Source organism: Heteronotia binoei, chromosome 10, assembly GCF_032191835.1.
Source record: "Heteronotia binoei isolate CCM8104 ecotype False Entrance Well chromosome 10, APGP_CSIRO_Hbin_v1, whole genome shotgun sequence".
In the NCBI taxonomy this organism is placed as follows: domain Eukaryota; kingdom Metazoa; phylum Chordata; class Lepidosauria; order Squamata; family Gekkonidae; genus Heteronotia; species Heteronotia binoei.
In genome coordinates this window covers 828,015-897,428 of record NC_083232.1, presented here as the reverse complement: position 1 = coordinate 897,428, position 69,414 = coordinate 828,015, and the positions used below count along the sequence as shown (strand labels likewise).

Sequence of the window (69,414 nt, the reverse complement as noted above, 5' to 3'; positions counted from 1 at the left end):
GCAGCCTGAGGTCGCGCTGCAGGAGAGGCTGGAGCCGTGGCCCCGGGCGCCCCCTCCCCCCCACCGCCGAGGACTACAAGCCCCGGCAGGCCCCGCTTCGCCCGCCCGTGGGGCCCGCCGGGCTCTTGTCCCGCTGCATGCTGGGGCGCGTAGTCTTCTCCCCGGCCGAGGCGGCGTTGGTGTCATCGCCTTCCCGGGGCTGCTGCAGACAAACCGGCTCCGGGACCTCGGCCGGGCAGGAAGCGGCGTGTCCCGGCAGGCTACTCCCGCAGGGTCCCCCGCAGAGAAGGCGAGGGAGGGTCTCCTCCTTCCGACGGGGCATGCCTGCGGGTGCCGCTCGCCAATGCACTGCAAAGCCCCGCTGGGCCTGGGTGAGAATCTCGCGCGCCTCCTCCAGCCCAGCAGCCCCCCCGCCCCTCCCTCCGGACCCGGTCCTGCCCCTGGCCGAGCCCGTGGCCTGCAAAATAGTGGGGCCGGAGCCCCTCTTCCTTGGCCCGCCAGAAGCCTGGCCTGGGAACATATTCCGCCCCCCCCCCCCCCCTTGTGTCGTGGCTCAGGCCGGGCGGCTGGCAGGAAGGCATGCAGGGGCTGCAGGGGCAGCAAAGACAGCAGCAGCGCCCGAAAGACCCACGGAGGGGGGAGGGAGGAGGTTTCTTCTTCAGGAGTCAGGCCAGCCCCTCCCCTCCCCTGCCTGGGCTCTGGCTCTTGTCTGATAATTCAGTGAAACAGCCTCTGCTAAACCCAAAAATAAAACGGCAGCCCTCTGATCTCTTCCTCTTCCCCCTGCTAAAAGTGCCCCCTCCCAAGCCCTGCCAAACGCTGGGTCTTGCAGCACCTCCTAGAAGCACAGAGTGGGAAGGGACCTCCAGGGTCATCTAATCCAACCCTCTGCCACAGAAATACCTCCCCCACCCACACCCCCAGTGACCCCTGCCCAGAAGGCGGCCAAAAGCCCCTCTCCAGGATCTGTGGCCAAACTGGCCCAGGGGGGATTGCAGGGAAGAGCCACTTGGGTGTGGTGGTAAAGTGCGCAGAGTCTTATCTGGGAGAACCAGGTTTAATTCCCCACTAGCACCTCCTGGAATGGCCTTAGGTCAGCCATAGCTCTAATAGAGAGCCAGTTTGGTGTAGTGGTTAAGTGTGTCGACTCTTATCTGGGAGAACCGGGTTTGATTCCCCACTCCTCCACTTGCACCTCCCGGAATGGCCTTGCGTCAGCCATAGCTCTAATAGAGAGCCAGTTTGGTGTAGTGGTTAAGTGTGTGGACTCTTATCTGGGAGAACCAGGTTTGATTCCTCACTCCTCCACTTGCAGCTGCTGGAATGGCCTTGGGTCAGCCAGAGCTCTACAGAGAGCCAGTTTGGTGTAGTGGTTAAGTGTGCGGACTCTTATCTGGGAGAACCGGGTCTGATTCCCCACTCCTCCACTTGCAGCTGCTGGAATGGCCTTGGGTCAGCCATAGCTCTAATAGAGAGCCAGTTTGGTGTAGAGGTTAAGTGCATGGACTCTTATCTGGGAGAACCAGGTTTGATTCCCCACTCCTCCACTTGCACCTCCCGGAATGGCCTTGCGTCAGCCATAGCTCTAATAGAGAGCCAGTTTGGTGTAGTGGTTAAGTGTGTGGACTCTTATCTGGGAGAACCAGGTTTGATTCCTCACTCCTCCACTTGCAGCAGCTGGAATGGCCTTGGGTCAGCCAGAGCTCTATAGAGAGCCAGTTGGGCGTAGTGGTTAAGTGCGCAGACTCTTATCTGGGAGAACCGGGTTTGATTCCCCATTCCTCCACTTGCACCTGCTAGCATTGCCTTGGGTCAGCCAGAGCTCTAATAGAGAGCCAGTTGGGTGTAGTGGCTAAGTGCATGGACTCTTATCTGGGAGAACTGGGTTTGAGTCCCCACTCCTCCACTTGCAGCTGCTGGAATGCCCTTGCGTCAGCCATAGCTCTAATAGAGAGCCAGTTGGGTGTAGTGGTTAACTGCGCGGACTCTTATCTGGGAGAACCGGGTTTGAATCCCCACTCCTCTACTTGCAGCTGCTGGAATGGCCTTGGGGCAGCCAGAGCTCTCGCAGGAGTTGTCCTTGAAAGGGCAGCTGCTGTAAAAAGCTCTCTCAGCCCCACCCACCTCAGGATGTCTGTTGTGGGCGGGGTGGGGGGAGATAAAGGAGATCACTCTGAGATTCAGAGTATAGGGCGGGATCGAAATCCAATATCTTCTTCCTGACTCCCAAGTGGGGTCTTTCCCATGGAGCGCAGGGAGGTCTGAGCGATGCCCGAGGGCCACTCAGGTGGCTTCCTGAGGACCATCGTGGGCACCCCGCAGGCCGGGCAGGCCTGGCCTCTTTGTTTTGCTTAGGGGTTGTGGGTGGGGCGAGGGGGGAGGTTGTTGTCTGGGTTCTAAGCGGCCAGGCCAGGTTGCTCACAGATGCCCCTGCTGTGTTCCTCTCCAGGAGGTGGCGACAGCCCTGCGGAGGGGGACAAGGAGTCAAGCCCCCCAGCCCCCCAGGGCTCCCCGCCGGCGGAAGGGCCCTTCCTGTTCCCCGCTTGGGAGGAGGGCTCGGGGGACGAGAACGCCTTGGTCATCCACAGCCAGGTGGAGGAGGAGGAGCACAAGTGCCTGGTGTGTGGGGAGAGCTTCCGCCAGCCCCTGAGCCTCCTGCGGCACCAGAAGCAGCAGCACGCCGGGGAGCGGGCCTTCCTCTGCCCCGAGTGCGGCCGGGGCTTCAGCCTCAAGCACAACCTCATCATCCACCAGCGGATCCACACCGGTGAGAAGCCCTTCGGCTGCGGCGTCTGCGGGAAACACTTCAGCCTCAAGCAGAACTTGCTCACCCATCAGCGGGTGCATGCCGGCGGGGAGAAGGCCTGGCCCTGCGCGGTGTGCGGGAAGAGCTTCCGGGAGCAGCGGCTTCTCCTGGCCCACCAGAAGGGGGACTGCGGGGTGGCCCCCGAGGGGAAGCGGGAGGCCTCCGCCCGCCCACGGACACACGGCCGGGAGAGGCCCCACTCGGAAAGCGACGGCTGCGCAGAGAGCTTCGGGCAGAGGCCGCTCCGGGCCAAGCGCCAGGGGGAGAAGCCCCACCGGAACGGGGCCGCCTTTGCGTGCCAGGAGGGCGCGGAAGATTTCAGCGGCAAGAGCAGCCACCAGAGAACCCACCAGGGAGGGCGGCTGCTGCTGCCATGCGAGGAGGGCAGGAGGCCCCTGGGCCAGAAGGAGGCGGGGGATGCCCCTTTCCGGTGCCTGACGTGTGGGAAGGCTTTTGCCCAGAAGGGGAACCTGGCTGCCCACCGGCGGAGCCACCGGGGCGAGGAGACGCTCAGCTGAGATGGCCTGGCGGGATGGGGCGTGAGCGCTGGGGACGCAGGGCTGCGGGGGAAGGAGCTTTCTGCAAGCAACATCCCAGTGGGAGTGGGGTGGGTGGGTGGGTGCTGGCAGTTTTCATGGGACTGGGGAATCCTGGGTGTATACTTGAAAAAGGGGGAGGTCCTGGGTGGCTGGGGCTGCCCCAGGGGGAGGGGAACCCTGAACGCATTGCTTGGGATGCCCTGCAAAGGTCAGGAGCCTGTCTGACATCAAGCCAGAGTGTTGCTTCCGGGGCAGGGGGTGGGGGGGACATGCTAAAAGAGACCCTTTCTGTCTGTTCCAAAGTCAAGCCTGATTCCCACTGATGGGGTCTCCTTCCCTGGCTCATCTCAGGGGGGTGGGGGTGGGGTGGCAGAACCGGCTGTCTTTGCCTGGAGCAGTTTTTCACTGTTATCCTGTCAACCAGCCAAAGTTGCGTCCATCCATGTTTTTGTTCTTGTACAGACCTTGTTCTCGGGCCAAAGTTGCATGCCGCTCCCCACAGTTGTTTCCTATCCTCAGGTGCATGAGTGTTGCCAAGCAACTAAATCCTACCCACCCACCCACCCACTCCAAGACAAGTGCGTGGAGTGTTTCAGCAACAGGCTGCTGTGTTCTTTTGGTCCTGTGGATCCCCCCAGGTAGGTGCCAAAGGCAGGCAGTATCTCCCTTGACACAGATGCTTGATGGCATGCACTGGGGAGGGGCGTCAGGCCCTTGCAGCAGGTGTAGCCCGAGAGAGAGAGAGAGAGAGGCCTTGTGGAAGCTCTTCCCTCCCCACTTCCTTGCCATTTCCACCTGCCAGTGGTTCCGACCCTCTGCATACCAGAGGACACCATCCGTAGCGCACCCCAGGGAAGGCAAAACAGCCCAGCCTCTGGCTGCAGCAGAAGTCGCATTGGACATCCAAAAACCCGCAGAGGAGTGCCAATGTCTGGGCCCCGGGTTGTGGAGAGGGTCTGCAGAAGAGAGAGAAGTGCCCAGAGGGCTGGGGTGTGGCCTTGTCCCAGGAGAGAGGGAAAGCTCCGTGATGGGTGGGGGTGGGCCTTTTTGGACAGGCAAAATACAGAAATTTGTGTCTAGATGCTGCTGTTATGCCAAAGCCGTTTCTGTGCTCTGAATCTTGGGGAATGTTCTGGGCAGAGAGGGATCGCGCATGATGTTGCCAGAGAATCCTTACAGGGAAAACTCTTGTTACTTGCTTTGCATTTGGGTGGAGCTGCATCAAGGAGTTCTCTATGCGTGCCAGGGAGGGGCTGGTCTGAGGCTCTGGGGGGGCTTCCCTCCGACGGCCATTGCTGTTCCACTGAAGCCTGCTTGTTTCCTTCAGGCCTCAGCAACCTCTGGTTGTGTGTTCCAAATCTTCCGTTGATTAAGCTTGCCAGTTAACCCGTTACCTGCGTTTAAAGCATTTAAAACACTCCAGTTCAAACTGTACACAGCCAACTGAGATTTTTCTGAAACCCAAATTCGTGTTGCCAGATTGCTGTGTGGAAAAAAAAAAGGAACTTGTTCTCTTTCCTGTGTCCTTGTTCTGGAACAGTTCATAAATCCAGCTTGTCAGAGTTTGGGTGAGTTCATTGTTGAGCCGGGGTGGGGGTGGGAAACCGCTTTGTCCTGGTGCAAAGAGGCCTGTGTGGCTGGAGCAGAATCCAGCGTGTGTTGCTTTGCAGCCCTTGCTGGAGTCTGCAGGGATTTCCTGGGGGATGGAGGAGAGGCGGTTGGGGGGAGAGGAACCGAAGCAAGGCAGCTGAGAGGGAGTCGAGCACCCAGCAAGCCGCCAGCCTTTGTGAAGAGGCTGCGTTCAGCTTGGGGTATCTTTGCTCTCAAAAGAACAGAAGTCGCCCTTCCTGGCGGGGGACATTCGCCACTCGGAGGAAGGGCAGGTGGAGTTTGGCTCTTCTGCATGGAGGTCTCTGCTTGCAGAGTAGGCTGTTGAAAGGGAGCCCCAGTGTTGACCCTTATGTAGAGGCCAGCAGCCCCAGCCTGTGAGAAGGCGACACGGCCTTGGGGAAGGTGGGCTCCTGAAGGAAGGAAGAAGCAAAAGCCCCCCCCCCCCCCAGGGTGCTTCTTAGGGCCATGCCCGGGACCAGAGGCCAGAGAGAAATCCTTTTGTGGTGATTCTGCCACCTGGTTCTGGTGCAGCAGCCCCTGAAGGCATGCTCTAGGGCGGGGGGGGGGTGACTTTTGTCTGACCCACCTGATGGCCCTGCCCCTCCCCACTTGAACCTCTTTCTCCCTTGAATAAAATTCCATTTGCTTAGACCCCTCTTCTTGGTCATGATGCTTTTCTTGCGTTTGGTCCTGAGGGCCAGTGAGGGCTGCCAACTCCAGGCTGGGGAATTCCTGGAGCTTTGGAAGTAGAGCTGGGGAGGGGGGGGGTTGGGGAGGGGAGGGAATTCTGCAGGATAGACTGCCACAGAGACCACCCTCCAGAGCAGCCCTTCCCTCCAAGGGAGCTGACCGTTCCAGTAGATCTCCAGGCCCTATCTGGAGCGTGGCAACACAGGGGCCAGAGAGGCAATCCCTGGTAGAATTCCTGGTGCTTTTTGAGGCCTGGGGACAAGACCCAAAGGGTTTTTGAGTGGAACTGGGCGCTTTGGGCTGCTTCCTGCACTTATCTCAGGGAGGCAGGGCTGTGGACTCACAGACTAGCTGCACCTGCAGCCCTGGGCCTCTGTCCCAGTAGCCACTCCAGGGGTTCCTTTCTTCGGAAATGGAGACCAAACCATTGAGCCGAGCCTGGCTTTTCTCCGCAGCGCCTTGGAGTGCTCCTTGCATTCCCTGGCAAGGAGGGAGGGAGGGCCCATCCAAAGCAGGTGCCTCCCCATTGCAGGCAGATGCTTGACTCAGAGCAGGGGGGGCCAAACTTGCTTAACGTAAGAGTCACATAGAAAAAGTCAGATGTTTGAGAGCCACAAGACATGAATGTCAGATGCTTGAGAGCCGCAAGATGGGAAGGAAGGCAAATGGAAGAAGGGAGAGGTGGAAAGAAAGCAACTTTAAATGCACTCTCCAAGCCAGCTGATGGGGCAGTGGGGGCTTTGAGAGCCACACAGTATGTGTGAAAGAGCCACATGTGGCTTCCGAGCTGTCGTTTGGCCGCCCCTGTGATGGGTTCTGCCTTCAAGGCAGCCATTTTGTGATTCCCTCAGATGCTAAAGCGAGTCCTATCTGGGATGTGATTGGTTCTTTCCTCCCTTGCGAAGCTGTCCCCCACCTGGAATCCTGGCCCTTCCTGGTCTTATGGCTGGAGTTTTCTCTGAAGGGTTCAGAACAGCTTCACCCCAGTGACCCCTGACCTCAATAATGTCCCCCCAGACAGCTGCTCAAAAGTGCTGGCCTGAGACCAGTGGTGAGGCCTGCTCTTCGAGGGGGACCTGATCCAGCTGTTGCGCAGTTGATGGCTTGGCTTGAGAGGTCCAGCTGTGCGGCCACTGGACTTTGGGTGCCCAGAGATCTCAAGGAGTTGGCGGGGGTGACCCATCTCTTAAGTAGAGCACCAGCTCCTCCCCAAAGAGAAAAGGGACTCTGTCCACAGAAGGGTGTGATGGGGGCAAGCCCCACATTTTCTGTCTGAGAGATGGGAGGGACTTATGTGGTCCCTGTTTTGTGCTCCTTTGTGTCTGCTGCTTGGTTAATGTCCCCCCTTCAGCCTCATCCAGGACTTGTATGGAGAGAGGGGAGCTCTAGAACTGCAGGGGTGCATTTTCCATAGCTGCTTCTGGCTCCCCCCTCCCATGCCCTTGTTACAACCAGCATGGCTTCTTGGTGTCTGTGGAAGAGCTGAATGCAGGTCAAGGCCTGATGGGGGAGGCGGGGTGGGGGGAGAAGCTGGTTCAAGGGTAGCCTGTGCAGCCTCTTATAAGAACAACTTTGTAGGAAAGCCGTTTTCTCTCAGTAGGTTTTACTTCCAGTGTCAGATTCTCAGCAAGGAGATGGTGGTTTCCAGCACTTTTTTTTGTGTGTGTGTCTCTCTGTGTGTACAAAGAGCTGATACTTGGATACAAGGCTGCATTTATTTTCAGGAATTTGGGGAGTCCCACCAAAGGTGCTGGTCCTCATGATCAGTGATGACCATGACAAAAAGGCCCAGGTAGTTGCAGTCTCACCCTCGGTGGTGGTAGGGCTGTCAAGTCACAGGGTGATCTCACCTATACTGCAGGTTGAATGTGAAGCACTGGGTTCAGCAGAAGATCTGGCTCTAGGTGTGTCTGAGCAGACAGGTTAAAATGGATAAAAGGAAGTCCTTCTTCACCCAAAAGGTGATTAACATGTGGAATTCACTGCCACAGGAGGTGGTGGCGGCCACAAGCATGGCCACCTTCAAGAGGGGGTTAGATAAAAATATGGAGCAGAGGTCCATCAGTGGCTATTAGCCACAGTGTGTATATATATAAAAATTTTTTGCCACTGTGTGACACAGAGTGTTGGACTGGATGGGCCATTGGCCTGATCTAACATGGCTTCTCTTATGTTCTTATGTCTGCTACTGTCATGCCCCAGAATCTCCTGGCTCAGAGGAGTTTTAAAGTCCTAATTTCAAAATGAGCCAAGGGCTAGTTTAGGTCTTTGGTTCACATATGTGGCGCAGAGTGTTAAAGCTGCAGTACTGCAGTCCTAAGCTCTGCTCACGACCTGAGTTCGATCCCAGGCGGAAGCTGGGTTTTCGGGTAGCCGTCTCTGGGTTGACTCAGCCTTCCATCCTTCCGAGGTTGGTAGAATGAGTCCCCAGCTTGCTGGGGGGAAAGTGTAGATGACTGGGGAAGGCAATGGCAAACCACCCCGTAAAAAGTCTGCCGTGAAAACGTTGTGAAAGCAATGTCACCACAGTCAAAAACGACTGGTACTCGCACAGGGGACCTTTCCTTCACATATGCAAGGATTGTCAAAGTTCAAGAGTTGAACTTAAACATATTTATTTATTATTCAAAACGTTTCTCTGCTGCCTTTCCTCTCAAATAGAATCATAGAGTTGGAAGGGATCTCTAGGGTCATCTAGTCCAAACCCCTGCACAATGCAGGAAACTCATAAACACCTCCCCCCTAAATTCACAGGATCTTCATTGCTGTCAGATAGCCATCTAGCCTCTGTTGAAAAACCTCCAAGGAAGGAGAGCCCGCCACCTCCCGAGGAGGAATCCTGTTCCATTGAGGAATTGCTCTAATGGTCAGGAAGTTCTTCCTAATGTTGAGCCGGAAACTCTTGATTTAATTTCAACCCATTGGTTCTGGTCCTACTTTCTGGGGCCACAGAAAACAATTCTACACCATCCTCTAGATGACAGCCCTTCAAGTACTTGATGGTGATCATATCACCTCTCAGCCGCCTCTTCTCCAGGCTAAACATCCCCAGCTCCTTGGTCTCCAGACCCCTCACCATCTTCGTCGCCCTCCTCTGGACCCCTTCCAGCTTGTCTATATCCTTCTTAAAATGCGGTGCCCAAAACTGAACACAATACTCCAGGTGAGGTCTTACCAGAGCAGAGTAAAGCGATACCATCACATCATGTGATCTGGACACTTTACTTCTGTTGATACAGCCCAAAATTGCATTTGCCTTTTTAGCCACTGCATCACACTGTTGACTCAAGTTCAGCGTATGATCCACTAAGACCCCTAGATCCTTTTCGCATATAATACTGCTAAGACAAGTCTCCCCCATCCTATAACCATGCATTGGATTTTTCCTATCTAAATGCAGAACTTTACATTTATCCCTATTAAAATTCATTTTACTGATTTTAGCCCAGTTTTCCAGCCTGTCAAGGTCATCCTGTATCCTGTTTCTTTCTTCTTCTGTGTTTGCAACCCCTCCCAATTTAGTATAATCTGCAAATTTAATAAGCATTCCCTCTATTCCTTCATCCAAATCATTGATAAAGATGTTGAACAAAACAGGTCCCAGGACAGATCCGTGAGGCACTCCACTTGTCACTCCTCTCCAAGAGGATGAGGAACAATTCAGAAGCACTCTTTGTGTGCGATCTGTCAACCAGTTACAGATCCACCTAACGGTAACAGGATTCAGACCACATTTTACCAACTTGTCAACAAGGTTAGTATGTGGAACTTTATCAAAAGCCTTACTTAAATCAAGATAAACGACGTCTACAGCATTCCCCTGATCCAGCAAGATAGTCACTTTCTTTAAAAAAGAGATCAGGTTAGTCTGACATGACTTGTTCTTGAGAAAACCATGCTGGCTCTTAGTAATCACATCCATTCTTTCTAAATGTTCCAGAACCAACTGTTTGATGATTTGTTCTAAAACTTTTCCAGGTATAGACGTCAAGCTGACAGGTCCCGATCCTCTTTTTTCCCCTTCTTGAAGATGGGGACAACATTCGCCCGCCTCCAATCTTCCGGCACCTCTCCTGTTCTCCAAGAATTCTCAAAAATAATAGCCAGAGGCTCAGAAATTACATCCGCAAGCTCCTTTAGAAACCTTGGATGCAATTCATCTGGCCCTGAGGACTTAGTTTCATTTAAAGAAACTAGGTTTTATGTACTACCCCTACATTGATCCTAGGTTGGAACTTCATACTCTCCTTATATGTTCTGTTTTTGCCATGTTGAGCACCGTTTCCCTCAGAAGAGAAGACTGAGGAAAAGTAGGAATTGAGCAGTTCCTCCCTCTTCATTACCCGCTACAATTTCACTTTCTTGCCCTCGCAATGGACCTACCATGTCCTTGCTCTTTTTCTTACTCTGAACATAAGAACCCTTTTTTGTTGTTTTTTGTTGAGCTTTAGCTTTCCTAACTTTTTCTCTACAAGCACTGGTAATTTGTTTATATTCATCCTTGGTTATAAGGCTCTCCTTCCAATTCCTAAAGGAGTCTTTTTTATTTCTCCAAGTCTTTAGAGAGCTGTTTATGGAGCCACTTTGGCTTCTTTAGGCTTTTTCCATTTTTTTTTCTCATAGGAATCATCTGTGATTGCGCTTTCAGTATTTCGCTTTTAAGAAACTCCCACCCCTCGTGAATCCCCTTCCTCCTAAGTATTTCTGACCATGGGATTTTACCCAGCATAGTTCTAAGTTTATCAAAGTTTGCCTTTCTGAAGTCCAACCTACAAGTCTGACTACGTATAGCTTTTCCCTTCCCTACGACTGTAAATTCCAAAATCACATGGTCACTACTGCCCAGGGTGCCCACTATTTCCACTTCTTCAATTAATTCTTCCTTGTTGGTGAGAATCAAATCCAAGTTAGCAGATCCCCTTGTTTCCTTCTTCACTTTCTGGAAAAGGAAGTTGTCAGCAAGAAGTCAGGAATCTATTTGACTTTTCATTTTTAGCAGAGTTGGACTTTCAACAGATGTCCAGGTAATTGAAATCTCCCATGATCACTGTACCCCTTCTCTTGGAGAACTTTGCAATCTGCTGTAGAAGTACCTCATCCAAGTCCTCTGCCTGACTTGGTGGTCTATAGCAGACCCCCACAATAATATCACTGTTATTTCTTACTCCTTTTATTTTTACCCAGAGACTCTCAACTGAGCTGCCATGCTCAGATTCACATATTTCCTCACAAGTATGTACCTCCTTCACGTATACTGCTACACCTCCGCCCTTTCTCATTTGCCTGTCCCTTTTAAATAAGTTGTACCTCTGAATCCTAATATTCCAGTTGTGGGTGTCATCCCACCAAGTTTCAGTAAGGCCTATTATGTCATAGTCTCCTTCCTTTATTAGGACTTCCAGTTCCTCCTGTTTGTTTCCCATTCTCTATGCATTCGTGTAGAGACATCGGAATCTATGTTTTATGCATCCCGAGGGTTTAGTTTCTGTACAAGCCTGCAAGTTAACATCACCTAGCATATGTGCCACTCTTTGCAAATCTTTAATGTTCTTATCCCCAGTTTCTGGCATCATACGAGGCTTTGAATTATTGTCTCGCTCCCCCATACAATTAAGTTTAAAGCCCTCCTTATTAGGTTAACAAGGCTGTTACCAAACACCCCTTTTCCTACCACCGTATGGTGCAAACCATCTCCTGATAGAAGACCACCATCTCGAAAGTGTAAGCCATGGTCCAAAAATCTGAATCTTTCCTGACAAAACCATCGATGTAGCCAGTCATTTATTTGAAGTATTCTTCTTTCTCAAACTGGAGAGCCAGCTTGGTGTAGTGGTTAAGTGTGCGGACTCTTATCTGGGAGAAACGGGTTTGATTCCCCACTCCTCCACTTGCACCTGCTAGCATGGCCTTGGGTCAGCCAGAGCTCTAATAGAGAGCCAGTTTGGTGTAGTGGTTAAGTGTGTGGACTCTTGTCTGGGAGAACCGGGTTTGATTCCCCACTCCTCCACTTGCACCTGCTAGCATGGCCTTGGGTCAGCCATAGCTCTAATAGAGAGCCAGTTTGGTGTAGTGGTTAAGTGTGTGGACTCTTATCTGGGAGAACCAGGTTTGATTCCCCACTCCTCCACTTGCACCTGCTGGAATGGCCTTGGGTCAGCCATAGCTCTAATAGAGAGCCAGTTGGGTGTAGTGGTGAAGTGCGTGGACTCTTATCTGGGAGAACCGGGTTTGATTCCCCACTCCTCCACTTGCAGCTGCTGGAATGGCCTTGGGTCAGCCATAGCTCTAATAGAGAGCCAGTTTGGTGTAGTGCTGAAGTGTGTGGACTCTTATCTGGGAGAACCAGGTTTGATTCCCCACTCCTCCACTTGTACCTGCTGCAATGGCACTGGGTCAGCCATAGCTCTGGCAGAGGTTGTCCTTGAAAGGGCAGCTGCTGTGAGAGCCCTCTCCAGCCCCACCCACCTCACAGGGTGTCTGTTGTGGGGGAGGAAGGTAAAGGAGATTGTGAGCTGCTCTGAGACTCTTCAGAATGGAGGGTGGGATATAAATCTAATATCATCTTCTCGTTCTTGAGGTGGGAAGCATCCAAACATTAAGACATTTTGACATTAAAACATGGGCATTAGAGCAGAACATGGGTAAGTGAAACATATACACAGACATTTCAACTGCTGAGAACTCTTGAAAACTGAATCACAACATGGAGAGGCAAGAGGGCAGTGGGGGTCCCACAAGAATCAGGATTGGGGCCAGTGCTATTCATTCATACTGTCAAGACCCCAGCAGATCAATGATCACAAACAGTCCATTTCATTGATGGATATTTATTGACTCATGACAGCTATAGTCAAGATGGACTTTGTGAAAAATGACTTGGTGGGCTTTTGCCCCTCTCATCACTTTGCTCAGAACCAAACAGGAGTCAATAGGACTTTTAAGACCAACTTACTTTTATTCAGAACGTAAGCTTTCGTTTGCTCTAAGCACACTTCATCAGATGAGGAATCTGGCAGTGAGCAGAGCCACACATAGCTGGTAGGCAATGGCTCAGAATGTAAAATTGTACAGATTTAAGATCCAATGACAGAATAGTAAAATTATCTGGTAGGCAGTGGTTTAGAATGTAAATGGTACAAATATAACTTAGATCTATTTGCTTAGAACCGTTATATTTTCAAAGGAAAGCGGGAAGCGGCAATCCCTCCCCCCCAATATTTCCCATCGCAATTGCAGGTGCACATACTCTTCAAGAGTGGCCTTGGTAACCCTTGAGACTAGGCTGAAAGCATTTGATAACTGTTGCACAGAGATAGGTGCAAGCAAAGCAGAGAGACAGGAAAGTGAAATACTTCAGACTACAGAAAAAAATGGCAAGGCATCTTGACACATACATGTCCCGAAATTTGGGCTAAGTGTAAAAAGGCCAGGTTTGCAGGTCGCACCAAAATATTTAGGATGGTGAAAATGAAGGCCTGCTGTGAAGAGCTCCAGGTGAATCTCCCAAAGTTGAGTGAGCTGGCGACAATGCGGCAAAGGAAGTTCAGTGTCGGTAAGTGGAAGGTGATGTAAAAGAACCCAGTTTCAAGTATGGCTCCTGAGGTCTGAACTTGCTGAAACTGAGAGGGGAAAAGGGCTTGAGGCTGCAGTGGAGAGCTCCATGAAAGTGTCATGCTGGTGTGCTGTGGCGGTGAAAAAGGCAAAATCTGTGTTAGGAATTAATAGGACAGGGATTGAGAATAATGTGACTGATACTGTAATGCAGGGGTGTCAAATATGATTCCTTGGGAGGTGGTGGGCTCTCCTTCCTTGGAGGTTTTTAAACAGAGGCTAGATGACCATCTGACAGCAATGAGGATCCAGTGAGTTTAGGGGGAGGTATCTGTGAGTTTCCTGCATGGTGCAGGGGGTTGAACTAGATGACCTTGGAGGTCCCTTCCAACTCTAGGATTCTATGAATTTCCTGACCATTAGAGCGGTACCTCAGAACAGGCTTCCTCGGGAGGTGGTGGGCTCTCCTTCCTTTAAGGTTTTCAAACAGAGGCTAGATGGCCATCTGACAGCAATGAAGATCCTGTGACTTTAGGGGGAGGTGTTTGTGAGTTTCCTGCATTGTGCAAAGGGTTGGACTAGACGACCCTGGAGGTCCCTTCCAACTCTGATTCTATGCAGTTTGGGGGCTGAATCAGGCCCCCAGGGGGCTCCTATCAGGCCCCTGAGCAACCGACTGTCATCGGCTTCCTTCTTCCTATATCTTACTTCCTTGCACAGGAGCTACAGAGGAAAACCTCTATTTTCCTCCCTTGGGGGGGAAAGGGGGGAGGAATAACTTGCTTTGCCAGGCTCTCTCAATTGCACAGTGGAGCTACTGAGCAAAGCCTCTCTTCCTTCTATTGGCTGAGACTCCCCCCTTCCAGTCCCCTGGGGAAGGAAGGAAAGAGCCAGAGCTTCCTTTGCCCAGTTCCCCAGATCCCATGGGAGAAATACAAAGAAAGCATCTTTAAGACCAGTAAGTGCTAATGTTTTAACTAAGCATGTTTTAAGTTTAATATATATATATTTGTGTTTGTGTTCTTTATAAAATCTGTATCTCTGCTACCTAATCTTAAATAGGGACACGCATGGCCTGGCCTGAAATGGTTCAGCCTAACCCGACATGGCCCAGTCCATCAAGGTCTCACTTATGTCAGATCCGGCCCTCATGAGTTTGACACCCCTGCATGTAATGCTTCTCTATAGATCTATGCTGCAGCCTAATTTTGGAATCCTGTGTACAGTTCTGGTCGCTGTCTCTGCAAAAGGACATTTCAGAGCTGGAAAAAGTACAGAGGAGGGCAACCAAGTTGATTAGGGGGTTAGAGCACCTTCCCTATAAGGAGAGATGGAAGAGTCGGGGACTTTGCAGTCTAGAAAACACAACAAAAAGGGGAACACAACAGAGGTTTATAAAATTATGCCCTGGGTGGAAACAGCGGTCTCCTCAGGCATTCTTTAGAGAATCTGACCAATTCCTGGAGACAGGGTCCCTGAACAGGTGTTAGCCGTGGTAGCTCAATGGAACCTCCATTCCCGGGGGCAGCATTGCTCTCAACGCAGGCCCCAGCAAGGAGCAACAGGTGAGAGGCTTCTGACCCTGGCTGCTGGCTCCTGGGAATCTGCTGGGAGACGCTTGGGCTCTCTAGCAAAGCATGTTTCTATGTTTAGTAAATTGAGATCCTTTCCTGTTAAAGAATTCAGACTGTCCTCAAAGTTCTCACCTGGCCGGGCTTCCATACAGAAGCTAGAAACTCTGGATTGGACAACAGGCAAGAGAAAGAAGAGGGGCGGGAGCAAGAAGCAGCACTCCACCCTCTGCCCTCCACAAATGGAGCTTTACCTCTTTCTCAAGGTGGAGGTAGAAAGGTAACAGCAGAGCTTGAGTGATGGGAGGAATATTTATTTCTTTAAGTGGGACAAGGCCTGTCTCTCCCTCTCCCACACTTGTCCTCCCCTCCCACCCATGACTGATGAATTCAGCAGATCTTTTCAGTGGCTGAAATTTTGGGCTTTTTTGCTAACTTTGACCACATTGCTTGCAATTCCTTCCATGGTTGCTAGATGTCACTGTGATACTAATTTATTTTTATTGATGTACCCTATTTACAGACTGCCTTTAGGACCAGTGTGGCCTCATGGTGCAGAATGGTAAAGCAGCAGTACTGCAGTACTGTAGTCTGAGCTCTCTGCTCACAACCTGAGTCTGGTAGAAGCTGGATTCAGGTAGCTGGCCCAAGGTTGACTCAGCCTTCCATCCTTCCGAGGTCAGTAAAATGAGTACCCAGCTTGCTGGGGGGAAGGAAAGGTCCCCTGTGCAAGCACCAGTCGTTTCCGACTCTGGGGTGACGTTGCTTTCACAAGGTTTTCACGGCAGACTTTTTACGGGGTGGTTTGCCATTGCCCTCTCCAGTCCTCTACGCTTCCCCCCCAGCAATCTGGGGACTCATTTGACCGACCTCAGAAGGATGGAAGGCTGAGTCAACCTCGGGCCAGCTGCCTGAATCCAGCTTCTGCCGGAATCGAACTCAGGTTGCGAGCAGAGAGTTCAGACCACAGTGCTGCTGCTTTATCACTCTGCGCCACGGGGCCGCTTTACTGGGGGGAAACCACCTCGTAAAAAGTCTGCCGTGAAAGCAACATCACCCCAAAGTTGGAAACGACGGATGCTTGCACAGGGGACCTTTCCTTTCCTTTCCTTTCCTTTCCTTTCCTTTCCTTTCCTTTCCTTTCCTTTCCTTTCCTTTCCTTTCCTTTCCTTTCCTTTCCTTTCCTTTCCTTTCCTTTCCTTTCCTTTCCTTTCCTTTCCTTTCCTTTCCTTCCCCTCCCCCTCCCCCTCCCCCTCCCCCTTCCCCTTCCCCTTCCCTTCAGGACTAATCAGAGTCCAGTGGCATCTTTAAGACCAACAACGGTTTATGAAGGCTCACACCCTAAATAAAAGTGTGTTGGACTCTTAACTTTGTTCTGTAGCTTCAGACCCACCCGGATCTGACTTTAGGACGGAAAGTCCAGACCAGAGCAAGACTGCAGGTTGCTCTTGCATAGATTAAGGCAGGGGTGTCAATCATGTGGCCTGCAGGCTGCATCCAGCTCGCAGAGGGTTCAAATCTGTCTCCTAAGCAACTTCCTTCTCCAGGTTCCTTTCCAGGGCTGCTGCTACAGCTGCACCGTCACTTTCTTTTCCCTCAGCTCCTTCAGTAGCTTTTGCTTCCTGTTTCCTGCCTCCCTCCCCCTCCCCTCTGTCTCAGTCTTACTCACAGACACTCACACAGACACACACACACAGAGCATCTGCTTCCTTCTTCAGGGCTGCACCTCTTTTGGAGAGAAAGACGGGAGGAAAGAGAGAGAGACCAAAAAAAGTTGGAGCCCCATGGTAGGTTTAGGACCAACAACATTTTATTCCCGGTATAAGTTTTTGTGTGCAAGCACACTTATTTTACAGGGGAAGGGAGGGTGGGTGGGTGAATGAACGGATTCTTCTGACAAGCACAATATACATTGAGGAAATTATTTTGGCTTTTTTCTGATTTTTTTTTAAATGATAGGATTTCTCTGTTCCTATCTAGATTTATTTTCTTTCAAAAAGACCTTGATCGGGAATTAGAACAGTTGGATTGGTCCTTATATCTCTCAGATGCCAAATGAAAATAGCATGCATTGATAAGAAAACAGGAAACCTAGGTCTTGATTCAGTCCAGGAGGATGCATTGTCTTGAGCTCCATTATCAGTTGCAACTCAGCAGTCTCTCTCTCTAATCGCCCCTTGAAATGCCTTTGTAAGAGCACAGCTGTTCTTAGGCCACAGATGAATGTTGTGGTGGCTAATGTCAGATTTACATCCATTTATTCTTTGCATCCTCCTGGTCTAAATCCTCCTGGATGGAATTGAGACCTTGGTTTCCTGTCTCATTATCAATGCTAGTATCTTCATGCCCTGCTCCCCCTCTGCATTTCATCTCAAATCCAATCAAGTCTGCTGTTGTCATTCACATGCTATTGCCATTTAGCACCTGAAATCGCCTTTATAAAGTTTATATCTCTGATACTTCATGTTCCTTTTATGGCATGCATGGCCTGGCCTCACAAAGTGACATTTATGCCAGATTCAGCCCTTATAACAAAAAAGGGCCACACCACTCTCAGAATGGGGCCGCTAGCTGGAACAGCCATTTTGTGAATTCATTGCTTCTTCAGGCTCCAGAAAAGGGACTCCCTCATATCAACACTGCACTAAACAATTATCACTTTGATTGGGGGGTTTGATTCCCCCCTCCTCCACTTGCACTTGCTGGAATGGCCTTGGGTCAGCCATGGATCTCACGGAGTTGTCCTTGAAAGGGAAGCTTCTGGGAGAGCTCTCTCAGCCCCACCTACCCACACAGTGTGTCTGTTGTGGTGGTGGGGGGGAAGGTAAAGGAGATTGTGACGGCTCTGAGATTTGGAGTGTAGGGTAGGGTATAAATCCAATATCCTCCTCTTCCTCCTCCTCTTTCTCTTCCTCCTCCTCCTCCACTTTATTTAAAGGGCTATATATCAACAGTTCTTGCAAAAAGCTTGCAAAAGCTCAAAGGCAATGCTGCATTTAGCCAAAATTCTTACAACCAGGTTCTATCCAATAAATTCTTGCAAACAAGCTATAAAAACAGCTCTGCAATCGACAAAAATCTTACGAAGTTATAGCAGACTACACCATTTAAGGAGCCGTACATTCTCACAGGGAAACTGAGTAATCTAAATTTAACCAAAAATCTTACAAGGAGGTTATAACAGACAAGACTTCATTTAAAGAGATATACATTCTTACAGAAAAACAGAATAATCTAAATTTCTATTAAGACCCTTTAGGGCTACAAAATCCAATTTAATTCTTGCAACAAGAATGATAAACAATGAATTCTTGCCAAAAAAAGCTATAAAAACAACACTGCATTTAACAAAAAATCTTACAAGGAGGCTATACCACACAGCACTTCATTTAAAGGGATATACATTCTTACAGAAAACCTGAGTAATCTATGTTTACATTGAGACCCTTTGGAGCTAGAGAGTCCAATTTAAAGGTCCAGTATGCTTCTTCCCTTAGCAAAGTCAGACAAATATTTCCCTCCTGGCCACGTTCTCCCTCATATTGGGATAACACGAGAAACTTGAAATCCTCAGCCCCACAGCCCATTTCCACAAAATGGTTAGCTAAAGGGGCATCTGGGACTGAGGGGTGGACCCTGGAATTATGTTCACAAATCCTGGTTTTAAGGAATGGGTAGCACTTCCCACATACACTCATGGGCACCCACATATCAAGCAGTGAAGAGCAATTACTGAATGTCCTTAAAGGGACCATGCGGACTCCTGAATGACTTAGTTTGCAAAGCCTGTAGGCAGGTGGAGCAATCCCCACATTTGAAGTGCCCGACCACCTTGGGAACTGGACATGCAGCCTGATTTAATTTGGCTCTAATCAACATATCCTTAACAGAGCTGGCATTCTACCCTGGAACCTGTCCTTCCTGCTCCTCCATGCCATCCTGTCATTCCAGTTGTGAGGCTGTCATTCCAGTCCCAGAACACTGATTCTGTTTCTGGGGGCCATATTTCCATTCTGGGGCCTGTTATTCCAGTCCTGGAGCCGTTTATCTGGGTCCAGCAACATGAATTGAAAATTCACTCTGCATTTGCATTGCAAGTATTTTGCACTTTAATGTATTTCAGTGGAGCCCATGGAAGTCCATCTGGCATTCCTGGCTCCTCTTACGTCTAATGGGCCTTCAAGACTCTCCCACAGTCTCCAATGGGCAATCCTGTTCCTCTTAGCACATTCCCTTTGCTGGGCACTAGTGGATCGCACTGGTTCTGCTGGGCTTTCAAAAATGCCCCCCTTCAGTCTCTGCTTTTGCACTGCCACAGTGGCACTGGTTCTGCTGGGCACATTGCACAGGATCTGCCCCCTACCTTCAGGTTCTAATGAGAGATTCTCAGGTTTGACCTTAGCCCTTTGGAAATAATGGAGGTTGGGGCTCCTTCTTGGGGGTGCACTAATTTGGACCCCGTAAATCCAATCTTCAACAAACCTGGGAACAGGTAGAGAGTCAGCCAGAGATCTGCTGCGAGTTTGGTGTTTCTAGCATGCTCAGGAGGTGGGGAGGGTGTTCTTCGGCAATTCAGCTGGCCCCTAAAACTTCCTGATGGCTCACGGTTCATGAACCGGCCATGCCATGAACTACAAACTGAACCGAACCATGTTTTTTGTTTGTTCCCATCCCTGGTTCAGAGTTACCATGAAAGCAATTTCCTGCTGCCTTTCTGGGAATTGCTGACTCAGCCACATTGTTCAGAGGCGCGAGCATTTGGTGCGAGCCGAAGGGCGAGAGTCAAAGGGCTCCTCGCCTGTGGCTCTTAGCCTGGGGGCTCTGTAAGGACCAGGAACCCAGATTCCTTGTGCTCCCAATGGTGTAGGGAAGAAGGGTTTAAGTTTGTTAGGCACTAGGATGCTTTCTGGAACAAGTGGGAGCTGTACAAAAGAGACGGTCTCCACTTGTCCCCAGATGGAACTAAGCTGCTGGTACTTAAAATCAAAAAGGTGGCAGAGCAATTTTTAAACTAAATCTTGAGGGAAAGCCGACAGGAAATGAAATGTCTCTGGTTTGGGAGGTCTCATCTCAAAGAGATGAAGGGTTAGCTGTTACTTTTCTACCAGGTAATGGATCAGAGTTGTCCACTAAGATGGTGACAAACAGGAAGCAGAGAGTGAGTATAAATGGGCAGTCTTTGCAGTGGAGGACGGTAAGCAGTGGGGTGCCGCAGGGCTCGGTACTGGGTCCGGATGGCATACATCCAAGAGTTCTGAAAGAACTCAGAGTTGAACTTGTGGATCTCCTGACAAAAATACATATTCTTTCATTGAAATCTGCCTCCGTTCCTGAGGACTGAAAGGTAGCAAATGGAGTGCCCAGGAGACATTTCCCTCCTCCATCCCGGTTTCTGATGACCCCGAAGCAGGGGGAGGGCCTCCAAACCGGGGGATCCCCTGCCCCCACCTGAGGACTGGCACTGTACTTCTTGGCCTGCTTAGGCTTTCTGTCTGCCAGATTTTCCCATCTGGGAGGTGTCATATCAACTGGAAGAGATCTTGGAGGTCATCTAGGCCAACCCCGTGCCCAGGGCAGAAGCAGGCAACTCTAAGCCATCCAGCCTCCCTTTATGAGATTTGATACTATTTAGGGGAAAAGAAATGTCCACACATTCTCCAGACCTCTTAGGTAACGAAGTGCAGGGAAGCCAGTCACATTATAAGAAGCAGGAGATTTCTTTGTGGTGATGCAAAATGTCCGATTTCAAAACTCTCTTCCTCTTTGTCAGCAGTGCTGCTGGGGTGTGTGCCTCGTCCCCCATAGACGGTGCGCATTCCCAGAACAGCCGAGCAGCTGCTCCCTTTCACTTTTGCTGTTTCCACAGTGCTTGGCTGGCTGCTACTCCTGGCCAGTGTGGCTTCCTGCCGGGTTGACTTCCTTCTTTTCTCCCCCTGCAGGGCCCAAAGTGGCTTCCAAGGCTGAGCTCCAGTCCTCCCTTTTAGCCTCACAACAACCACAGTCCCACGAGGCAGGTCAGCCCAAGAAAGGGCCTGGCCCCGTCAAGTCCCTGGGCAGAGAGGGGATTCGAACCTGGATCACCCGCATCCTAGCCTGACATTCTAACCACTTCACCACACATGACTCGCTCCCTTACTCTTGTTTTATCTGGTGCGTGCGTGTGTGTGAGGTGGGCAAGCTGCCTGATTCCCCCTCCTCCATCTATACACAGGAGCAAGACTTTCTGCACCTTTCCCAACGCTATCTTTTTTGAGGTGCGGTGACCAGAATTGTACACAGTATTCCAAATGCGGCCGCACCATCGGTTTATACAGGGGCATCATGACACTGGCTGATTTGTTTTCAATTCCCTTCCTAATAATTCCCAGCATGGCGTTGGCCTTTTTTATTGCAATCGCACACTGTCTTGACATTTTCAGTGAGTTCTCTACCACGACCCCAAGATCTTTGTCTTGGTCAGTCTCAGCCAGTTCACACCCCATCAACTTGTATTTATAGCTAGGATTTTTGGCCCCAATCCTAGCTATACTTTGCACTTGGCCATGTTGAACCGCATCTGCCACGTTGACGCCCACTCACCCAGCCTCAACAGATCCCTTTGGAGTGCCTCACAATCCTCTCTGGTTCTCACCACCCTGAACAATTTAGTGTCATCTGCAAACTTGGCCACTTTGATGCTTACTCCCAACTCCAAATCATGAATGAACAAGTCAAAATGCACTGGGCTTAGTACACTGAGCCCTGCAACACCCCGCTGTGTCAAGCATTCTCATTTCTGTACCATCATGTAATATGTAAAGAGCAAGTCATCGGCCCTGTCCAACTCCTCCACTGGAGGGCACAGAGAGAAAACATCTGGCCCTGGGATGTTTATAGCAGAGAGGCCGTTAGTACTTTCAAGTTGCCTCTCCCCCATTTCACCCAGGCAAGCTTTATCTCTTCACAGAGAAGTGTGAGAAGAATTGATCTTTCCAAAAGCTTAGTAATAAAACTTAGTAATAAAACAGATAGTTGCTTAGTAACCTTTGAACCCCTGCATCTGTAATGTAACCTTGCTGACATCCTATATAGTAACTGTATCTGTTTGCAGGCCATTACTCCCACGGCTTGTGTCCTTCGCAAAGCTCCTGAGTTTCTAACAATAAACCTTCTTTTGATTTAAAACAAAGGACTTGGTTATTGAGAAATATCGGTGCTTGGCACACTGGTTACCACCTTTCATGCAGTGCTAGTACACCTGGTGCTGAGCCCATGTAGACTGGCTCTCTGTTTCCTGTTAATTAAGCCGTTTTTAACCCCCCCCCCCCCCAGGACTGGTCCTCTTATAGAACCCCAGGATCACACGGAGTCAGCAGCAGGGTCCCCAGAGGCCATCTAGTCCAGCCCCGTGCTCCAAGCAGGCTCAGGGGAGAGCATCCTTGACAAGGGGGGTCTTTCTAGGACTGCTGAGTTGACTTGGAGGAGGAGCTTTCTCAGAAGCTTTCTGGAAGTGGAAGTCAGCAGCCTCCCCCACCCCCCACCCCCGCCCTGAGTCCCTGCAAGAAGGCGAAAGACCCTCCCTCCCTCCTTCCTTCGGACTGTCCGCGGCCTGCAGGCCGTTGTCGCTGGACGTGACGGTATTGGGGGGGGGGGGGGCAACGACCTCCTCCCCTCTAAAAGAAGAGGGCTTGGGGGGGGGCGCAAGTTCCTCTGAACAGCAGGGGGGGAGCTGGGTGCTCCTCTTCCGCGGGCGGGTCCCTGGGGGCAAGGCCACTGCAGCCTTCCTTGCGGGGGGGGGGGCGGTTAGGAGCCGCTGTCCTCCTCGGAGGAGAGGAGGGGAGAGGAGGGGAGGCGCCGCTGCCAGCTCAGCGCCCAGTCCCGCCCCGTCTGGGAAGGGCGGCCTTTCCCGAAACCGGGGCTCGCTTCCGACGGGCGCGGTAGGAGCAAGGAAGGAAGAAAGGAAGGAAGGGGCGGCTGCCCGCCCACCCCCTCCCCCGGGCCGCCTCCCTGCTTGCCTCCCGGCGGGCCGCGCCAGACGAGAGCAGAGCCGAGCCGACGGGACTTGCTGGCCTTTCGGTCGCCCGGGGAGAGCCCCCCGCTCAGCGCAGACGGCAGACGGCTGGTGGCCTCGATCCCCTCGCCGGACCCCCCTCCCCGCCGCCGGCTCTGCTCCCGGGTTCGTTGGACGGCGCGGCCGCCATGCCCTTCCAGGCCACGCAGGACAACGAGCTGCCGGCCCTGGGCCGCCCGCTGCACCTGGGGATGCTCTACGACCGACGGCGCGACACCTTTGTGCCAGGCAGGTAGCTCGCCCTTCGGGAAGACCCCAGAGATTCGCCTCCTGCGCTCCTGACCGCAGGAAGGGACCAAAACGCCCCTTCCAAGCCTAGGTGTGATGGAGAGAGCCTTAGTCGCTGCGTTCGGCGGGCTGCAGCAGTGGGGAAGAGTCGGGATCCAAGGGCGCCTCCAAGACTAACGCAAGTGGGAGCAGCAAGCGCAGGGCATCTGCAGAAGGAGCAGGGGTTCTTGGCAGCTCCTGGCCTACCATAAATTGCGGTAGTCTTTCAGGCGCTCCTGCACTCTCTGGCTCTTTTCTAACCCGATGGGAGCATTGGGGCGCTGCAGATTGTGTGTAGAGACCCGCTTGGATTTACTCTTGTCCAATAAGAGTAAGGCCACTTTGGTGTAGTGGTTAAGTGTATGGACTCATCTGGGAGAACTAGGTTTGATTCTCCACTCCTCCACTTGCACCTGCTGGAATGGTCTTGGGTCAGCCATAGCTCTGGCAGAGGTTGTCCTTGAAAGGGCAGCTGTCCTGAGAGCTCTCTCAGCCCCACCCACCTCACAGGGTGTCTGTTGTGTGGGGGGGGAGGTAAAGGAGATTGTGAGCCACTCTGCGACTCTGAAATTCGGGGTGGAGGGTGGGGTATAAATCCAATATCTTCATCTTTACATAAGAAAATGTTCTCCAAGAAGGAAGCTCTAACAATCTTATTGGCAGGGTTGACCAAAGAACTACTGTTTATATGTTCTGCTGTTAAGTTGAGATAATGTCCAGGGCATAATTTACTCAGATTCTAATCTTTTAACTCTAATCTTGTCAGGATTTTAACACAAGTGATACAGAGGGAGGTTTTATGTAGTAGTTAATTTTATATTTGTTTTGTTCCTTTTGATTGGCTTGTGGGCCATAATAAAAATGGAAGTCCTTCCAAAGGCCCACAGCCTGCCGGCCACCAAGCAAGGGAACGCAGCAGCACAGCGAACAAAGGAAGCAAAATACCGGAGTTCCTTCCACCTGTAGGGAGTCATATGTGTGTGGGGTGGGGGGGTGGGGTGGGGGTGGTGGTGGTCAGAATGCTTCAGATCTGGTGCATGCACTTGACCCCCAGCCAGAAAAGACCATTTCTAGGAGCTGATCATGGATTTTATGCATGGAAAATATATGTATTTATTCTCACTTTATAAATATCTCTGGGAAACCCCCTCAAATGTTTCCCCCCAATAGAACACAAAGGATCAGGAAAAAGCTCTTAATAAACATATGAAGTCTGTGCTGACAGGCAGCAGCAGATAGGAAATATATATTGTATATATAATACACACACTCATACATTAAAAACACAGAAGGAATTAACCTGGATGAGTTTCTTTTCTGTCTGTTTTTCTGTCTCACAAGAACACCACTGAACTCTTCTGCAACAGCAAAAGAGAAACCCCTACGAAACTAACCCTTTGGGTGCCAAACACATGAATAACAATAGACAATTATGTTGCCAAAGTGATGCTTAGACAAAGCATTGAAACCAAATTAAATCAACCTTGCCAAAGCAGATTCCTTGCAAAGCTGGGCTGGGATAGAAACCAGCAAAGAAGTAATTGGAAGAATTTTCTCTCTGTTAGTTTAACAACATGCAAAAGTAGAATAAGCACAGGGAATGTTTAAGAAATGAACCTCTATACTTTCCACCACACACAGGGTTAGTTTTGAAGCAGTTTCTTTTACTTCTTGTTACCAGTTGATGCTGGCTAGAAGTTCAACTCTAGCAGAACCCCTGGTGCTGGCATCTCTGTTTCATCAGCTCCTGAGTTGTCCTCAATAATCAGGCCTCTTGCTGAGATTCAGAAAAAGGTTTTTATTGATAGACCCATTCTAGCAGGTATGACTCTTTGTGCCAGATCTGGCTATACCTGGGAAAGCCAAATCTATATGCCCTCATTTCGGGCTATTAGGAGGCCGCCCAAATCCAGAGCAAAAAGCCCATGCAAAGCATGACATGAATGGTTAAATGTAACCCAGAAACCCCAAACTAGGCAGAGAAAGAGTTCTTAAGAACCATCCCTAGTTTTTGTTTTAAACTACTTATCAGATTTCTGAATTGGGCCACACATAACTAAATTTTTGATTGATATTTCTTGAGATAATATCAAGAAATCCAGGCTTTGGGACTCTGTGTGGCGGCTGTGTGGCTGGGGGCCTGCTGGCAAGGTTTGCCTCGAAGCTCTCCTGTTGTCCAAGATGGCCATTTGTCCATCTTGCAGCCGTTCTCTCCTTCCTTTTGCATGCCCAGAATGAGTTCAGACCCCTCAGCTGCAGCCCCTCCTTCCAATCAGGTGACCAAGCTTGGCTTCCAAACCCCAGATTGGCCCACCAGCACATCGGCTCTGAGCCCCTGCGCTCGGACTCTTGGTCCTGGAGAAACCCGGAGGTCAACGTGGAGCTTTCTGCATCACAAGCCTTCTGTCCCTGAGCCTCGGCCCCTCCCCAACAGGATCAGAAAGTTCGCCCTATGGGGAAAGGCCAGGCTGTTCTTATGGAAACAGGCTGAACGTCTGCTCACAAATCGTGCAAGGATCCCAAGGCTCTCCTCACCCCCTTGAGAGCCCGTGTGGGGTCATGGTTCAGAGTGGGAGACTCTAATCTGGAGAAGTGGGTTTGAGCCCCCACTCCTCCTCCACCGTGGGGCAGTCACAGTTCTCTCTGAACTCTTTCAACCCCACCAACCTCACAAGGGGCCTGTTGTGGGGAAGGGCAAGCTATGTTGAGGCTCCTTAAGGTAGAGGAAAGAAAGGTCCCCTGTGCAAGCACCAGTCGTTTCCGACTCTGGGGTGACGTTGCATCACAATGTTTTCATGGCAGACTTTTTACGGGGTGGTTTGCCATTGCCTTCCCCAGTCATCTACACTTTCCCCCCAGCAAGCTGGGGACTCATTTTACTGACTTCTGAAGGATGGAAAGCTGAGTCAACCTGAGCCAGCTACCTGAAAACCCAGCTTCTGCTGGGGATTGAACTCAGGTCGTGAGCAGAGTTTAGGACTGCAGTACTGCAGGGTACAAAGCCTACTCTTCTTCCCCATCACATACCCCCACGATTGAAACGTGGTATGATAAGCTATGGGACCAGTATGGAATGGGAAAGACAATGGATAACCCTTTCTTCAAAAATGATACTGATTTGGTCACACTAATCTGATTGCGTGGCCCTGAGCCTGCCTTTGGCGAGGATGGTGGGATATAAATTAAATAAATAATAATAAAATAATTTGACTGTATATTATGATTTGCTTTGGGCTCCAATTTTGGAATTCTTTGGGAATATTTCCTTTTTGCCTAATAGAATGAATTGTAGGGTATTTCTTAATTCTTAATACCTAGCATATTATGTATTGTTTTTGTAAATTGTTTGTTATATGAATCCAGTAATCTAAATTGGATTCTTGTATGTTAGATTTATATTTTTATTATTTACTTTCCCTAGGCTCTCTTTGTATTGGATTAGATTCAATAAAATAAGATCTGTTTTAAAAAGAGAGAGTAGGAATTCAAGGATAAAAAAATAAAAATAAAACCTCCTCTTCTTCCCCATCACATGGTTTGTGTGCACATTTATACAAACTACCTTCTCACTGCACATCCAGCAGCAATTAATTTAACGGCAGCTTGCAGAGAATTTCCAGATCTGCGGGCTGGATCTGTCACCTCGCCTGGCAGGTAACCAGACCCTGATTGTTCTCCAACTACCCAGGCCTCTAACGCTGGAACTCCAGAGAGTGCAGCCTCCCTGACCTTTTCTCTTCTAGATAGATCCAAGCAGGCAGCCATGTTGGTCTGAAGCTGTTGAACAAAGCAGGAGTCCAGTGGCACCTTTAAGACCAACCCATTTTTATTGAGAACGTCAGCTTTCATGTGCTGTTAAGCACACTTCCTCAGACGAGGAATCCGGCACAGGGAGCAAAGCCCTACAGAGCTGAGCAGAGCTGTACAGAGCTGGTAGGCAGTGGCCCAGAATGCAACATGGTACAGATTTCAGAACCAACGACAGTGAAGTGAAATGATCTGGTAGGCAGGGGTTGAGAAGGTAAGATGGTACAATGGCAGAATAGTAAGATTAACAAATTGAGCAAACCTTTGATCTGAGTAGCAGGAGCATGAGAAGCAACAAAACAGTAGTATGTCAAAATGTGAGATTGTCTGTGTTGTGTCCTAGGTTCAAATGGAGAACTGTTACTGGTTCTTACTGGCATCCCTTCCTCGTCGCCAGTGTAAAGTACTGGGGTCGACGCAGTAAGAGACCAGAGGCGGAGAGTGATTTCAGCAAGCTTTACTTCAGGAACACCAACACAGACTGAGCTCTATTCAAACCTCCCGCTCCTTTATACAATTCTTGCCCCCTTCTGATTGGACCTTAACTATGTACATGGATTGGCTATTTACAGAGGCCTAAGGGCCTATCAGGGTACAGTATGAGCCTAGATGTTGATTGGCTACTTATGTTTCAATCCTTCCCCTGACTGGGCACGCTTAGGCCTTCTCTGGAACCCTGGTGTGGAGTACAAGCTTGGCTTGTTCAGCTTCCCTCCAAAAGTAACAGTTCCCTCCAAAAGTAACAGTTCTCCATTTGAACCTAGGACACAACAGTCTGTCAATGACAATGGGAGATGGGTTCAATATATGTAATGGGATAAGCAACCAAAGTCCCTTTTTGAGTGCGTCAATGCAGCTAAAAGAGAAATACATTGGATAGTGATGTTCTTGTCCAATCTACTTTTTAACATGTAAGCATCATTCTAGTTTGCCATAAGAAAAAGGAATACAATAAAATATAGTGAAAATGGGTAAAGTATATGTAATGAGATATAGTATTCTGCCATTGTACCATCTTACCTTCTCAACCCCTGCCTACCAGATAATTTTACTTCACTGTCATTGGTTCTTAAATCTGTACCATATTGCATTCTGGGCCACTGCCTACCAGCTCTGTACGGCTCTGCTCAGCTATGTAGGGCTTTGCTCCCTGTGCCGGTTTCCTCGTCTGATGAAGTGGGCTTAAGAGCACAAGAAAACTTACGTTCTAAATAAAAATGGGTTGGTCTTAAAGGTGAAACTTGACTCCTGCTTTGTTCTTCTCTCCTCTAGATGCACTTCCTTGTTTCATAAGCATAATTGGACGCCCAAAGATGTTCCACTTCCCCATAGCTCCCTTCCTGGGCACATCCTCCAATGTGGGACAGAAGAGGAAGCATTCCGCTGTTTGCTCTGACTGGCTGCAGAGGAAAGGTTGCAAAGGGAAAGGACGTTTGTTGCCCGTTCATGAACCTGAATGTTTTTTTGCATGAGGACTTTCATTCTTCTGTGCAGAATCAGCCCCCAAATCAGGAAGTGCAAGAAGATGCTTCCTGAGACCCCAAAGGCTAAGCTGGCTCAACGCAACCTCCTGACCAACGCATGGGCGGAACATCAGGCCTTCTTCCCTTCAGGGCACCCATTCCTAGCTGTCCTTCCCTGGCCCTCCCCCTCCCACCCTGCAAGATTCAACATTCTAAGGGCACAAGTGGCAGTTTTGCATTCTCATGATTTTTGCCACTAGTGCTCTGTCATTGGGGGTGGGGGTGGGGTTGACCCTTCATAAGCACATTCAGAGGCAATGACTCTGTGGATCTCATCAGGGGAAGGCCTCGGCCTCTCTGCCCTGTTGTTGGTACTCCAGAGGAAGTGGCTGGCCACTATGTGAGACAGGAGGCTGGACTAGATGGACCCTCACTGGTCTCATCCAGCAGGGCTCTTCTGATGTTCTTCTCAGGGGAAGGCCTCGGCCTCTCTGCCCTGTTGTTGGCCCTCCAGAGGAACTAGCTGGCCCTTGTGTGAGACAGGAGGCTGGACTAGATGGACCATCCCTGGTCTGACCCAACAGGGCTCTTCTGAGGTTCTTCTCAGGGGAAGGTCTCGGCCTCTCTGTCCTGTTGTTGGCCCTCCAGAGGAACTGGCTGGCCACTGTGTGAGACAGAAGGCTGGACCTTCCCTGGTCTGCCCAACAGGGAGAGCCAGTTTGGTGTAGTGGTTAAGTGTGCGGACTCTAATCTGGGAGAACCGGGTTTGATTCCCCACTCCTCCATTTGCACCTGCTAGCATGGCCTTGGGTCAGCCATAGCTCTGGCAGTGGTTGTCCTTGAAAGGGCAGCTGCTGTGAGAGCCCTCTCCAGCCCCACCCACCTCACAGGGTGTCTGTTGTGGGGGAAGGAAGGAAAAGGAGATTGTGAGCCGCTCTGAGACTCTTCGGAGTGGAGGGCGGGATATAAATCCAATATCTTCTTCTTCTTCTTCTTCTTCTTCTTCTGAGGTTCTTCTCAGGGGAAGGCCTTGGCCTCTCTGTCCTGTTATTGGCCCTCCAGAGGAACTGGTTGGCCACTGTGTGAGACAGGAGGCTGGACTAGATGGACCCTCACTGGTCTGACCCAGCAGGGCTGTTCTGATATTCTACTCAGGAGAAGGCCTCTGCCTCTCTGCGCTGTTGTTGGCCCTCCAGGGGAACTGGTTGGCCACTGGGTGAGGCAGGATGCTGGACTAGAAGGACCCTCCCTGGCCTGATCCACAGGGCTCTTCTGATGCTCTTCTCAGGCGAAGGCCTCGGCCTCTCTGCTCTGTTGTTGGCCCCCCAGAGGAACTGGCTGGCCACTGCGTGAGACAGGAGGCTGGACTAGATGGACTCTCCCTGGTCTGATCAACAGGGCTCTTCTGATGTTCTTCTCAGAGGAAGGCCTCAGCCTCTCTGCCCTGTTGTTGGCCCTCCAGAGGAACTGGCTGGCCACTGTGTGAGACAGGAGGCTGGACTAGATGGACTCTCCCTGGTCTGATCCAACAGGGCTCTTCTGATGTTCTTCTCAGAGGAAGGCCTCAGCCTCTCTGCCCTGTTGTTGGCCCTCCAGAGGAACTGGCTGGCCCCTGTGTGAGACAGGAGGCTGGACTAGATGGACCCTCACTTGTCTGATCCAGCAGGGCTCTTCCAATGTTTTTCTTCTCAGGGGAAGGCCTTGGCCTCTCTGCCCTGTTGTTGGCCCTCCAGAGGAACTGACTGGCCACTGCGTGAGGCAGGATGCTGGACTAGAAGGACCCTCCCTGGTCTGACCCAGCATGGCTCTTAGGATGTTCTTAATAGTGCCAGCTTTAACCTGGGTAGGACTTTTTGTGTGTGTCTGGTGCAGTGTGGTTGGTGCAGTACTTAGGAAGGAAGAAGGGATTCAGTTTTAATAGCTATGTATAATATAAGTTTGTGGGAGGGGGGAGCCAGATGGCATTGATTGGCTGGACCAACACACTGCACATATGTCTTGATACACAGCAGCCCGCCCCCCAGCCCCGCTTGGAGCCTGCGAAATCCCAAAAGTAGATTTCAACAACAGTCTTGTTATTACCCACCCCAGATATGTGTCTGTAAAACTCCTCAAGGTGGTGCAGAAATAAGAGGGAACTGCTAAGGACAAACAAAAAAGAATCAAGGTGCAGAAGCAGCAGGAACTGGAAGCAGCTGCCAGAGAATGAGCCCCTGGCTCAGCTGGAGAGAGCTGCCATTTTCCCAAGCCAGAAGGGTTGCAGGGACTCAGACCGGAATGGCCCCTGTTGATTCTTAGGCAGCAATTGGGACAGGTAATAAGGAAATCATCCCCTTATAAAGAGCAGCTTGCAGTGATGCCAGAATAGTTATGCAAAGGACAGTTATTTATTGAGAGGTTACACAAGGCGGAAGAAATAATAAGGACGCTTTTCCTGGATGGAGGGCTCAAAGGGGAGAGATTACTCTGAGTTAGTATCCCTCATTGTACACTTTTATTGTTTTATTGCACTGTTTTCTTAATTTTTCACTGCAGCCTTTTCACGGTGAGTCATATAGTGTTTGGGGAGGGAAGGTGGCACAAGGCAGCATCTTGATCTAGTCCGATCTTGGAAGCTAAGCCGGGTCAGCCCTGGCTAGTGCTTGGATGGGAGACCCCCAAGGAAGACTCTGCAGAGGAAGGCAGAGGCGAAAAAGGAGGCTTCTCCCTTGCCTTGAAAGCCCCCAGCTGGCTTCACGGCCTCTTGACGGCATTTGACAAACACCCGATATATTGTTAGGGCCTTTTTGGAGTATAGAGGCGTTTTTTGGACTCCCATTCCCACTGGGTTCAGTAAGGGTGTGGGGAGTGACTGGCAAGAAGCCCATAAAGAGAGAGAGACAGAGAGAGAACCTGTTCCAAAGTTAAAACCATTTATTAAGATTAAAACCATATTTCAGTTACTGTTAATCATCTCTCTCGGCTTGACTTCGCGAACGAAGATTTAAGAAAGGTGCAGTAGTCCACGTCTGCTGCAGGCTCGCTGGTGGCTGACAAGACCAATGCGGGACAGGCAGGTCCGGCCACAGTGGCTGCAGGGAAAAGTCTGATTTGGGGTTGGTGCTGCAGCAGTGCGATTCTTCCTCAATCTCCTACTGTTAATCATATAACATTCTAATAAGCAGCATACAGGATTTATTACAGATTCCCAATTAAAGCACACTAGTATTTCTTAAGGAAGGCGTCCTGATTACTCAGCCCAAAGACCTGTAGGTGTTTGTCCAGACAGAGCAACAAGGAGCAAGAAGAAAATCACAGATTAAATACCCTTTTTCCCATCCATAGGAGCTCATGTAAATGTCAGCCGGGGCTGTGATGAACATCGGACGTATCTGATAAAACCAAACCCCTGTCCTACAGCTAGACATGAACTTCAACTGAGTCAAAACAATACTGTGAGGGCCAGACTATGCCGGCATTTCTTCAAATATATTATCTATACTGGAGGGTCAATAAACTCTTAAGCAGATACTACGTCACAGATGTTTAGGCTTCGAAGCTAGTTTCACTGATACTGACAGGAAAACTATCTTCTAGGACACGGGCCACTCGCATAGAGACCGTGCAGCTGTGCTGTAGAGGATCATGGGAGAGAACCAAAGTTTCTTTTCTTTTGAGAAAAAAATAATTTATTGATTATAAATTCTTCAAATACATTTCTAACAGTGACCAAATGTGAACAAAATGGATGTATACATGAATTTTTACGTCTCAGTAAAATTCCACCCCCCCCACACACACACACCAACCCCCACACACCCACACACACATACATATATATAATTGCTCTCCCTGGCCAGTAACCCTACTTTGCTGTCTGCTGCGCTTTTAGTGCCCTGAACTCTGATTTTACTGGTTGTATCTATTCTATTGGTCTGACTGCATTGTTTGTCATTGTAGTTGTCCTGGACATTTAAACAAGAAAAGTGGGCTATATAAGTGAAGTAAATTTTTAAAAAATAGCTCGGGAAGGAAGAGTGTGAGCAAACAGAAAAGATAGCTTTGGAGAGAGAGAGTCAGAGGAGCAGGACCAGAGGAAGGCAAGGCCAGTTGAAGCAAGCAGAGCAGAGCTCCTCTGTGGAACCTGGGCAGGGGCTGTGTGTCTCAGGGGTGTCTCACGGAGCAATCCCCAGGCTCCTGCAGGTCTCACCCTCCCTTCAGGCACCCATTTCCTCTCCTTCAGCTGGCAGCATGAACACAAATGCTGAACCCGTCTGCGCCTGCAAACGGGCCTTCCTAAATGCAGTGGCTTTTATTTTCTGCTACAGTAAATATGCATAGGCTTCCCCCCCAGCTCTGTTCACTACTGATGGTGAATTTCTGGTGATCTTTGCAGGAGTGACTCTTTGGGACCATGAGACTTTGCAGAAGCAGGTCAACACGAAGCCGCAGCCCAAGACCGAATTTCAAGTGCTTGCTTCGAACAACTACGACCACTTGGCCTCTGCCCTCCAGCTCACGTTGCCGCTTAAGGCTAGTTTATTGGGGGGCCTCGTGGACTTGAATGGATCTGCCAGATGCCTGAGGGACACCAAGAAATCCAGAAACCAAGTCCGGGTCGTCCTCCACTCCTTCATCACCACCCGCTTTGAGGAGCTGACCATGACCCATTTAGGGCCCCAGAACGTCGCCTACCCGGGGGTCTTTGAGCAGGGAGAGGCAACCCATGTGGTCACTGCGGTGCTGTATGGTGCGCAGGCGTTCTTTGTGTTTGACCGGAAAGTGGCTTCAGATGAGAATAAGGATGACGTTGAGAGGGAGTTGAGAGCCAACCTTCAAAGCTTTTGCAATGAAGTACATGCTGGAGAGGGAACCGCCAATGGACCAGAGAAAGAAAAAACTAGCATGGAAAATTTCAAATGTACATTTTATGGAGATGTGACTCTAGAGAGGAACCCAATTACTGACCCTGATGCGATGAAGATTTATGCGGATCTTCCCAGGCTTCTGGGGGAGAGGGGAGAGAAGGCCATTCCTGTCAAGGTCTGGCTACATCCTCTGGCCAAACTGGACCCCAGGGCAGCTCAGCTGATCCAAGAGATCAGTGCCGACCTTGTCTCAAGAGCTCAAAGTACCATCGAGCAGCTGAGCGACTGTGAAGCGCAGTGCCAAGAGCTGCTGAGCACCTGTGACCCAGGTTTCCCTCTGCTGCGCGAGAAGGTCCGGCATTTCCAAGACCTGGGAAAGCGGTACAAAGAGACCTTCCAAGAGCGGGTGGCAAGCCTCCTCCCATCCATCCGGGGAGGGGGGCAGAAGGAAGCAGCTCTGAGAGAACTTTTGACCTGGAAAGAGCAATCGCCATTCCATCCAAAATGCCTCTCTGAATTTCTGAACCAAAAGAGTGCAGAGATGGATTGTGTGAAGCTGTTTTGTACGGGGCTGAAGGGTGTGGACATCATCCCATGGGAAAGTAAACTCAAAGAAGTGTTGTTGGACTCCCAGTTTAAGTATGTCATGTCCTTCACCTTCACATCCCTGCAAAAGGAAGAGCCGTATTTCCGAGATCTGGAAGACTGGATCCAAAAAACCTCTGATCCATCAACCGCCCTTCCAGGCTATGAGAAACAGTTACCCAAGCAGTGGTTTGAGGAAGAAGCGATAATTAGAAAAGCCCGAAAACGGGTGAAGTCATTTACAAACTTTGCCGCTCTTAATAAGGAAAAGGGCAAGATCCGGTTCATCATCTCCTCCGTTCCAGATGTGGACAACCCTGGGATTTCCATTTACTTGTACAAAGAAGGGCAGCTGATTAGCCGGGACTTTGAGCCCCCACTAACACCGCTCCCCCCCATGGTTAGCGAAATCTGCCATGACAGTGTGCAGCTCAGGTTTGAGCCAGCTGTGGACAGGAGAGCTTCGAGATCCAGCTATTTTGTGGAGTACAAGGTCTTGGAGCAGGAGAGCTGGAGGGGGCTGAGCCCCGTGAGTGGAGAAGAGACCTTGGTGGTGAGAGATCTCCTCCCAGGCACCAGTTACCAGTTCCGATGTGCCCTGCAGAGCAAACCAGACCTTGGGGAGAGCAGCAAGAGTGAAGTTGTAAAAACGCTTCCCACCAGTCCACCTGGAAGACCTCAAAATACAGTTGTCACCTCTTCTGCTGTCTGCCTTACCTGGAAGAGCCCCAGGCTCATAGGAGAGGGAGTGGAGGTGAAGGACTACAAGGTGAAGTACAAGGAGGAGGCTGCAGAGGGGAGCTGGAGAAGTGTGACTGTAGGAGGAAGCGGTCGGTGCTGCCGAGTGACTGGGCTGCGGCCGAGGACTTCCTACAGGTTCCACGTGGTGGCCGTGGCCTTGGATGGGAGAGAGAGCCTTCCCAGCAAGGAGGCTGTGATTACAACGCTAAGCACAGACGAAAAGGTCAGGGAACGTTCCAGCTCAGTCTGCATCCCGTCTCCAAGGCCAAGAACCACAAGTTCAGGTAAGTCTGTCTGCCTTTGTCTACTGGATTGGCACAAGGGAAGAGCATTGGTCACGACTCTCTGACCTCCTCCACCACATTCAGGTTGCAAAGTCCAATTCAGGAAATTTGAGGACTTTGGGGATGGAGCCAGGAGACATTGGGGGTGGAGCCAGGAGCAAGGGTGTGACAAACATAATTGAACTCCAAAAGGAGTTCTGGCCGTCACATTTCAAGGGACTGTGCTCATATTAAATACCCTCCCTCCATTGAAAATAATGGAGAATGAGGGTGCCTTCTTTGGGAACTCATAGAATTGGACCCCCTGGTCTAATCCTTTTGAAACCTGGAGGGTGTTTTGAGGAGAAGCACTGGATGCTATGCTGCAAATTTGATGGCTCTATCTCAAAAACAGGCCCCGAGAGTCCCAGATACCCATGTTTTCCATTATACCCTGTGGGAATCGGTCTCGGTCTCCCTAGGGAATAATGGAGTGCCCAGCAGACATTTCCCTCCCCCCTCTGCTTTCTGATGACCCAGTGTTTTCATGGCAGCCTTTTTGTTATGGGGTGGTTTGCCATTGCCTTCCCCCGTCATCTACACTTTCCCCCCAGCAAGCTGGGTACTCATTTTACCGACCTCGGAAGGATGGAAGGCTGAGTCAACCTTGAGCCGGCTACCTGAACCCAGCTTCTGCCAGGATCAAACTCTGGTCATGAGCACAGCTTGGACTGCAGTACTGCAGCTTTACCACTCTGCCATGGGGCTCCCTATTTCTTCAGATTACCTACAGTAAACTCCACTTTAGACAGTTATTTTATGTTTGACATGCTAGTCAATTATCAGGTCATGAATTTTGTCCCTCGTTCCATGTAGTGCAGGGGTGGCCAACGGTAGCTCTCCAGATGTTTTTTGCCTACAGCTCCCATCAGTCCCAGCCATTGGCCATGTTGGCTGGGGCTGATGGGAGTTGTAGGCAAAAAACATCTGGAGAGTTACCGTTGGCCACCCCTGGTGTAGAGGGAAGGCACCAGGTTGGCAGCTCTGAGCTGGAAACACCTGGAGATTTTTTTTGGGGGGGGGGAAATCTGAGGAGGGTGGGGGTTGGGCTGAGGTTATGACAATTGATTGAGGTACCAGATGCTATAATGTTATAATAAAGTGGCCAGCAGTCATTCCGCGCTCCTCCCCCCGCTTTCTGATAACCCTGGAGCAGAGGGAGGGGCTCCAAACCAGAGGATCCCCTGCCGCCACCTGGGGATTGGCAACCCTAGTTGTGACAAGGAGGAAATAGTGTGTTTCTGGCAGCCAAGCATCTCCCTGCCCACCTCAATCAAAATACATGAACACTTTTGCATGAAAAACGGGTTAATGCTTGCTGTGCTTCTATGTGAAAGAGCTCCAAATCATTTGGTCTTGATTTTCTTGTAGCCTCCTGTGCCACGTGGGCTCAAAGCAGCCTTATTTCTTGGTCTCACCTTTGTTCTGTGGGAGGCACAGTCCCCAGGAGGTCTTTCTCTCCCTCCCCCCCCCCAACCGTTTCCCCAAGGCTGTTCCACCAGCGATCTCTCTGTAATGCAAAAGGGTCTAGGTGGCTTGCCTTGTTGGTCAGGAGCAGCAGAACTTGCTATGCAGACTCTGAGAGAACAGAAAAGCAACCTCCCGGTGTGAAAAGGAGGCCTGCCGTGGTTTCCCAGAAAGGTCAGGACCACAGAGATAAACAAAACGAGAAAAACAACACACTCACTCTGTGTAGAAAATAATTCTCAGCGTAATCCACAATTTGCAACTTCTGTGTGCTAGTAAACAATTCAGTGATACAGACAGCAAACCATCCTATGCATGACACAACTACAGTCCAAAGAACCAGGCAACATTTAAACTGTAGTCCAACGAATGATAAAAGAACCGGCCCAATTTCATTTCGGGAGTATCCTTCTTCAAGGGACCATTTCCTGGCTTTCCAAATTGCTATTTTGTTTGAATTTTTTAAATTCCTTTTGGAATGCCACTGCCAGTCACAATCCTTCAGCATTTGATAGCATTTGCAAATTGTGGATTACACTGAGAATAATTTTCTACACCAAGTGAGAGTGTAGTTTTTCTCCAGTGGTTTCCCAGAAAGAGCAAGAGCCCCGTGGCGCAGAGTGTTAAAGCTGCAGTACTGCAGTCCTAAGCTCTGCTAATGACCTGAGTTCGATCCCTGGTGGAAGCTGGGTTCAGGTAGCTGGCTCGAGGTTGACTCAGCCTTCCATCCTTCCGAGGTCGGTAAAATGAGTCCCCAGCTTTCTGGGGGGAAAGTGTAGATGATTGGGAAAGGCAATGGGAAACCACCTCGTCAGAAGTCTGCCGTGAAAACGTTGTGAAAGCAACGTCACCCCAGAGTCGGAAACGACTGGTGCTTGCACAGGGGACCTTTCCTTCCTTCCCAGAAAGGCTGCCCAGGATAGACTGATAGTAATGTGGGTGGTGGCGGCAGAGGCTTTGAACATTGTCACCACCTGGAGAGGAGATGTATTTGCTGATCTGTGTGATTGTGATTCCCATCTTATTGGAGGGTGAAGGCCACTCTTGCAATCTTGTAGGAGATGGGCTGGGCCTTTTCCGGGACTTGAAGGCAAAGCAGGAGAATAAAGAAGCACCCGGAACAACAGAGGGGGAAGAAAGAGGAGACTGAACTTTCCAGGACTGGTTTGCTTGTTTCCTCCAGTGGTGGGAGATCCAGGGCAGCCTTTGAACCAAAGGGATCCAAACGATCTGACCCCTTGCTGTCTGGGGTCACAGCCATGTGGGGCCCCTCAGCAAAAGTCAGCAAAGTGAGCAGCATTGACATTTGGGTAGAGAAATATGCCCAGGTGTGGCCTCAGTGCCCTGCCCTTTCTCTGACCTGTTTTTCTCACCTCCACAGGAAAGGGGAGTGAATCAGAGCTGAGGATCATCCTTGCTGGGAAGAGCGGAAGTGGGAAAAGCGCTCTGGGAAACACCATCTTGGGCCGGAAGGAGTTCAAGGCCACACCTGGGGAAAACACGACAGCTGGCAAGTGCCACAGAGGGCATGGGAGCTGGAATGGCCAGAAGCTCTCTTTGATTGACACAGCAAGAATTTTTGATTCAGATGTCTGCAGCCAGGACTCTCTGGTGGAAATCATGCATTGCATTGACCTCTCCACGCCTGGCCCTCACGCTCTGGTGTTTGTCACCCAGGCAGGCCGCTTCACCGCAGAAGACAAGGCAGCTGCTGAGCGAGTCCTGGATGTGTTTGGGATGGACTCCACCCGGTACACGATTCTCTTGTTCACCCAGGAAGAAGAGCGCTCCGTAGCGCAAGACCGTTTATCGCAGTCAGACAATGAGGCCCTCCTGGAGCTGATCCAGAAATATGGGTACCGTGTCTGCACTTTCCACCCTTATGCAGCCAAGGAAGAAAGGGAACAGCAGGTCTCCGAACTAATGACAATGCTCCAGTTGATGGTTTGCAGGAATAGAGGGGAGCCATATGGCAGCACCCTTTATTCAGAGGCCGGCTGGACTGAATCCAAGCTCAGGGGTTTTGTGGCAGAAAACAGAAGAGCACAGAGGAGCGCAGAGAGAAAGTGTTGTCTGAGTTGAAGATGATTGCAGAGGACTGCAGCACGAGCTGTGGCCAGCCCAGCGTGGTTTCTGTCATTTACTGTTTTCAAAGCTTTTACTTTCTAGAATAAATCTGTAGGTTCCTCAGTTTGACTTTGCTTCCAAGTTTTTCTTTTTAGTCCTGCATTTGTTCATATCACAGGCAATGCTCTTAGCAAACCCCCCCCCCAAAAAAAAAAAAAATCTTCAGGACTTTATCAGGGCAGTTCGTTGGGAAATAACCTCCATACAAAAAGGTGCTTCTAGCAACTTACCCAGAGCACCTGACAGGGACAGTTTCTCTTGGTAGCATTCAGTGTGCCTCTTTCTTTTGCTTTTAGTTGATTCTATCCTCTTTTCAGACCACACATGCTACATTTTTTTTTTTGCCTGCGTGTTTCATTCTTTGTGATGGTCCCACAACTGCCTCCCTCTCAGAGCCCGAGCCCGGCTTTTGCCACTACTGCAAAAGCCAGTTTGGTGTAGTGGTGAAGTGCGTGGACTCTTATCTGGGAGGACCGGGTTTGATTCCCCACTCCTCCACTTGCACCTGCTGGAATGGCCTTGGGTCAGCCAGAGCGCTGGCAGAGGTTGTCCTTGAAAGGGCAGCTGCTGTGAGAGCCCTCTCAGCCCCACCCACCTCACAGGGTGTCTGTTGTGGAGGGAGAAGAAATAAGAGATTGTGAGCTGCTCTGTCTCTGATTCAGCAAGAAGGGCGGGGTATAAATCTGCAATTCTTCTTCTTCTTTGTGTCTCTGCAAAAAGGGCAGACTAAAAATTAAGAAAGCAAACAAATGACACAAACTTGTTATTTGAGATTATTTCCATGGCTGGCGTTGTGTGCTCAAGTGCACAGCTAGTAAGATGGGATTTGGATATCTGTATTGCAGACTGATTTTATAAGAAACTCTGCTAATTTTAATGTGTGGTTGCTTCATCATCTTCACCAACTCCACCCATCCAAGACTGAGCTTCTCATCTTTCCTCCTGAGGTTTCCTGTCCTCAGACAGTCTCAGTATCAATCAGCTAGATTTTCTTCCCCGTTATCTTTTACTACGGCTGCATTCTCTCCTCTTGTTCCACAAGATATTGTTCCACTCACATGCCCTTCTTTCAATGGTCATAAACCATTCCTAGGTGTGCTTTTAATGCTATCTACTGTGACTTGCCCTGACTGTCCAGTCTCAAAGATGGAGCAAGGTGGGCTCTGGTTGGTGCTTGGGGTGGGGGGAGACCGCCAAGGGGGTCAGTGCACAGAGGCAGGCCATGGCCAACTGAGTCTCCCCTGACCTGGATGGCCCCAGCTGGCCCGGTCTTCTTAGCCCTCTGGAGCTCAGCCTGGTCAGTCCTGGGAGGAGACGCCACCGGCCAGCCCCAGAGCCAAGAAGGCTCCAGCTCGGGCTGAGGCTAAGCAGACATCTTTGGCCGGACGTCACCAGCAGATCTTGAGCTACCTGGCATGATGCTCTTGGGGGGACATTCGGAGAAAGACGGTCCTGAGGGCATGTGGCTCTTTAAAGGTTCAGTGTTCTGGACCAGCTGGAGTTTCCAGATCGGTCTCAAGGGTAGCCCTGCATAGTGCAAGGTACAGTAGTCCAGCCTGGAGGGGACCATTGCATGAATCACTATGAGACAGTTTAGTGTAGTGGTTAAGTGGGCAGACTCTTACGTGAGAGAACCGGGTTTAGAATCATAGAGTTGGAAGGGACCTCCAGGGCCATCTAGTCCAACCCCCTGCACCATGCAGGAAACTCACAAACACCTCCCCCTAAATTCACAGGATCCTCATTGCTGTCAGATGGCCATCTAGCCTCTGCTTAAAAACCTCCAAGGAAGGAGAGCCCACCACCTCCCGAGGAGGAAGCCTGTTCCACTGAGGAACCGCTCTAACAGTCAGGAAGTTCTTCCTAATGTTGAGCCGAAAACTCTTTTGATTTAATTTCAACCGATTGATTCTGGTCCTACCTTCTGGGGCCACAGAAAACAATTCCACACCATCTTCTAGATGACAGCCCTTCAAGTACTTGAAGTTGGTGATCCTATCACCTCTCAGCCGCCTCATCTCCAGGCTAAACATCCCCAGCTCCTTCAACCTTTCCTCACAGGACTTGGTCTCCAGACCCCTCGCCATCTTTGTCGCTTTCCTCTGGACCCGTTCCAGCTTGTCTATATACTTCTTAAAATGTGGTGCCCAAAACTGAACACAATACTCTGGGTGAGGTCTTACCAGAGCAGAGTAAAGGGATACCATCACATCACGTGATCTGGACACTATACTTCTGTTTATACAGCCCAAAATTGCATTTGCCTTTTTAGCCACTGCATCACACTGTTGACTCATGTTCAGCGTATGGTTTGATCCTCCACTCCTCCACTTGCAGCTGCTGAAATGGCCTTGAGTCAGCCATAGCTCTCGTAGGAGTTGTCTTTGAAAGGGCAGCTTCTGGGAGAGCTCTCTCAGCCCCACCCACCTCACAGGGTGTCTGTTGTGGGGGGAGAAGATACAGGAGATTGTAAGCCTCTGATTCAGAGAGAAGGGCAGGGTATAAATCTGCAGTCTCCTTCAGGTGAAAGGTGGAGAGGTAGGAAGCCAGATGTCTGATGTGGTGAAGATGGAAGGAAGCTGATCGGGCAACATTTGCGATTTGGGCCTCCATAGATAGCCAGGCAGCCGAACTCACCCCCAAGCTCTTCCTTGTCGTTGTTGGATCCCCCTCCCCTCCCCCACTCAACCCAGGAACGGGAACTCTGTCTCACATGGCAACTCTCAGGGATGAACTAAAGGGATTAACTTTTATTTTCAACTTTAAACAGCATTGGGATGATTGATGTGCACACATTCAGCGCTTTTCGATAGCTGATGCTCCTCATCCTTCCAGTCTGTCTTTTTCCAAGCCAGCTTCCCACCCGTCTCCTTCACTCTGCAACTGCTGTCAGCCTCTCGACAACATGCCATCCGCGGGGAGGGAGGTGGAAGAGGACCCCCCCCCTCTCTGAGACTCAAGGCAGGTCGCAAATCAGGAAATCCCCCTTTGACCTTCAAGAGGATCCCAGGTCATTGACATGAGCCCGATGCAAAGACTGAGGGACCTCGTATGCCCTTCTTGTGGACCTGGGCTTCAGCAGTGCAGCCTAGCCCCTGGGCAGATTTTACTCCCATTAGACAAAGTGGGTTGCCCATTTGGTAGATGCAGGGTTGCTCTCTAATTGGTGCGTGGGAGACCCTACTCACTGCAGAGGGGGTGTGGCCAGGCAGTCGACTCCACGTGTCATTTTTCTGTCTTTTATATAAAACATCCAGCTGGAACAGCAGAATACTTGTAGACCCCCATTGCTGAAATGGTGTCTAGTTGTTAGTATAACCTTATGACCCCTAAAGGCATGGGGGGATCACGCGTTCAGCTACCCAGGCCCTGCTATGTCTGAATCTCCGGACACTTTCACATCCCTCATACTGTCGCACGTAGTATTTTTGGAAAATGCTAGCTTCCTTTCTGTTGTTGAACACCTTGCATACTTCCTGTATTAACTTTCGTTCTTGCTGATGAGCTAAGATGCTTCTGGAATTCAAAGCCCCTCTAAATAAAGAGGTCTTGCTTAGCAAGGGGAGCATTTTTTCCCCGTCAACACATGTGTTGGGTGAATCGTTCCGACAAATACTAAAACTTAATATAAAACAGAATAGGCAGCTATCCATTTTATCAAACAGATTATCATCTAAGATCAATAGCACTTGAAATGTTTTAATATTTTTTATGATTTTTATGGGTTTTTTTACGTCTTAATGTATTTTATATTTCATGTATAGACATAAATGTGTAAGCTGCCCTGAGTCTGCTTTGGCGGGGCGGGCGGGATATAAATTCAAACAAACAAACGAATTCCAGCCTTAGCATATCTACACTGGCTCCGAATTTGTACCCGGGGACAATTCAAGGTGCTGATCTTGATCTTGTGTGGTTTGGGACCAACGTAGCCAGAGCACTGCCTACTCTGTTCCAACACTGCAAGTGGAGGCGTGGAGAATCAAACCTGGTTCTCCCAGATAAGAGTCTGCATACTTATGAACCTGCCCAACCGCTGCAGTAATCTTGGGAAGTCCTGATTGCAGAGCCCCCCCCCCCTCCACCACACACACACACCTGAAGGACTTCTCAGTCTTGTCATCAGAATTCCGGCACTTTCTCCCCCGGGTGACTTGCCCGCTGCCTCCTGTGGCCATCTTCTGCCAACAGTGTTGTTGGGCGTCCCCTCTGTGATCCCTCCCTCTTGGTTTTAGTTGTTGTTTCTCTCTTTTGTATACATTATTGCTCTGGTTTTAATCGTTTTAATGATGTGTTTATTGGTTGGTTTTAATGGCTTTTAAGATTAGGTACCTTGGGGGCCCTGAGGGGGCAGAAAGACAGGGTAACAATTGTCTAAAATAATAAATATGTATTGCCATATAGAGTAATTTTGAGTGTGTCTATGCAGAAGTTCATTACATGTTGCTCAGTGTCTGTTCTCCATTTCTGATATGTTGGTTGGTACTAAGAAGAAGATATTACAATAGTACTAATATTAACACTTAGGGAGGACCAAAAATGATGAAGGGCTTTGTGAGGGGGAGGGTTTGCAGGGTTTTTTTTGGGGGGGGGGCAGAATTGGTGTGCATCTGCTGCTACATACCTAATGGCCATACGGTTGCCAGGTCTGTGCTGGAAAATATCTGGAGATTTTGGGGGTGGAGCCGAGAGAGGGAGAGGTTTGGGGAGGGGAGGGGCCTCAGCAGGGTTCGAAGAGCCATTCTCTCTCAGCTGTAAAAGTGGGAGATCTCCAGGCCGCACCTGGAGGCTGGCAACCTTAAATGGCCATGACTCTTGGGAGATCCTTGAGAGCACTGGCACAGGCGAGCTGGGAGCCCCTCCCTCAGGGCCTGCCAGTGGGCGGGGCTTCTGCATACCCCCAACCCCTCCCCTTCCGGGTCCCAACTGCCAACTGCAGCTTGCGGAGGGGCACATCACAGCCGATCCGCTCTGGCCGTCGCTCCTGGTTTGTGGGATGTGGGAGGGAAAGGGCCCTGGGGGGACATGCACTTTCCCCAAGTGGATAACAGTTACGCAGCAACACATTTCTTTCTTCTTGGTCTCGGGAGGGAAGAGCCTCTGCTTTGCATGCAGAAAGTCCCAGGTTCCAGCTCCAGTTAAAGACCAGGCAGGAAGTGACTTTGAGGGACTGAGGGGGGTCCTGATTCAGGAGAAGGCAGCGTCATCTTCAGTGCTACCCCCCCTCCTCCCCTCCCCACAAACAACAGGCGCTCTGAAAAGAGGGTGCAAAAGGTTCACCAGATGCAGTGCAAACATCTGGCTGGGCTTTTGGGGTGGGGGTGGCAACACCTTCTCATCTGTGTTCCAGGAAGGAAGTGGGGGAGTCACTTTGAGGCCTTACCTTTATCAAACAGCACAAGATCTGTTTATTTACTAAACATTTCTATCTCACCTTCCATCCTGATTCAAGGTTAGGTCCATCTGAGGAGAAGTTCCACTGGGAAGATGACAGCCCTGTGCAGGGAAGAGAACATTTACAACCTTCTCCCTGTGGAAGAAGAAAAGCCCTTCTTTCCCCCCAGGTGTGGCACTCTTCAAATAATCCTGGCAATGTTTTTGTCATTGATCTGCCTGTTCCTGGATCCAACCACCCTTCCATCTCCATTTAATCCTGCCATTCCTCCAAGGACCTCAGGGGGTGGCTTTCCTGATTGTCCCTTAAGAACATCAGAAGAGCCCTGCTGGATCAGATCAGTGGTCCACCTAGTCCAGCCTCCTGTCTCACATAGCGGCCAGCCAGTTCCTCTGGAGAGCCAACAACAGGGCAGAGAGGCCAAGGCCTTCCCCTGAGAAGAGCATCAGAAGAGCCCTGCTGGGTCAGACCAGTGAGGGTCCATCTAGTCCAGCCTGCCCCTGTCTCACACAGTGGTCAAGCCAGTTCCTCTGGAGGTCCAACAGCAGGGCAGAGAGGCTGAGGTCTTCCCCTGAGAAGAACATCAGAAGAGCCCTGCTGGATCATACCAGGGAGGGTCCATCTAGTCCAGCATCCTGTCTCACACAGTGGCCAACCAGTTCCTCTGGAGGGCCAACAACAGGGCAGAGAGGCCAAGGCCCTCATAAGAACCTCAGAAGAGCCCTGCTGAATCAGACCAGTGAGGGTCCATCTAGTCCTGCCTCCTGTCTCACACAGTGGTCACTTAGTTCCTCTGGAGGGCCAACAACAGGGCAGAGAGGCCGAGGCCTTCCCCTGAGAAGAACATCAGAAGAGCCCTGCTGGGTCAGACCAGGAAGGGTCCATCTAGTCCAGCCTCCTTCCTCACACAGTGGCCAGCCAGTTCCTCTGGAGGTCCAACAACAGGGCAGAGAGGTCAAGGCCTTCCCTTGATGTTGCCTCCTGGCTCTGGGATTCAGAGAGTTAGAGCAGGGGTGTCAAACATGTGGCCCAGGGGCCAAATTAGGCCTGGGGGGCTCCTATCAGGCCCCTGAGCAACTGGCTGCCATCTGCTTCCTTCTCTCTCTCTCTTGCTTCCTTCTGCATCACAGCTTGCTTTGCCAGGCTTGCTCAATCATACAGGAGCTATAGCGCAAAGCCTCTATTTTCTCCATTGTCCGAGGCTCCTCCCTTGTGGAGGAAGGGGGGGGTATCATTTCTCAATTGCACAGTAGAGCTACTGAGTCAAGCCTCTCTCCCTTCTATTGGCTGAGGCTTCTCCCCCTCCTGGTCCTCTGGGGAAGAAAGCAAAGAGCCAGAGCTTCCTTTGCCCAGCTCCCAGGATCATATAGGAGAGATACAAAGAAGAAAGCACCTTTAAGACCAATGAGTGCTAAGTTTATATCTGTTACCTGGCATTATATTTTATGACACGCATGGCCTGGCCTGACCTAAATGTCAGATCTGGCCCACGTGAGAAATTCGTTTGACACCCTTGGGTTAGTGTCTCTGAATGCAGAGGTTCCCTTCAGTCACCGTGGCTCGCAGCCATTCGTAGACTTCTCCTCCATGAATCGATTTAATCCCCTTTTTGAGCTGTTTTGTTCCTGCAGCCATCACGGCATGGCATCCTCCGGCAGCAAATTCCCCATCTTAATCACTCTTTGTGCAAAGTGATCTTTCCTTTTGTCTGTCCTGAGCCTCCTGCCCACTCATGTTATCCTCACAACGAGCCTGGGACTGAGACCGGAGATCAGAGCATCTTTCTGCCTTCTAATACGGCTCCTGCGTCTTCTTGCCTTGAAGGTATATCTCTGCATTCAGGGCCTCTGTGAAAAGGGAAGCACAAGCCCAGAGTAAAGCCCCCTGCAAGACGATGGGCATGCCAAAATTCCAAGTCCCCCCTCCAAAGGACTTTCTGCAGAAACATTCAAAGACGCCAAAGCTGCCGAAACGTGAGTGTTCCTACAGCAGTTGCTGCAGCTTCTATCCCACGTGTGTGGTTGGTTGCCAACATCTATGTAGGGCCTGGAGATCTCCAGACCGCAGAGATAAGTTCCCTTGAAGGAAATGGCTGCTTCAAAAGGCAGAGCCCCTGGCCTGAAGCCTCCAATCCCCGCTGAGCTCCCTCGTCTCCCTCGATTCCCCTTCCCCCCCAGTTCTAGTATTTGGGGAGGGGGAAAGGCTTCCTCTAGGAACTTTGTCTGCCCCAGACGTACTTTTAGAAACCTCTGTCCAACCTTGGCTGTGCTTTCCTCCTGCTGAAAGCCCCAGGTGTTCTGCTCTTCCTTCATCGGAAAGATGCTGTGTTTGGTGTTGCTCTCCTCCGCCCTTTTCCCTTCTGCCCCTTCTCCTGGTCCCTTTAAGAGACGGAAACCAGAGTGGTGTGGCTTCATCCCAGAGCACCGCAATGTTATTCCAGAAGGTGAAGGGAGCAGATCCGCTCAGGAGGTGGTTTTTGTGAGGGACAATGTCTCTTCTACAGGGTGGCCTGGTTATCGGAAACGGATCTGTTCTTTCTCTCCCCCCCCCCCCCCGCAAATCCCAGCCCAGCTGCCTCATTTTGTTTTACTGCTCAGGATCTTTGTTCTTCGATTCATTCCAGCATCACGTCTTGCAATCTGTTTACTAATTAACTGATGTTATTACCACACTTTGTAATCTGCCCACCAGCCGACTGAAAAGCCTTTTCTCATACTTGCAGGCCTCAGATTCAGCAGGAGCTCACAGGGTTCCCCCTCCTCCTCCCCACCCACCTTTCTTGTCCATTGAATAGGAGGTGCAGCTGCATAACAATCCCTGGATTAGGAGAGCGAGCAGCCAGCCAGCCACCAGGGGCTTTGCCACGCCCCCAGCAGCCCTCATGAATGCCTGGAGAAGCCCACGCCACCCTTCCTCCACTTCTTATGTGATTTTGGGTGGGGGAGGGTGGCTGGTTGGCCTTTTGACTGGGGGGGGGGTCGGCCAAGGAGAGCCCCAGGTGAGCTTGGGCTGGCTGGATGTCTAGCCTGGGGGTGCTACTGGAGCCTTCCTTTTCAATGGAGCCTGGGGGCTCCATTGAACTTTAAAAGGGGTAAATTCTCTGAGATGAGGAGGCATGTGAGGAGGAAACTGAAAGGAAAGGTAAATACGGTCAAAACCCTTGGGGAAGCTTGGAGACTATTTAAAACTATAATCCTAGAAGCTCAGATAAAATACATACCACAAGTTAGGAAAGGCACAAACAGGTATAAGAAGAGGCCAGCATGGTTAACAAACAAAGTAATGGAAGCTGTAAAAGGTAAGAAGGACTCCTTTAAGCGGTGGAAAACCAGTCCAAGTGAGATTAATAAAAGGGAACACAGGCAGTGGCAAATCAAATGCAAGACTGTGATCAGGCAGGCAAAAAGGGACTATGAGGAGCATATTGCAAAAAACATAAAGACCAACAATAAAAATTTCTTCAAATATATTAGAAGTAGGAAACCAGCCAGGGAAGCAGTGGGGCCCTTGGATGACCATGGGGTAAAAGGATTACTGAAGGAGGATGGGGAAATGGCTGAGAAGCTGAACACATTTTTTGCCTCCGTCTTCACCATGGAAGATGAGAAGTGTTTGCCCGCCCCAGAACCACTAATATTGGAAGGGGTGTTGAAAGACCTGAGTCAGATTGAGGTGACAAAAGAGGAGGTCCTACAACTGATAGACAAATTAAAAACTAATAAGTCACCGGGTCCGGATGGCATACATCCGAGAGTTCTGAAAGAACTCAAAGTTGAACTTGTGGATCTTCTAACAAAAATCTGTAATCTTTCATTGAAATCTGCCTCCGTTCCCGAGGACTGGAAGGTAGCAAATGTCACCCCCATCTTTAAAAAGGGTTCCAGAGGAGATCCGGGAAATTACAGGCCAGTCAGTCTGACTTCAATACCGGGAAAGTTGGTAGAAACCATTATCAAGGACAGAATGAGTAGGCACATTGATGAACACGGGTTATTGAGGAAGACTCAGCATGGGTTCTGCAAGGGAAGATCTTGCCTCACTAACCTGTTACATTTCTTTGAGGGGGTGAACAAACATGTGGACAAAGGAGACCTGATAGATGTTGTTTACCTTGACTTCCAGAAAGCTTTTGATAAAGTTCCTCATCAAAGGCTCCTTAGAAAGCTTGAGAGTCATGGAGTAAAAGGACAGGTCCTCTTGTGGATCAAAAACTGGCTGAGTAATAGGAAGCAGAGAGTGAGTATAAATGGGCAGTCTTCGCAGTGGAGGACGGTAAGCAGTGGGGTGCCGCAGGGCTCAGTACTGGGTCCCATCCTCTTTAACTTGTTCATAAATGATTTAGAGTTGGGAGTGAGCAGTGAAGAGGCCAAATTTGCGGATGACACTAAATTGTTCAGGGTGGTGAGAACCAGAGAGGATTGTGAGGAACTCCAAAGGGATCTGTTGAGGCTGGGTGAGTGGGCGTCAACGTGGCAGATGCGGTTCAATGTGGCCAAGTGCAAAGTAATGCACATTGGGGCCAAGAATCCCAGCTACAAATACAAGTTGATGGGGTGTGAACTGGCAGAGACAGACCAAGAGAGAGATCTTGGGGTCATGGTAGATAATTCACTGAAAATGTCAAGACAGTGTGCGTTTGCAATAAAAAAGGCCAACGCCATGCTGGGAATTATTAGGAAGGGAATTGAAAACAAATCAGCCAGTATCATAATGCCTCTGTATAAATCGATGGTGCGGTCTCATTTGGAGTACTGTGTGCAGTTCTGGTCGCCGCACCTCAAAAAGGATATTATAGCATTGGAGAAAGTTCAGAAAAGGGCAACTAAAATGATTAAAGGGCTGGAACACCTTCCCTATGAAGAAAGGTTGAAACGCTTAGGGCTCTTTAGCTTGGAGAAACGTCGACTGAGGGGTGACATGATAGAAGTTTACAAGATAATGCATGGGATGGAGAAAGTAGAGAAAGAAGTACTTTTCTCCCTTTCTCACAATACAAGAACTCGTGGGCATTCGATGAAATTGCTGAGCAGACAGGTTAAAACGGATAAAAGGAAGTACTTCTTCACCCAAAGGGTGACTAACATGTGGAATTCACTGCCACAGGAGGTGGTGGCGTCCACAAGCATAGCCACCTTCAAGAAGGGGTTAGATAAAAATATGGAGCAGAGGTCCATCAGTGGCTATTAGCCACAGTGTGTGTGTGTGTGTATATATATATATATATTTGGCCGCTGTGTGACACAGAATGTTGGACTGGATGGGCCATTGGCCTGATCTAACATGGCTTCTCTTATGTTCTTATGTTCTTATGTTCTTACTGGAGCCTTCCTTGTCAATGGAGCCTGGGGGTGCTACTGGAGCCTTCCTTGTCAATGGAGCCTGGGGGTGCTACTGGAGCCTTCCTTGTCAATGGAGCCTGGGGGTGCTACTGGAGCCTTCCTTGTCAATGGAGCCTGGGGGTGCTACAGGAGCCTTCCTTGTCAATGGAGCCTGGGGGTGCTACTGGAGCCTTCCTTGTCAATGGAGCCTGGGGGTGCTACTGGAGCCTTCCTTGTCAATGGAGGCCCAGATAGCAGCCACTGCTAAATCCGCCTTTTTTCATCTGAGGCGGGCGAGGCAGTTGGCTCCCTTCCTGGAGCGTGATGACCTGGCAACAGTGATCCATGCAACGGTCACCTCGAGGTTAGACTACTGTAATGCCCTCTACACGGGGCTGCCCCTGTGCCGAACCCGGAAACTGCAGCTAGTGCAGAACGCGGCAGCCAGACTGTTATTGGGACTCCCTCAGTGGGATTCGCTACAAGGTGCTGGTTATAACCTTTAAAGCCCTATATGGCCAAGGACCTGCCTACCTTAGGGACCATCTCTCCTCATATATTCCCCAGAGGTTACTTAGATCCGGATCGCAAAACCTACTAGTAATCCCTGGGCCGAGGGAGGCGAGATTGAAGGCTACTAGAGAGAGAGCCTTCTCTGTTGCGGCCCCCCACTGGTGGAACCAACTCCCAGACGATGTTAGAGCTTTGCGGGACCTTGCCCAGTTCCACAAGGCCTGCAAAACAACGTTTCGAATGGCCTTCAACCGAAGCGTGTAGATGCCCAACATTGAAGAATGGCATGATTTTAGCACTAAACTGTTGTTTTATGACTGTACTGTACTAAAAATTTTAAATTGTAACCTGTCTTAATTTTTAATTGATGTGTGATGGTGATTGTTTTATATTTTATTGTTGATGATATGATGCTGTTAGCCGTCCTGCTTCGGCGGGGAGGGTGGGATATAAATATGAAAAATAAATAAATACAGCCCAGGCTACGGGAACCGCACTGGCTGCCAATTGTGTACCGGATTCGTTACAAGATGCTGATTATTACCTTTAAAGCCCTATATGGCCGAGGACCTGCCTACCTTAGGGACCGTCTCTCCTAGGCTTGCCAAGTCCAACCCCAGAAATATCTGGGGACTTTGGGGGTGAAGCCAGGAGACTTTGGGGGTGGAGCCAGGGGACACTGGGGTGGAGCTAGGGGGAGGGGGGGAAACGGCGCTGGGGAGCGTGGCGAGCCGCCCCGTCTCGGAGTGGGCAACGCCACTGCGCAGCTGCCGCCTCTTCTCCGCTCGCTGTGGCTGCTCATCCGAGATGGGCTCAGCCTGAGCCCATCTTGGAGGAGCAGCCATGGCGAGCGGAGAAGAGGCGGCAGCGGCGCGGCAGCCTCGCCCGCTCCGCCTCTGTGGTGGAATCGGAGGGGGGGGGTGGAGGCGGGCCAGGGGCATGGCGAGCCACGAGTCCGGGTCCTAGAAGGGCCCGGATTCACGGCTCGCCATGCTCCTGGCCTGCCTCGCCCTCCCCTGCGCTGCTGCCACCTCTTGGCTGCTCCTCCGAGATGGGCTCAGCCTGGGCCCATCTCGGAGGAGCAGCTGCGGTGGGTGGGGAGGGGGCGGCAGCGGCACGGCGGCCTCACCCGCTCAAGGATGGGGCGGCTCGCCATGCTCCCTGGCGCCGTTTCTCCCCCTCCCCCTGCTTCAGTTTTTTTGGGGAGCGGGGGAAGAGGGTGGAAATTCTGGGGTCCCCCGCCAGGGCGGGAGGGTTGGGAAGCCTAGTCTCTCCCCATATGCTCCCCAGAGGGTACTGAGATCTGACTCCCAAAATCTGCTGACAATCCCTGGGCCGAAGGAGGCCAAACTGAAAGTTACGAGAGAAAGGGCCTTCTCGATTACAGCTCCCCACTGGTGGAACCAATTACCAGAAGAGGTACAGGCCTTGCGGAGCCTTAACCAGTTCCAAAACCACCCTCTTCCCGCTGGCTTTTTCTTAATGTGGAATTATTTTACCGTCGTCACGTAAAACTGTGTCATGATGAGTAACATCAAGACTGTAGCACCGAATTAATGCGTTGGTTTTAAATTTGATAGTTTTAATTGATGGTTTTAATGTAATAGTATATTTTAATTGAGAAATATAATTGTTAAGTAATTAGTGTATTTTCTTATTGTATTATTGTAATGTCTGCATTTTATGCCATGTAAGCTGCCCTGAGCCTGCTTCAGCAGGGTGGGCGGGATATAAATTAAAAATTATAAAATTATAAAATAATAATAATAATAATAATTATTATTATTACTATTATTATTATTATGCAGGCCTCACACGCCCGAGGCTCTCCTTTCTTGCATCAGGTTGCTTTCGGCTGTTGTGGGGGGGTAGCATATGCTAATGAGTTATGCTAATGAGCTCCACCACCTATTTTTCTACAAAGCAACCCCTGCATACTTATATCATTCTGCCCATAATTTAATCTTATTATTACCCACACCTCTCCTTATCACTTTGCTTGCCTTCTAGTCAGCTGACATTTCTTTTGTCAGAACCTGAGCTTCCTTCTGTTCACCTCATTTGGGGAAATCTGAGCCACCCCCTGATCCATGCACTGACGCTCTTTGTTGCTGCCCTCTTTCCCAGTGTCCCAGGCGCACATGTCCTCTCCTTTGCTCATTTAAAGACTTCTTTCCCATCTGCTGACTCAGCCGGCTGACAAGACTTCCTTAAGCTAAAGGCAAGGCAAGCAGAATAGATCGTGATAAAATTTGCTTTAGAAATGCCTCTGGGGCTGAAAATGGACAGGCACTAGAAAATCACAGGGGTTGCGAAGACTCGGGAAGGTGGCCGGAGGTTGTCGAGGCCCACTCTGCCAAGTTGGGCTTCTCGTGGTTTGGTTTTGTGTGCTTTCTTTCTGAGACTCTTGCATCTTTCCAAAAAGTCCCATGCCTTAATGTTAAACAGGGAAAAAAGCTCAAGGCAGTAAGAAGTCCCTGGTGCTGACTGTGCCCCCAAGAACAGAGCACCCCATCATGGGCATTCAAAGCAGGAAGAATTTCATCACTGCAAATGCAGCTGAAGCCATCCTGCAGGTACCCCGAAAGCCAGCCCGGGCCTGCATCGACATGCGGAAGGGCGACAGGTTTCTCATTGACGATTCAGGACTTGTTCAGAAATACCTCAAGAAAAAAGTACGTTTTGCTGCTGGCTGAGGGGGGAGACCCCGGGTATCTTGAGGGGAGGGTGCTGCTGACGGGTGAGGAGGGGAGGCCTTGTGGATGGGGAGAGTCTGCCTTTGATGGATTCTGTCAAAAACTGGGGAGTTGCATTAGACCCTGCCCTCTTACTAAAAACACAGGTGTGGGAAAAGGGCCGTTCATTTCGGTCTTCCCTAGCAAGTTAACTCCCTTCCTGGATCTGGCTGATCATGCTCAGGTCATCTGTTCTCCGTGTAAGATTCTTCTCACGGGTGCCACGTGGGTTGCTCTTGAACACAGCCTGGGAAATTCGGTGTGTCCAGAAGGCAGCAGCCCAACTGGTGTGTGGAGCCTCTGTGGTGCCAACACTGAGGGAGACCTGATTCCAAGCTCAATCAGAGTGCCGGCCATGACCCTGAAAGCCCCCTTCACGGACTGCAGCCCACCTCTCTTGGCTTGTCTAGTCTGTGGCCCAGCCTTGGCCCCTTCGTCTGTGGAATGACTTCCCAGAGACTGTCAGAAATATGCCCACCCTCCTCACGTTTCGGAAGTCATGCGAGGCTGAACTTGGGGGAAGGTCTTTTAGGGACAGCAAATGCGGTGCTTATCAGTGTGCTTTCTGTGGGATGGGATGTTCTTCTCCTACTTGTTGGTTTCAGCTACTGCACGCTGCTTTGGCTCCCAATCCAGGGGAGTGCAGCCCTAAATAAACTGCAGGAACTAACTAAACTAAACTAAACTGTGCTGAAATACTTGAAGGAGATTTGCAAACATAACTGCAAACAGGTAGCCAAGTTAGTCTGTTGTAACAAAAGAAAATGCACATCCAGTGACACCTAAAAATGAACCACATTGATTTGAATTTATAATGAGATGTGGGCAGGAAGGGCCTTTCAAGCGCCCCGTTTCCTCTTAGCCCAGGAAGTCAGGAAAGTCCTGCAGCCCCCCCTCCAGCTGGAAGGATTTGTGCTTCCTGCACTCTGAATCTGTTTTGCCCTTTAAAGGCTCTGCCCAGTTCCCACGTCTCCTGCTTTGCTCCTACTACCTGGGGTAGGGATGACCTTTTACACTTTTACACTGAGGGATGGGGAGCTCACCTGCAAACACCCCTCCCTAAATTACTGCTCTTTGGAAAGTTACGGACTTTGCCACCTGGCTCTAGCCGGGCAGGTCGCGGGTTTTGGTGGGCCCTGGGCAGAGAGAACATGGCCCCCCTCCCCTCCTGGGCTTGCCACTGTGCCCCTGCCTGCATTCTCCTCCACCTGCCCTTTCCCAGTCCTCCCAGTGCTCATGAGCCCAGTCCCCTGGCTGTGCTGAGCAGGGCATGCAGCTGGGAGTAGGGTTGCCAATCCCCAGGTGGGGGCAGGGGATCCCCTGGTTTGAAGGCCCACCCCCAGCTTCGAGGTCATCAGAAAGAGGAGGGGGGGAAATATCCACTGGGCACTCCATTATTCCTTATGGAGACCGATTCCCATAGAGTATAATGGAGAATTGAGCCACAGGTATTTGGGGCTCGGGGGGGGGGGGGGCTCGTTTTTGAGTTAGAGGCACCAAATTTGCAGCATAGCATCCAGTGCCTTTCTTCAGAGCTCCCTCCAAGTTTCAAAAAGATTGGACCAGGGGGTTGAATTCTATGAGCCCCCAAACAAAGTGCCTTCATTATTCCAAACGGAAGGAAGGCATTTAAAAGGAGTGCAGTTCCTTTAATCGGGATGGCCAGCACTCCTTTTGGAGTTCAGTTATGCTTGTCACACCCTTGCTTCTGGCTCCACCCCCCAAATCCCCAGATACTTCTTTAACTGTGCCTGGCACCCTAGCTGGGAGCAGGACAGCTGGGACGTCTCTCCACAGTCATAACAGATGCGGGGGGTGGAGAGAAGCCAGCCCCAATGGGAGACCAGACTCTTGGCAGCCGCCCCACCTCAGGGCATGCTGGTGATTGGGAAATGAATGTGAACTTGAGAGTAGAGGGCATTAACCAGACAGGCAGTGCTGGATTAAACCCTGCAGAGGCCCCTAGGCAGTTAAAATCTTGGGGGGGGGGCCCTTGCAAATTATCCCAGAGTCGGAGCACCCGCCCCACCCCCACGCCCCCCACTGCAGCCCCCTTCCTAAAAGCCCCTCTGACAAAGCTGCGGGGGAGAGGCAGAGAGAGGCAAACTTGGCGACAAGGCCAGCAGCAGCCGCACCAGGCAAGTCGGGCAGAGAGTGGCTCAGTTGCTGGCTGCACGGGCAGGCTGGGAGGGCTGCAAGCAGGGGGGAAAACGGGGGGGGGGGGCATTTATTAAAAGATATACAGCCTGCTGGTGGATTACCAAGTTGACAGGCACAGACAGACAGACAGACAGTGTGATCAGAGTGATGGACTGAACTGAGGTGGCCCAGGGTCAAATCCCTTTGTGCCACGGCCAGGTACATGGCCAAGTCCAGGTAATATCCAGGTACCGCCGGGGAAAACGTTATAGTTAAATTGGCTCCCTAGGGAGGTGGTGAGCTCTCCCTCACTGGCAGCCTTGAAGCAGCGGCTGGACAAACCCTGGTCAGGGATTCTCTAGGCTGATCCTGCATTGAGCAGGGGGTTGGACTAGATGGCCTCTATGACACCTTCCAGCTCCGTGATTCTCAGATTCCATGAAACTTACTAGGCGACCTTGGGCCAAACATTCTCTTTCGGCCCAACCCGCCTCGCAGGGTTCTCGTAACGGTGAAGTGGAGGAGGAAAGAAGCACAGGTGCTGCCCTGAGCTCCAGGAAGCAAGACTGGGATAAAAATGCTCTCAATAAGCGCAAGAGCAGCATGCAATAAGACTGGATCTCATTTGCAGCTGGCTGATTTTTTCCCTATTAGCAACAATTGATAATATTAACCTTTTAAAAACAAGTTTATATCTTCATGCAATTTGGATTACATGTTATTGGGGGGTGAGAGATGAGAAAGAGGACTTTTCCTGGGGTGCAGTTTGAGAACTGAGGCATAAATGTAAAAACTGTGAACGTGCCAGGGGTTCTTTTCTTCCAGGATTTTGGTGCTGTCCCCAGATACCTGGCGAAACGAAGCAAGGATGCCAAGAGGACCAAGGAAGAGTCTGACAACCGCCTCAAAGAGACCCTCCGGCTGAAAGCCCCCCAGCGGGTGACCCAAGAAGAGAGGGAGGGCCTTCTGGAGGTATTGGGGGGGGGGATTTCAGTCACAGGGTGCCTAGAACAAAAGATGAACTGTCCTCTCCCATTAGGCACTTCTCTTCAAGCTGTACATTCAGGTTAGGTAGTTGCCTCTCTAATGCACCTGCCAAATTTAAAAGCTGGACAACACTCGTGCGAGGCACTCGTCAAAAGTTGTGGTTGTCAGTAGAGAGATCTCTGAAATGAGCAGTCGGGTTAGAACGGATAAAAGGAAGTCCTTCTTCTCCCAAAGGGTGATTAACATGTGGAATTCACTGCCACAGGAGGTGGTGGCGGCTACAAGCATAGCCACCTTCGAGGGGTTTAGATAAAAATATGGAGCAGAAGTCCATATTTGGCCCCTGTGTGACACAGAGTGTTGGACTGGAGGGGCCATAGACCTGATCCAACAGGGCTTCTCTTCTGTTCTTATGTGACAAAGAGTGTTGGACTGGATGGGCCATTGGCCTGATCCAACAGGGCTTCTCTTCTGTTCTTATGTGACACAGAGTGTTGGACTGGAGGGGCCATTGGCCTGATTCAACAGGGCTTCTCTTATGTTCTTATGTGACACAGAGTGTTGGACTGGATGGGCCCCTGGCCTGATCCAACAGGGCTTCTCTTATGTTCTTATGTGACACAGAGTGTTGGACTGGATGGGCCACTGGCCTGATCCAACAGGGCTTCTCTTATGTGACACAGAGTGTTGGACTGGATGGGCCATTGGCCTGCTCCAACAGGGCTTCTCCTATGTTCTTATGTGACAAAGAGTGTTGGACTGGATGGGCCACTGGCCTGATCCAACATGGCTTCTCTTATGTTCTTATGTGACAAAGAGTGTTGGAATGGATGGGCCACTGGCCTGATCCAACAGGGCTTCTCTTATGTTCTTATGTGACAAAGAGTGTTGGACTGGATGGGCCACTGGCCTGATCCAACATGGCTTCTCTTATGTTCTTATGTGACAAAGAGTGTTGGAATGGATGGGCCACTGGCCTGATCCAACAGGGCTTCTCTTATTTTCTTATGTGACACAGAGTGGAAAGGCTTACTTTTGGAAGTCCTGTTGGATCAGGCCAATGGCTTACTTTTTAGACGGTGTTTCTGTGCCTTTAAATCTAGGAGCCATGCTGAATGGGGTGGGGTGAGCCAGCAGAACAACATGGCTGCTCCCAGTAGCTGTGATGGCATCCCAGAACCTCTGTTTGTTTTACAGTCTTTTCAGAGGTCATTTGCATAGTAAAGGGTAAACTAGGTTTCCATGTGTTAGTCTGAAGAACTTGGAACTTTAGCAACTTGTGAGTAAATTGCCCCAGTGAGACCACTCAAGTGTGGGATTGCAAACTGTTTATCTTGGCTGCTTTCTCTCTCTCTGGGTGTGTGCATGTGCGCGTGTGTGTGTGTATGAGAGAGAGAGAGAGAGAGAACAGGGGGCTTGGAGCTTCTTGGGTGAGGAAATGAAGACTGTATTCAGGCATACTGCACTGCTGTATTTTTATTTTTTTATTTCTGGGAATGGGAAAGTCTCCTGGCCCCACCCCCAAAGTCTCCTGGCCCCACCCCCAAAGTCTCCTGGCCCCACCCCCAAAGTCCCCAGGTATTTTCTGAGTTAGACTTGGCAATCCTAGGTCAGAGACACCAGAGGGGCAGCAGCCAATGTCCTGAAAAGTGGTCCTGCTGAGGAGTTTCTTCCTGGCTTTATCTCTCCTGGATGGTCTCTTCACGGAAAGGGACTGCCGGGGCCTTCAGCAGCTATGCCACCATTTTCTTACATCACCATGTGGGGAAATTTGCATCCTGCTGTTAGCTGCTTCATAGGAATGAACTCACTTCCCCCTTTCTTCCGTGCCCCTGGAGCAGGGCCTGAAGCAGAACTGGGAAGAGGTCAACCAGGCATTCCAAAGCATGTCTGTGGCAATTGACACCATCCCCAGGAAGCTCTACCGGGAGAAGCTGGAGACGCAGATGAAACAGCTGGAGCACGACATCGGCATCCTGGAGAAGCACCAAGTCATCTACGTGGCAAACAAGTAGCGGGCCGTTTGGAAAGAGCGGGCACGATCCAGGCAAAGGGAAGCTCTGCCGCGTCCTGCTGCTTCCAGGGAGGGGGGGCTGCGCTTCAGGTTCTCTCATTGGAAGCAACAGGATCGAAGTACTTAGCTGCAAATGGCTCATGCTTTATCCAAGTTGACAATGAAACTACTTTCAATAAGGAACGGGGGGGGGGGGGGATTAGTTCACTCAACAATACGATAAGAATTAAAGAAGAGTATTTTATAGGTTTACAAAATATTGGGTTTGATCCTGTGATCTGTTCTGCCTTCTCCCAGTCCGGGGCATCTCAAAGCAGGGAGACTCCGGGGTGGGAGGAATGCACGCCCCCCCCCCCACTACTTTGGTTTTAAATGGGTTTTTTTAAAATGTGCTTAATACTCCTTGTATTTTGCCCCAGAAATAAATCTCACTTGTCTTACTTTGACTGTCCAGTTATTTAGCATCTATTAATGACTTCTCATGCATAAAGCCCAAAATAGTATGTGATGATTGTGGAAAAAAAGGCGAAGGAGCATTTGACTGCCAGCTGAGAAATGCCCCGCCCCCAGACATAGAATTGCACCTCCATCTTTGTCATCACTTTTCTCCCCAAAAGGAACCAAAACACCTTACAACAGTGATTTAACATATAATTAAACACACCCTTGAGGTAAAACAAAGAAAGCAGCTAGCCACACCTTGAGTTGTTCTGGAATGGAAAGGACTAACCCACTCGAGGCCACCTGCAAGAGCGCCTGCCTTCAGGCTTGTGTCCCAGGTGATGCCCAGGTATATTCCTAAAGCAGGAAGAGCACAAAAAGAGGATCCTCTTGCTCAGCACTTTGCAGAGAAAATCTCTCCCATCCTTCCTGGCTGGAACTCCACCGTCTCAGGGATAGGATCAGATGGTACCAGGTAACCAATTGCCCAGTGGTTTGAGATACTTTGCAGTTTATTCAGTAACAGGAGGACATGGACAGGATTCTTGGGAACGTGAGACTTACCACCTGTTTGCACAACCTTTGCTCTTACTACAAGCATAGACAGCTTCAAGAGGGGGTTGGATAAGCATCTGGAGCAGAGGTCCATCAGTGGCTCTTTGCCACAGAGTATTGTTGGAACTCAGGGCGTTTTCGCACTCACCTTCAGCCAGCGCGACCCCCCTCTTCACCGCGCAGGATCTGCGTGGATTTCGCACTAAATGCCACGGAGCAGCCTTTTGCGCCGGAAACTCCCAGCGCAAAAGCCGCTCAAACGTAAACCGCCAAAAAGCGTTCCTGATCCAGCGTGGCTTCTCTTATGTTCTTATGCCCCTTCTGGTTTCTTCAGTCCCCTGGGGTGGAGTGGGGGTGGGGGAGGCAGGCTGAGTCCAGACAACAGGAAAGGCCTCCCTTCTGAGAAATGGGGTGGGGCCACTCCTGCCTTGAAGCAGGCCGTAGGGCACTGCATTCACTCCTAGTGAAACCTACTGTGGGCCCAGGATATCCAAATAATTATCCACCAGTCTGAAATGTTCTGTCCTCGAGCAATGTGATCGAATGGGTGGTTCCTCCCTCGAGGAGGAAGAGGGCGAGGAAGAGCTTGCTTTGCCAGGCTCTCTCAACTGTACAGCAGAGCCACTGAGCCAAGCCTCTCTTCCTTCTATTGGCTGAGGCTCCTCCCCCTCCTGGTCCCCCAGGGAAGGAAGGAAAGAGCCAGAGCTTCCTTTGCTCAGTTCCCTGGATCCCATGGGAGCAATACAAAGAAAACACCTTGAAGACCAATGAGTGCTAATGTTTTAAGGGTTTTTTTTAAATATCTCTGCTACCTAATCTTAAATAGTTACCCTCATGGCCCAGCCCAGCCCAACAAGGTCTCATTTATGTCAGATCCGGCCCTCATAAAAAATGAGTTCGACACCCTGAAGAGGGTTTCCCACTCACAAGTCACATCATCCTGTTTCTCGCCCCAGGATGACAACAGGCAGCCATAAGCCTTAAACCGTTTATTTGTAAGAGGTGCATGTTATAAAAGAAATAAGATAATAAATAATATGAACACATTTGAGTGCACAGCGGACATTAACCGTACCATACCTGGGCATGTACGGTGGCTATTTTGAATATCACCAATAAAACAAAGACCAGCCCAATGCAGCGGTGGCCAATCAGAGAGTGACATTTCGGAGAAGGGAGCCCCACGGATGCTGGGGGGCTGCCTCACTTCTCTGGCAACTGAAACTTGACGTCCACCTCGGCCTCCTTGGCCAGGATCATGATTTCCGAGAGCTTGACGACCATTTTGCCGGCTGCATCTAAGTCGTCGCAGGCCAGGATCCTCAGCCCGCTCTCTGCAATCAGCGTTTTGGCATCGTCCCCCCGGGTGCCTTGGAGACGCACGACGATGGGGATTTTTAACTCCAGGTCTTCGGCGGCCATCATGATGCCCTGGGCAATAACGTCACATCGCATCAGGCCTCCAAAGATATTGACCAGGATGGCTTGCACCTTCTTATCCGAGGTGATGATTTTGAAGGCCTCCGTGACCTGCTGCACGGTGGCGCTGCCACCCACGTTCAGGAAGTTGGCTGGCGTGCCCCCGTGGAATTTGATGATGTCCATGGTGGCCATGGCCAGGCCAGCCCCGTTCACCAGGCAGCCGATGGTCCCGTCCAAGCCGACGTAATTGAGATCTGCCTTGACTGCGTTCCTGTCTCTCATGTCCTCCTGGGCCCAGTCTTGAAGCTTGAAGATTTTTTCCTGGCGGAAAGCAGAATTGCTATCGAAGGTCAGCTTTGCATCCAGACACACCACGGACCCTGCGGAGTCTTCGGCCAGCGGGTTGATTTCCACCAGGGTGGCATCATGTTTAATAAAAAAGTTGTAGATCTTAATCAGGACATCTGCTGCGTCACGGACCATCTTTGGGGAGAATCCCATCTTCCCCGCGACCCGAAGGGCTTGTTCCTTCTTCAGCCCTTCCATGATGTTCACCGGCTCTTTGAGGATGGCTTCGGGATTCTCCTCCGCCACCTCCTCGATGCTGACCCCCCCCTGAGAACTGCCAATGAGGACTGGGCCCTGAAAGGCCCTCTCCATGGTGATGGCGAAGTAGCACTCTCTCCGGGGGTAGATGCGCTCGCAGATCAAGACCTGGGTGCAGATCCGGCCCTTCTCCCCCGTCTGGGGAGTGAACAGCTTCTTCCCCAGCATGTGGGAGGAGACGTCCCTGGCCTCCTCGGGAGAAAAGACCACTCGCACCCCGCCCTTGAAGCCACCTTCAAAGACTCCCTTTCTCCGGCTGCCAGCTAAGACCTGGGCCTTGACCACGAGGTCGGGGGTACCCAGTTTTTTGGCCGCTTTGTAAGCTTCTTCTGGGGTCTTTGCCAAGAGCCCCTCCGGCACAGAGATCCCCGCCTCCTTCAGCAGCTTCATGCTCAAGTATTCGTGCAGGGACAAGCCCCTTCGCTGCTGAGGCTGCACATGGAACCAGGGGCGAGGAAACAGCCCTGGCCGCCCCCCCAGTCTCGCCAGGGCCCGGCTGCAGAGCATGGTGCCCCCTAAGGGCCTGTGGCCCCCCCCAACTGCCCTTTTTATGAAAAGCCACCAACGTTCCTTCTGCAACTGCTCCCGCCTGCTGCCTCCTCCCATTGGCCAGGGCCAAGACTCCACAGCCTCCTCGCCACCACTCTGGGCGGGGCTTTCCATTCCACCCACCCCTCCATCAGGCGGGGGTTGCCAGCTCTGGGGTAGGACGGACCCACCTGGGGGAGATTTGGGGGGGTGGAGGCTGGAGGGGTGGAGTCTGCAAGGGGAGGGCCAAAAGAGTCCCCTCTCCAAAGCAGCCATTTCCTCCAGAGGAGCTAATCTGTGGTTTGGAGATCAATTGCAAAAGTAGGAGATTTCCAGGCCCCACATGGAAGGAAGTGAGAGAATCAAGAATCTCATGCTCAGAATCTGTTCTCTTTTGGCTCTTTCTTCAGGTCTCCTGGACCTGCCCTTGGAGCCAAAAGGGCTGAGTCTGCCTTGGCAGGACAGAAATCTCAGAAATAGAAATGAAGGCAGGAAGGCAGGAAGGCAGGCAGGAAGGCAGGAAGGAAGGAAGGAAGGAAGGAAGGAAGGAAGGAAGGAAGGAAGGAAGGAAGGAAGGAAGGAAGGAAGGAAGGAAGGAAGGAAGGAAGGAAGCTCGCGGGCAGTCTCCTGGCAGGGCATTTCCCCTGACTGCATCCCTCAGGGGTCAGTTGCTGTGACCCAGGCATGGCCCTCAGGTGCTAATTTGAAAACTGCTCTGCACACTTTTGGGACCAGGACGGTCCCTGGAGCAGGCAGCTGGCTTCTCACTGGTATTATCCAGACATTTGTACACAGTTGCTTCCTGTGCAGGGGATGTGTTAGGTTGTGGGTTGAGAGAGCTGGAGGTGAGAACTTGCCTTGCAAAATGGGGTATGTGTGTGTGCATGCGTGCGTGCGGGTTGAACATCTAGCCCAGGGGTGTTGAACTCATTTGTTATGAGGGCCGGATTTGACATAAATGAGACCTTGTTGGGCCGGGCCATGTGTGGACCTATTTAAGATTAAACTTTATAAAGGACACATACAAACACAATTAAATATATACTTTTTAAAAACTTAAAACATTAGCACTTGTAAGTTTTAAAGGTGCTTTCTTTGTATTTCTCCCCTGGGATCCAGGGAACTGGGCAAAGGGAGCTCTGGCTCTTTCCTTCCTTCCCCAGGGAACTGGGGGCAGGGGAGAAGCCTCAGCCAATAGAAGAAATAGAAGCTTGGCTCACTAGCTTTTGAAAGAGCCTGGCAAAGCAAGCTATTCCTCTTCCCTTCCTCCCTAAGGGAGGAGCCTCAGCCAATGGAGAAAATAGAGTTTTGCTCTGTAGCTCCTGTGTGATTGAGCAAACCTTGTAAAGCAAGCTGTGTTGCAAAGGGAAGCAAGAGAGAGGGAGAAGGAAACAGAAGACAGCCAGTTGCTCGAGGGCCTGATAGGAGCCCTCCAGTGGCCTCATTCGGCCCCTGAACTGCATGTTTGACACCCCTGATTCTAGCCCCTTCCAACTGTGACAGTTCTTAATGTATCTGCAACACAGTGCAAGGAAGATGGCGGCTGTGGTGCTCCAAGTTGACAGCTGCGAGGGGCACCATCCTGACGTGGGATCATTTCACACTTTTGTGCTGCCAGCTTCCCCCAAACCCCAACGAAGGGACTTAAAGTCTCCACCGAGGAAGAGCTGTCCTGTGACCATGAGCCATGGGGACAGTCAATCCCCTGGGCCAGCCTGCTCTCGAGGGCCTTAGGCAGAGCTGGGTCTTCCAGGAACAGAACCAGGGCCTTTCCTTTGGTGAAGCAGAAGCGCCGTTCTCCCCCTGCCGCTCCACTCCTTAAAATAACTCTGAATCTGGTCTTCCCAGTCCAAGACCCCCGGAAGGGGTGTGACCGGACCTATTCCAGGTTTGGCCCTGATGAACAAAAGGGACGCTTGTGGATGGGGAAAGCGGGGCGGTACAAACCCTGCAATCCTGCTCCAAAAGCAACCGGGAAGTGAGGCTGGGGATCAGGCTGATCGTGAAGCAGGTGGGGAGAGCCATGCCAGAGCAAAGCGGAAGGCCAGGCAAAGGGAGGCAGGCAGGCCCTTGTTTTATGGGGACAGGGGAAACGCTGCTCACCCCGCTCCCCACCTAGGGTTGCCAAGTCCAATTCAAGACGTATCTGGGGACTTTGGAGCCAGGAGACATCGGGGGTGGAGCCAGGAGCAAGCAGAATTGAACTCCAAAGGGAGTTCTGGCCCTCACATTGAAAGGGACGGCACACCTTTTAAATGCCTTCCTTCCATAGGAAATCATGAAGGATAGGGGCACCTTCTTTGGGGGCTCATAGAATTGTACCCCCTGGTCCAATCTTTTTGGGACTTGGGGAGTACTTTGGGGAGAGGCACTGGATGCTCTGCTGCACATTTGGTGCCTCTGCCTCAAAAAACAGCCCTCCCAGAGCCCCAGATAACCGTGGATCAATTCTCCATTATTTCCCATGGGAATAAGTCTCCATAGGGAATAATAGAGTTCCCAGCAGACATTTCCCTCCCCTCCCCCTGCATTCTGATGACCCTGAAGCGGGGGGGGGGGGCTTCCGAACTGGGGGATCCCCTGCCCCCACCTGGGGATTGGCAACCCTATCCCCACCCCAGGGAAACAGCATCAGGCCCCTGCAGGGAAAGTGAGATGGGGCAGGAGGGGGATCTGGTCTCTCCCCACCCAGTGTGGTTCCCAGGGGTGGGGGGTTACACCAGTCCTTGAGAAGGGAGCTTTTTGAAACAGGGAGGTTGTGAATCAGACCTGGTGTAATACGACGACTACGCTTTTAGGAATTAATTTATAAAACATAATAGAAACATAGACCTGGAAGGGACCTCAGGGATCATCTAGTTGAACTCCCTGCACAACACAGGAAATTCATAACTCCTGTCTCCCATTGATCCCTGCCCTACACCTGGAGGGAAGCAAAAACCCTCCAGGATCCCTGGGCCAATGCGGCCTGGATCACTTTGTATCATATATATATATTGTATCATATATATATATTGGCCACTGTATATATTGAAAGGACTTCTTTCTCAACTTTCTCCATCCCATGCATAATCTTGTAAACCTCTATCATGTCTCCCCGCAGTCAACGTTTCTACAAGCTAAAGAGCCGAAGCGTTTTAACCTTTCTTCATAGGGAAAGTGTTCCAACCCTTTCATCATTCTAGTTGCCCTTTTCTGCACTTTTCCCAATGCTATAATATCCTTTTTGAGGTGTGGCGACCAGAACTGCACACAGTACTCCAAATGAGACCGCACCATCGATTTACACAGGGGCATTATGATACTGGCTGATCTGTTTTCAATTCCCTTCTTAATAATTCCCAGCATGGTGTTGGCCTTTTTTATTGCAAACGCACACTGTCTTGACATTTTCAGTGAGTTATCTACCATGACCCCAAGATCTCTCTCTTGGTCCGTCTCTGCCAGTTCACACCCCATCAACTTGTATTTGTAGCTGGGATTCTTGGCCCCAATGTGCATTACTTTGCACTTGGCCACATTGAACCGCATCTGCCACGTTGACGCCCACTCACCCAGCCTCAACAGATCCCTTTGGAGTTCCTCACAATCCTCTCTGGTTCTCACCACCCTGAACAATTTAGTGTCATCCGCAAACTTGGCCACTTCACTGCTCACTCCCAACTCTAAATCATTTATGAATAAGTTAAAGAGCATGGGACCCAGTACCGAGCCCTGCGGCACCCCACTGCTTACCGTCCTCCACTGCGAAGACTGCCCATTTATACTCACTCTCTGCTTCCTATTACTCAGCCAGTTTTTGATCCACAAGAGGACCTGTCCTTTTACTCCATGACTCTCAAGCTTTCTAAGGAGTCCTTGATGAGGAACTTTATCAAAAGCTTTCTGGAAGTCAAGGTAAACAACATCTATCGGGTCTCCTTTGTCCACAAGTTTGTTTACCCCCTCAAAGAAATGTAACAGGTTAGTGAGGCAAGATCTTCCCTTACAGAACCCATGCTGAGTCTTCCTCAATAACCCGTGTTCATCAATGTGCCTACTCATTCTGTCCTTGATAATGGTTTCTACCAACTTTCCCGGTATTGAAGTCAGACTGACTGGCCTGTAATTTCCCGGATCTCCTCTGGAACCCTTTTTAAAGATGGGGGTGACATTTGCTACCTTCCAGTCCTCAGGAACGGAGGCAGATTTCAAGTTCCACCACTACGGCAGCCATTGGCATAAACCCAGCAACTAGGAGTAGGGAACTGGTTGCCTGAGGTGTTCCCAGCCATTATTGTTTATTATTTACATTTGGCTGCAAAATTGGTGACATCAGAAGCACAACTGATTGACACAAGTAGCTGTGTGTATGAGGTATGAGCTAGGAGCCATGAGGTTACTAGAAGCCTTTATAAGCCCTCCACTTTTGAGCAAAAGCTGTAGGGACCTCTTTGTCAGTCTAGCTCAGAAATTAACAATCCTTGTTAATTTCCGTTTGAGACCTCAAACACTGAACACAGAGCATAGCTCTGATAGAATGGGATTTGGGACTTAGATTTTAAATGGGAAAATGTAGACTAATAAGGCTAAGTCCTACTGGGACGTATAGTTTTCATGATTGCTTTATTGTATTTTATGCTTTCTGCTCTAACTGTGTAAACTGTTTTCTGTTCTGCCTTTCTATCCATATATCTGAAGCCTTCTGTCTAAAGAGAAACTTGGGAGTCTAGTAAACTGTTTTTGCTTTGAGAAGCCTGGAGCCAGACAAAGTTTATCTATGAGGTCTTAACGCTTATTAGTGGCTCTGTCGTAGCCTTCTGATAACTGCAGGTTGTTTTAGTTCCTGCAGGGTTTTGATTTTGGTATTTTATATCAAAACAAAAATGCCCCAACATGGGACAACAGAATAGAATTCTGCACCATCCTCTATATCAGGGGTCCCCAACTTCTGGGCCATGGACCGGTACCAGACTGTGGCCTGTTGCAACCCAACCAGGCCATGGGATGAAGCAGAGGCACCGCCCCTTTCACCTGCCCAGGTCCCAGGCGGGCGAAAGAGGCAGCACAGCCTCACTCCGAAGCACGACCTCTTTCACGCCTGGGTCCTGGGCAGGCGAAAGGGACAGCACAGCAGTGACCTTTGCCTACCCCTCATTTAAAGACCCCCATGGGGGGCAGGGATGGGCGTAGGGGCAGCAAAAACCCCAGCACGCCCACTGGTCTGTGGGAAAAATGTCTTCCACAAAACTGGTCCCTGGTTCCAAAAAAGTTGGGGACCATTGCTCTATAGGACACCCTCTCAAGTACTTGAAGATGGTGATCACGTCACCCCTCAATCATCTCTCCAGGCTAAACATGCCCAGCTCCTTCCACCTTTCCTCATAGGACTTGGTCTCCAGACCCCCCACTATCTTTGTTGGTGGACACATTCCAGTTTAGCAACATGCTTCTTGAACTGCAGTGCCCAAAACTGAGCACAGTATTCCAAGTGAAGTCTGACAGGAGCACAGCGATACCATAAATTCATGTGATGTGGACACCAGACTTCTGCTGATGCAGCCCAAAATTTCATCCGCCTTTTGCTACTGCATCACACTGCTGACTCATGTTGAGTGTATGGTCAGCTAAACCCCCTCGATCCTTCTCACACAGACTACCACCAAGTCTCCCCCATCCTATGATCATGCATTGGAGTTTTCCTACACAAATGCAGAGCTTTACATTTGTCTCTGTTCAAATTCATGTTGTTAGTTTCAGCCTCGTTTTCCAGCTTGTCAAGATCATCCTGGATCTTGATTCTGTCTTCTACTGTATTTGCTGCCCCTCCCAATGCAGTGCCGTCAGGGGTTTTTTCCTCTCGTATTTTGCAGATGTGTGTGTGTGTGTTTGCACTTGGAAGTCATGTCGACCTCTTGGAGCCTGGAGGATATTCCGAGAGATGGCTGAATAGATTCTGCCCCGTCCTCTTGACTGGGTATTTCAAGGACAGTCTTCCATCCAAGTACTAACCACAGCCCACAGCAGCTAACTTAATGAGCATCCTTCCAGTCTCTTCCTCTCCATGACTCCCGTTCTCCTTGCTTGGAGCATTAACCAGAAAGATCGACTGAGGCACCCGCTGAATGGGCCAGGGCACCCCCTGCCACACGGTGTGGCTGCTACACCCACTCCCTTCCTTTCATTCCAACTGTTCTCTCTCTGTGGGCCCAGAGGGGCAAACTGGGGCCCAGATTTACGGGGAATATCCTGTGAAGAGACATGGGAATGTGCAAGGACTGGCAGGCCAAAGCAAGATGCAGAGAGAAGCTCTCAGCCCCTGGACATGCCCTTGGCAGTCTGGGCTTGGCTGTTCCCACCTCCCAGAATTCCCTCTGCTTTGGTCCCCGGATGTTTTGAGTGGTGCAGACGGAGCAGTGCCAGGGCTGATCCAGGGGGCCTGATTTGCCCACCCCGGGCTGGACAGCGCCCCCCATCCCTCCCCACACCTAGCAGCACTCGCCCTTGAAGGTGGCCCAGCAGCAAGCAGCCATGAGGGATCCTGCTGCTGCTCAGAGCCGGATTAACAATTAGGCCAAGTAGGCAGTCGCCTATGCACCCCCACTCCTAGGGGCCCTGGGTCGTCTCCCCCCCCCCCCCTGCTTGCAGCCCTCCCAGCCTGCGTGAGCAGCCAACAACAGAGCTGCTCTTTGCCTGGTGTGGCTGCTGCTGGCTTCTCTTTGCCTCTCCCCTGCAGCGTAGTAAAAGGGGCTTTTAGAGAAGGTGCTTGCAGCAGGGGCAGTGGGGGGGGGCACTCAGACGCTGAGATAATTTGCAAGGGGCCCCCCTAAGATTTCAACTGGAATGTACAGTAAAAATTTATTGCATAAAACCATTGGCTACTGCTATTATGTTATGGTTTGCCCGTTGTATTCCGAACCTAGACGCAAGTTTCTGACTGAAATAACAAACCAATTGTCAATGGCTTCTGATATGGATAAGCTAATATTTCTGTTATCAGATATTGACCCTATGGTTTCTTATAAGGTAGCACTTTTTGCTCCAGCTGCTAGTAAAATCAGGGCAAACAGTAAAATGATGTTAACTGGACTATTAGAGCCTGGCTATGGAATCACGGGGTTGCTGCATGTAAATAAGATTTTGAATAATTCAATGTATTCATCTTAGAGTCCTTGGCTACTTTTAACCTGTATGTTGCTGTAATTGAAGTTGCAATAGCCAATGGTTTCATGCAATACATTTTTACTGTACATTCCAAAAAAAGAAAGAAAGATTTCAACTGCCTCGGGGCCTCCGCAGTGTTTAATCTGGCACTGCTACTGCTGCTGGAGCTTGCTGGATTCATTGTTCCCTTTGCTCCCTCGCCTGAAATTCTGCTAACTGGGGAGCTGCATCCCCCCCTAGGGTTGCCAAGTCCAATTCAAGAAATATCTGGGGACTTTGGGGGTGGAGCCAGGAGACTTTGGGGGTGGAAGGGTGTGGCAAGCATAACTGTCTGGCCATCACATTTAAAGGGACGGCACACCTTTTCAATTCCTTCCTTCCATAGGAAATAATGAAAGATAGGGGCACCTTCTTTTGGGGCTCATAGAATTAGACCCCCTGGTCCAATCTTTTTGAAACTTGGGGGGTATTTTGGGGAGAGGCACTAGATGCTATACTGAAAATTTGGTGCATCTACCCCAAAAAACAGCACCCCCAGAGCCCCAGATACCCGCGGATCAATTCTCCATGATTTTCTATGGGAATAAATCTCCATAGGGAATAATAGAGTTCCCAGAAGGCATTTCCCTCCCTCCCCCCCCCCCCCCCCGCTTTCTGATGACCCTGAAGCGGGGGGAGGGCCTCCAAACCGGGGGATCCCCTGCCCCCACTTGGGGATTGGCAACCCTATCCCTCCCACCCCCCCAGGCTACGGCATTTTGCATTTCACTGACCTTCTTGTCTTTCATTGGAGTCCTCTGAGTAGATTGTTCCATTTTACGTTTAAAAAAGGCCTTCCCAAGCTTAACAGCCGACCTCTTCTCCGGTCTCTTCAATTTATTAAAAGGTCATCTTTTCTCATACCAGGATCTCAACTGCACCATCGCAAACATCGACACCCCCCACCCTCCCCATGAAACCGTGCTTCTTTGCCCTGGCCCCTCCTCCCCAGCCAAGTGCGGAAGCATCCCCAAGTCTGGAAAGTGCCCTCAAGGGGGCTGCAGGAAAACTCTCGCTTGTTGCAGCGGCCAGACTAATAAAACGGTGCACCAATGGCCGTCTCTTGTGGCCAAGCCACCAATGGCCTCCTCGGCTACACAGGGCCACAGTCCACCAATCCGCCAGGAGAGCCAG

The 69,414-nt window shown here is 50.6% G+C and overlaps 4 protein-coding genes across 4 annotated transcripts; 3 read left to right on the top strand and 1 right to left on the bottom strand.

The window, feature by feature from the left end:
* Positions 1 to 2,424: 2,424 nt before the first annotated feature.
* Positions 2,425 to 3,324, top strand: LOC132578285 (gastrula zinc finger protein XlCGF7.1). The gene has a single exon (XM_060248221.1). The coding sequence runs from the start codon at positions 2,425 to 2,427 to the stop codon at positions 3,322 to 3,324; it is 900 nt and encodes a 299-aa protein (XP_060104204.1).
* Positions 3,325 to 22,946: 19,622 nt separating this feature from the next.
* LOC132578284 (stonustoxin subunit alpha-like) lies at positions 22,947 to 38,513 on the top strand. Its single transcript, XM_060248220.1, has 4 exons — positions 22,947 to 23,046; positions 32,731 to 34,751; positions 36,020 to 36,037; positions 37,720 to 38,513. The coding sequence occupies exons 1-4, from the start codon at positions 22,947 to 22,949 to the stop codon at positions 38,398 to 38,400; spliced, it is 2,820 nt and encodes a 939-aa protein (XP_060104203.1). The 3' UTR covers positions 38,401 to 38,513.
* Positions 38,514 to 43,894: 5,381 nt separating this feature from the next.
* On the top strand, positions 43,895 to 57,986 carry LOC132578188 (enkurin-like). The gene is made up of 5 exons (XM_060248064.1): positions 43,895 to 44,009; positions 45,665 to 45,813; positions 52,120 to 52,346; positions 55,371 to 55,517; positions 57,374 to 57,986. The coding sequence occupies exons 1-5, from the start codon at positions 43,933 to 43,935 to the stop codon at positions 57,545 to 57,547; spliced, it is 774 nt and encodes a 257-aa protein (XP_060104047.1). The 5' UTR covers positions 43,895 to 43,932; the 3' UTR covers positions 57,548 to 57,986.
* A 1,755-nt stretch (positions 57,987 to 59,741) lies between these two features.
* LOC132578283 (succinate--CoA ligase [ADP-forming] subunit beta, mitochondrial-like) lies at positions 59,742 to 61,077 on the bottom strand. Its single transcript, XM_060248219.1, has one exon. The coding sequence runs from the start codon at positions 61,075 to 61,077 to the stop codon at positions 59,746 to 59,748; it is 1,332 nt and encodes a 443-aa protein (XP_060104202.1). The 3' UTR covers positions 59,742 to 59,745.
* Positions 61,078 to 69,414: the final 8,337 nt, after the last annotated feature.

Bases quoted from the DNA above. Each gene is read 5' to 3' on its own strand.
- LOC132578285 (XM_060248221.1), top strand. From the start codon at position 2,425: ATGCCCCTGCTGTGTTCCTCTCCAGGAGGTGGCGACAGCCCTGCGGAG.
- LOC132578284 (XM_060248220.1), top strand. From the start codon at position 22,947: ATGCCCTTCCAGGCCACGCAGGACAACGAGCTGCCGGCCCTGGGCCGC. The intron at 23,047-32,730 runs GCAGGTAGCTCG...TGATCTTTGCAG, and splicing joins GCGCGACACCTTTGTGCCAG to GAGTGACTCTTTGGGACCAT.
- LOC132578188 (XM_060248064.1), top strand. From the start codon at position 43,933: ATGACAGCCCTGTGCAGGGAAGAGAACATTTACAACCTTCTCCCTGTG. The intron at 45,814-52,119 runs GTGAGTGTTCCT...AATGTTAAACAG, and splicing joins GACGCCAAAGCTGCCGAAAC to GGAAAAAAGCTCAAGGCAGT. The intron at 55,518-57,373 runs GTATTGGGGGGG...CCCCTGGAGCAG, and splicing joins AGAGGGAGGGCCTTCTGGAG to GGCCTGAAGCAGAACTGGGA.
- LOC132578283 (XM_060248219.1), bottom strand. From the start codon at position 61,077: ATGCTCTGCAGCCGGGCCCTGGCGAGACTGGGGGGGCGGCCAGGGCTG.